The 72,089-nt window shown below is 32.1% G+C and overlaps 2 protein-coding genes, 1 long non-coding RNA gene and 1 pseudogene across 3 annotated transcripts; 2 read left to right on the top strand and 2 right to left on the bottom strand.

The window, feature by feature from the left end:
• Positions 1 to 6,537: 6,537 nt before the first annotated feature.
• On the bottom strand, positions 6,538 to 6,942 carry LOC120068535 (14 kDa proline-rich protein DC2.15 pseudogene; annotated as a pseudogene).
• A 13,461-nt stretch (positions 6,943 to 20,403) lies between these two features.
• On the bottom strand, positions 20,404 to 22,483 carry LOC150031792 (uncharacterized). The gene is made up of 2 exons (XR_016525177.1): positions 21,289 to 22,483; positions 20,404 to 20,654 (listed from the first exon to the last, which is right to left on the bottom strand). It is a non-coding gene; the product is annotated as an uncharacterized LOC150031792 (long non-coding RNA).
• Positions 22,484 to 44,753: 22,270 nt separating this feature from the next.
• LOC120067409 (uncharacterized) lies at positions 44,754 to 45,461 on the top strand. Its single transcript, XM_039018978.1, has one exon. It carries the CDS (start codon positions 44,754 to 44,756, stop codon positions 45,459 to 45,461), a length of 708 nt encoding a protein of 235 aa, XP_038874906.1.
• Positions 45,462 to 52,883: 7,422 nt separating this feature from the next.
• On the top strand, positions 52,884 to 57,612 carry LOC120068413 (protein NRT1/ PTR FAMILY 6.3-like). The gene is made up of 6 exons (XM_039020173.2): positions 52,884 to 53,265; positions 53,364 to 53,541; positions 54,130 to 54,169; positions 54,288 to 54,859; positions 56,404 to 56,924; positions 57,018 to 57,612. The coding sequence occupies exons 1-6, from the start codon at positions 53,148 to 53,150 to the stop codon at positions 57,359 to 57,361; spliced, it is 1,773 nt and encodes a 590-aa protein (XP_038876101.1). The 5' UTR covers positions 52,884 to 53,147; the 3' UTR covers positions 57,362 to 57,612.
• The last annotated feature ends 14,477 nt before the right edge of the window (positions 57,613 to 72,089 follow it).

The following is a 72,089-nucleotide window of genomic DNA, read 5'->3' as shown; positions in this document are numbered from 1 at the left end:
GGATATTAGTTCTTAAGCTTGTTGATAAAAAGATTGTTGGTTATAAATGGGTGTTTAAAATTAAATGAAAGTCAGCTGACTCTATTTCTAGATATAAGGCTTGGTTACTAGCCAAGGATTTCATCAAACTCCTAATATTGATTATGCTGAGAAATTTAGTCTTGTTAAGCCTATCACTATTTAGATTCTCTTAACCCTTGCTCTTATAAAATGATGGACTATTTATCAGCTTGTTGTTAATAATGCTTTTCTTCATGGTTATCTCCAAGAGTCTATTTACATGGAACAACCCCTGGGTTTTAGAGTAACTGGTTCTCAACCTTGGTTTTTATCTAATAAAAGCTCTTTATGGCTTGAAATAGGCCCCATGTGCCTGGTATGAGTGGTTGATTTCATGCTACATCATCTTAGGTTTTGAACTTCTCAGGCTAACAGTTCTCTACTGCTTTGTATTAACTCTACTAGTTGTTGTTATAATTTAATATATGTTGCTAATATTATTGTTACGAGTAGCTCGTCTCATTAATTTTATGGTTTAGTTCAATCTCTGCATTCCACTTTTTCCTTGAAAGACCTTGGTCAGCTTAACTATTTTCTTGGGATTGAGATATCTTATCCTACAACTGAAGGTATGTTTCTTTCTCAATCTAAGTACATTTTGGATCTATTACATCATACCCAGATGGCTGAGGCTAAACCGATCACCACTCTTATGGTAAGGATCCTATACCATTTGTTTATCAAGGTGAGAAATTTGATGATCCACATACATATCGAAGTGTCATTGGTGCTTTGTAATATGTTACTCTTTCACATCCAGAAATCTCTTATAGTGTTAACAAAGCATGTCAATTCATGCATTCACCAACTATTTTCCACTGGCAATTGGTTAAATGTATCTTGCGTTATTTGAAGGGTGCTTTATCTCATGGCTTATTGCTTTATGGGACTACTCATTTAATGCTCCATGGTTTTGCTAATGTTGATTGGGCATCGAATCCTGATGATCAAAAATCAACTTCTGGGTTTTGTGTTTTCTTTGGTGGGAACCTGGTTACTTGGGTTCCAAGAAGTAGTCAATTATATCTCGTTCCAACATGAAGGCCGAATATCGGTATCTTGCCCTTGTGGCTACTAAAATGGTTGTGGATTCGTTCCCTTTTAACGAAACTTTGTATTGATTTATCTCACCCTCCTATTTTGTGTTGTGACAATCTCAGTGCAGTGCATTTGCTTGTAAATTCTTTCTTACACTCTGAAACAAAATATGTTGAACTTGATATATATATTCTGTTTATGATCTTGTTTTCAAGTAGAAGATTCAGATCTGTCACCTTCATGCATTTGAACCAATATTTAATGCTCTCGCCAAGTCATTGTCCGCTGTTAGCTTTTCCACACTAAAGAGCAAGCTAATTGTTGTCGTTGCACCTGCCATCGATTTGCAGAGGTGTTAAGGAAGCCCATTAATTCGACCCTTTTATATTTATTTTTCCTCAATGTAAGCCTATGTTATAAGGGTCCAATATTAACAAATTTTCTTACTCCTTATTATTTCTGTTACATGAGGAATTATCTTGTATGTGTATTTAGGGCAAGAGTTTTTCGTCCTAGCCTTTATATATATTGTGCCTCTGATTCTCATAAATATATACAAAAGCTTTGGTTTTCTCTTGCTCCAATGACCTTCCTTTTCTCGTTCTCCTATTTCTTTTCATTTTGTTAAAACTCTTTTCTTTTAACCCTGTGTTTTTATAGTTGAAAGATATATAAATAAAAAAAAAAAAGTAAAATAAAGCTAAAAGGTAAAACTTTGTCATTCTCAATGTTACCTAAGTATTCGTTAGCCATATACTAACCATAATCATGATTTAATACGATGTAGTAAATGAGAGTAACTTAATTGAATAAAATAAGGTAACATAGATTTCAAATCTTAATTTCACTTGTTGACTTCGTCAATTTGATATCAAAGATTGATCGTATAAGTTTTTATGTCAATTGAGCTTTGATCACTTTGACAATGTTGAAAATTTTAATATCGGTTTGGTATAATTCATATTTTTAATTTTCAAACTTAAAATTAGAAAAATATCAAAATACTCTAAATTAATTTAATTAATTAAGCTTTGTGTTATTTTATGTTATACATTGTCACGATAATGTGATTGGCTGATTTTATTATAGGAAAAACTTGTCCAACATGTTTCACAACATGTCTTTGTATTATGTTATAGTCACAACATGTTTTATATCGTGGAGTTTCTGCCTGGACATTTCTTTTTTATATATTGATATGTATGGTGCATAGTTATTTGTGTACGTTCCCGTCCTTAATGACACGTCTTTCAACATGTCAAGGACATTGCTCCGTGACTTGTAATAGATTTTACAAATTTTTCCTTATTTATCAACAGGATTCTACAAATTTCACGGGCTATTATTTGTTTTCCTTCGGAGATTATTTATTCTTTCCTTAAAGTTCTTCTCAAATCTAGCTATTATACACACACGCATATATATAAGTAATGTATCAATAATATATTATTACTAATCATTAAAAAATTATTTCAAGTATATCAATAGAGTATAAGTAGTATATCAACACTCATTCTAAATTCATCTTAAGTTTAACATCGTTGTATTGACAATATATCAATTATCTTATCAAAAAATAGTACATCAAATTATATTTATGCTAAATTAAATATCAATCACTACAAGAAAAAAGCTTTCTACGGATGCATAATTTCAGCGTCGGAAGAAAGTGGTCAGGAGAACAAGCATTCTCCATCGGATATTTAGGCGTTGGAAGGTTTGAAATAACTCCCGACGCTGTATAATGGGCGTCGGAAGATAGGTAGAATCTTTGATGTCGTATCCTTACCCATCGGCAGATCCCGAAACAAATGTAATTTTAGAGGAACTGCCGACAGTATAAAAGGGGCGTCGGAAGATAGCATATCTCTCGATTGGTTAAATGAGCATCAGTAGATGTTTTATAAAACCCTCATATTTTCCTCCATCAATTTTATTCCCTTTATCGTGTGCCTAGTCTCTCCCTCATTTTCCATATCTGCCTTTAGCCTTTCCTCGTCCATCGTACTCAGCCTCACGTCCGCCATCGTGTTTCTCATCTCTCCCTCATTTTCCAGATCTGCCTCTAACCCTTCCTCATCCGTCACATTCAACGTCCTGCCGCCTGCCGTGTTTTCTTCTCTTTTTCTCTCCTTTTTCCTCCTTCAGACCCTCCTTTCTACGGAGGAGCTCGCCATTTTAGGTCTCTCCTCTTCCTCTCTCTATTTCTGTTGGTTGTCTATTTGTTTTAAGAACATGTTTCTAGTGAAAATCTTTCTGGGGTTTTGATTTCATCTTTTTCTGCGGGAATTTCATGTTCCTTTTTTGAGTTAACAATTATGGGTCTGATTAATAGTGGAGGATTATAGACTTAAAAGTATGATTCGAATGTTAATTCAGCAATAACTTTCAATGAAGGGGAAGATTGATGGAGAATATGTTTACCCATTTTTTGTTGTCCCTAGCGGCTTTAGAACTCCCTCAGCGGTCACCCGTTTCAGGTCTTGTTTGCCACCATTTCAGCTTTTTCTTGGCCACCAGTGGGTACCTTAATATCATTTTAGGTAATGTTGGAGATTTTGAGGTGCTCTTGAAGTATCAACCCGAAAATCATGCCAACATAATGCGACTCATGTGAACAGCTACTTATATATTTCATGGAGTATCTATATAGCTAGGGTGATTTCAACGTTATGTTTTTTTTTTTTTTATTATTGGAAATTTTATGCTTTTATGGAATACTTAGGTGATATATTGTATGGATGTTTACAATGGTATGAAGAGACATCATTGTGAACTAAAAGGTTGATTTCAATGTTATCAACAAATTTTTGCTTTATAAAATTAATATTTATATAACATTATTAAATTATGAAGACCATAATTAAAAAAAATGAAAATGTCAATAGAAGTCCCAACGAGTGAAAGACCTTCGGAGGACACATTATCTCCCGACACGTCATTGGTAGGTTACGCAAGTTAAAAGTTTGGTGTGTTTGTGGATATTTACCGACCGGTCAAAGAAGTCGTTGGGAGAACACCTATCCACCAACAGCGTAAACTGACCGTTGGGAGATTATAGTTGTCGATGGCATACATACACCATCGAAAGTTTATTCTAACTGTTGATGGGCTACTTCCGTCTCTCCCGAGGCGTTACTCCCGGTAAACTCCCGACATGTTTTGTCATTGGTAGAGCTTCTCCCAATGTGGTTTCTAGTGTCTGCTGACGGTTTTTCACGTTGGGAGAAGGTTCATTTCTTGTAGTGCAAGTACAACATTGGTGTAATATAGTAGTATTGCAATGTCAATTCAAAATTCATTTCAAGTATGATATTGGTGTAGTATAAGTGTATCAGTATCTTTTAAAAGCTAACCACCCGTTCAAATGAAAAAAGATTTCAAGTATAACATTAGTGTATAAATAATTTATCGATACACATTATTCAAAATCGTTACCAACAAGACGAATTGAATCATCGTAATTGAACTATGATGTACTAGAAACATAATGTACTCTAAAACAAAAGAAACAATATTCAAATTAACCCATGAATGATGACAAAGGCATGAATAAAAAGATTCAAATACGTACTTCGGTCGGCTACTGGTCTTTCAGATCTAAGTTATTTAAAGATCATGACCCCTCCACCATTGCCTTGAACATTGTTGTATTCATGTAATCAAGGCCAAAATTCCGTCTCATGAAGTTGGTATTAGAGTTGGTTGTCGGAGTTTGTCGTTGAAGGTGGTTGTCGAAGCCTCAAGTTGGTCGTCGGCGTTGCTCGTTCAAAGGTGATCATCGAATGTGGTTTTCATCGGAGTTTGTAGTCGGAGGTGGTTATTAGAGCCTACGAAGGTGATTGTTGGAGTTGGTCATTGGAGTTTGTTGTTAGAGCCAATTGGTCGTCGGAGTTGGTAGCGTGAAGGTTATTGTCAGAGTTGGGTCACCGGAGGTGGTTGTCAAAGGCCATAATTGATTGTTGGAGTTGGTCGTCAGAGCTATGGATTTCTTCGTCGGAATTGTCATCGGAAGTGGTTGTTGGAGCCCGAAATTGGTCACCGGAGTTGTCAACGGAGGTGGTTGTCGGAGCCCGAAGTTAGTTGCTGAAGTTGTCATCGGAGGTGGTTGTCGGATCCTGAAGTTAGTTCTCGAAGTGTGGGAATGGCCGATGGGTGAAACTATTTAAAACATGAGAAGGGGGAGTTGGAGTGAGTTGGGATGAGTTGGTAAAATATACCAACTCAACTCCACCAAAGCCAAACAATGAGTTGGTATATTATACAAACTCAACTCACATGTTGGTGAGCCAAACTGACATATGAGTGATACACCAAAAAGAGAGACTAAAATAATAAAAATGAGAATAGGATTTTTTTTTTGTTTGCTATATTTGTAAATATAAAAAGAAAATTATTACTAAGTTTACAATTTTTTTTTCTTGCCATTCTTGCAACTGTCCAAAACTAAATATCCATAAATATATAACTAAACATACATTGAATAACTACATAAACTGAGATTCCAATGGCTAAAAGCTTGCTACCACTTGGCCATCCTGACTTAAAAATAATTTCTCTTAACGGATATAAGTAATAGTTTTAGATTTTAAGTTTGGTATAATTTTTTTTGTATTTATTTATATGATCTTACTATCAATTTTAATTTGAGCGATAATGTATCCTAGGATAAACTTATATATACTGTGGTAAATAATAGGGTAATTATGTATAACATCGATAGACCAATAATATGGTCTATCATATATAGACTATTTAAATTTGGGCACTATTTGTAAATAATTATTGATGGTTGATGATGTTAATCCTAATAATTTCATAAGTTTTGACTTTTTTAAGATTAAAATGAACACAACTACTTATTTTGTCAACCTCAAGATCAGAAGTTCGATTTCTTTACTTCACGAATTTAATCAAAAATACCTTTTGTAAAAAAAAAATGGTTTTTTTTTTTAGAAAAAGTTTTGGAATATAATTACAATGGATTATATTCAAATATATATAATGTTTTGAATTACTCTTATAGTTTGAAATTTTAATTGTAGGGAACCCTTCTAGAATTTGTAATGAAATATAACTTCATTGCAATAATAATTTGGTTCAAAGATAATTTAGACGGAAAAAAAAAAACAAATAATAGTAAATGAATGGTTTTTAATTAATTTCTTGTTTGTATTTTTGTAAGTCCTTAAATCACGAGATTTTAATCCAAACTGAACTTTCAATTATTTTAAAAAGAAAATGTTCATAATTTTGAGGAAAAATAAATTAAGGATAGATATATACAAAATGGAAAGGATGAGAGCTTTGATTTCTAATTTAAAAAATACAATCACTAATGAGAAAAGTCATAAACCTAACCCAAAAAACAAATAAAGAAGGAAGAATTGTTAGAATTATTCTAAAATAAACAATGCAAATTTAAAGATAGAAATAAAATTAGCAGTGGTAGCCTTTTGGAACTTTCTTATTGCAGGCACTGAGTATCAAGGTGAGAGAGAGGGGGATGTTTAGTTTCTTGCCCAAAATATTAGCTTTCATAGCAACGCAAAGGCATATAGCAGCTTCAAGATCTATAAGCCCTTCCATCAAACTACAGCATGGAGTGTCCGGTCGCTTGTCGATGGCAACGTCGGTCCGACCTTTGAGTAATTTCGCGCAAATACCGAATTTAAGAGTGTCTTTGGGGCATCGTTTTCCCTCCTCGGATGAAGGTAAAGGTGAAGGTGTAGGTGTAGGGTTGGACGGATCGTAGCAATCGCTACAAGAGGAAACCAAAGATAAAGAGAGCAGATTGAGAGTGAGGAGGAGTGCGAAAGATGCGACGCTAGCTTTTGAAGCCATTGTTGTAAAATGGGAACTCTCTTTGAAACTTAATAATGAAAATCAAATGTTTGATCTCTAATAAGTTAATTAAACAATCACACAATTAGTTGATATTTTGGGAAGACACCAGATTAATAACGATTTCTCCCATTAATTTCTCCACAATCTTGAGTATTGATAGACAACTAACTTTGAAAACTTGACTTGATCAAGATCTTCCAACTAAAACTTCCTTAGAGTTGTTATAAATTTGATTCTAATACACGATGTGAAATATAAGAAGCAAATAGTATTCATTAGGTTTTTTAGGGTTTATTAGAAAAAGAGTTTTTCTTGGGATTAAATTTCTAAAATGCCATATCTCTTGCATTAGAATAGTGCTAACACATGAACATATAAAGGAAAACAAGAGTATTAGTAAGATATTAGAATAGTCATTTACTTCGATGACTATTCTAAATCTTACTAGTTTTTGTGTTGGCAATATTTGTTAAGCGGTTATAGTTTGTCATCTTATCCTTAGGATTATCCTTCACGATGCCTTTGCAAATATAGTTCCAGACAGAATAATATCCCTATTAATGTTGTTCTAGACATAATATATTTTCCTCATATAAAAAGTACCATGCATATGTTCTCACATATTTGTTTCTTTTTCTGGGCTCTACAGATTATGGTGAGGGTTTGGTTTGCTTTTTTCCTTGTTCATATTTAAGAGAATGTGGTCCTTTTAGGGTTGCCGCTTTGAAGTAGATTTTGAGTCATTGTCTTGTATTAGTGGCGGAAAACACAAATATTTCAATCTTACGATTGTGAAGTTTGTGCTATTTTCGATCTTAGTGTTTCTTTAGATCTTGGTAAATCGTTTATTACATTTTGCGAAAGGATTCTCAAACTTAGGGGTAGTCTAAGTTCTCCAAGTAAAGTGTTCTTCATTTGAAGTTGGTAAGATAGAAGTTGAGAGGGTGGCTCACACTTAAAGAGAGCCTAAGTGATCATTCTAGAAGTTAAGCTATTTGATTGTCACTATAATTGTCGTTTATTTATAGATAAATACAATGTTGTAATCGTTTGACATTATATTAGTGAATTTATCTTTTATGGACACACTGCCCCTAGACGTTATGGTATTGCATTGAACTGAGTTATCAAACTTCGTGTTCTGTTCATGTTTTATTCTTCTATGTTTATCTATCCTTTGAATTGTTGTAACATCATGTGTAACAAGTTTTTTTTTTGTGTTAGATAATGTTTATTTCAGGTTTCATAATGAAGAAGTATCTTCTTCTACAAATACTTTCTTAACTACCATTATGAAATCGACAAATAAAAAAGTGAGAAAAATGTAAACAGTAAAAATTGATGTAGAGATTTACGTAGTTCACTAACAATGTAGGTTTTATGTTTCCATAGGCAGAGAGATATCAATTTATTATTAGGAAAAGTATCATATAATATAGATTACAGAGGCACCTTTAAAATTAGAGTATTTATATATAATGAGATTCCCATGTTTGGTCATTTGGAATATCAGATAACAAGTTTAAGATATTCTAACAACTATGATAGAAAGTCTTTGACGTACTATGAGTATCAACCTTTCGTTTGTAAGGTAGTTTCTTTTCTTCTTCTTTTTTTTTTTTAATCCTTGAGATATAGTCACCACTATTCTCCCATCATTACATGACATTTGGTTTATTGGATCAAAAAGTGTTTTCAAAGAAATAATGACTAAAAATTGATAAAGCACACAATAATTTGTTATGGCCAATTTTGGACATAATTTCTTATTCTTTTGCTTTTAGTTTCAGCCTAAGTCCATTGATACTTTATAATGGATTATCTATTCTTTTAATTCATAGGTAATGTGGGACTTTGTTTTTCTATGTAAAACCCTTTCCATCATGATAGGTGTCGAGTTACAATATAGCAATTCTGAATGTATATGATAAGTCCATAAATATTTAAAAGTGTCGAATAGGTAAAAATGAATTTTTAAAAAAAATATAATGACAAAAATAGGATTGGAGGGAAAGATTTTCTAAGAATAGATGTTTTGGAAAACTATTGACAAAATTGGGATAGTGGAATCGTGTACCGGATATACGATTTCCATGTGACATACTCGTGTACACCATTTAATCTAGTCAACACCACATCGGCTAACTAGTTGACTGGTCAAGCAAACTCGTGGACCCAATCCACGATTTGCTTATTTGGTCAAGCAAACTCGTGGACCCAATCCACGATTTGCTTATTTTTTTTCTCTTTTTTTAAAAGTTTGTTGACTATTTTTTTTTTCAATTGTAGATGTACGACAATATTAAAACTTTAGGAATTGGTCCACAAATTCCTTCATTATTAAACTTAATTATATATTAAATCTACAATGAAATATCTTGCACTCATATTAAAAAAATATATATCATGATATTAAAGAATATTTATAATTAGTTCTTTAATTTACAATTTGAAAATGAAAGTTTACATGAAATTTAAAAACGACCCCCCTCACCTTTACCCCTAATGGGGGTTGTCTTCTTGTCTCTCTAAATTAGGTTCACCCTATTGTCGTTGTCGTCTACGACGAACACGTCTTCGATCGGTGTCAGCAACAATGAGTCGTCTTGTTTGTTGAATAATACCTTCTACGTTGACCAATGTTTGCTGACACATTGAACCCAATTCTGGTAAGTTATTCTGCACTGAATACTGTTGAACATCGTCGATAAAATTATTTTGTACAATAAAAGAAATAAATATTCAACAATATTCATATCATATATATGGAAAATGTCTGATTTTAAATCTCTTACCATGAAGTAATAGTAAGCGTCGTTAAGTGTGATAAATCGCCTCCTGGTCGAATTATACCTGGAAAAGTAGTCGTCTGGTACAACTGGCTCATTTGTTAATTCTCCCTGTACACAACGATCATGTCGTCCATGCCAGTAGGATAAATATTCCGCATGGATTCGACGCCAGCCTTGATCGTACTTACCTCTCAAATCGATTTGGTGTAGTGCTGGGAGTGTATAGGACAACGAAGGTATCGTTTGTCACAGACCGAACTTTCTCAACACACGATCTGGATGATGCCACTTTACTATATGGAAGCATATAAGAGGGCTAACGGTCAACCAGATGTCTTCACCATCACGACTATAATCAGGTACGGATGACCAAATCTGTGTGTATGGCATCCAAATAATCTGACAAAATAAAAATAATAAGTATACATATAAAATATTTTAAATATTCATTTATATACACATTACTACCTGATTGTGCATCAGCATGTCGAATATTTTTCTATACACGAGCAGCATATTTGATGACTGTTCAGGGGCAGCTAATACGCCACTTCATCTAAAATTATAAAAAATACAATTAATTTATATTTTTACATAAAATGGTAACAAAATAAATATATAAATGAAATAATACTTGACACTAAGTGGACGATGATCTGGGGCCTGTAGTTGGACTTGTAGTGCTATAATTGGAAATCGATCATAAGTCCATACTTGTAATAGTATCAGTGGTCCCACTATTTCCAATGCTTGTGCATTAGAAGCCCGAAAAAGTTCTCTATATAACCATACAAGACATGCACCACCCCACGAGTACGTACCAGCGTGCTCGAAATCAGACAATAGTGGGAGGAACATGAGATGCACCAGAGTATTTGACTTGTCAGTAAATAAAAATCCTTCAATAAGCTGCAGGATGTATGCTCGTGCATACCTACGTACGCTGATGTCGTCAGCATCGGGAGATAATTCTGGAAACTGGGACGCCAACCAAGGGATACTCAATCTTGATCCCTTCAGATCCTCTGATAAAACGCCTAAGAGCTCTTCACAAACGTTCTTCCACTCATACTGTAGTGAACCTGTCAAAGGTTGCCTGTCCACTCGTAACCCAAATTGTATGGCAACATCCTGAAGTGTAATCGTACATTCTCCACAAGGCAGGTGAAATGTGTGGGTTTCTGGTCTCCAACGCTCAACTAAAGCAGTAATAAGGTGTCAATCAAGCTGGATGAAACCAATTTGTGCAACCCCAAGAAAACCTGCCTGCTGAACATATGGAATAATGCGGTGATCAAATGGGATAGTATGTTGTGCAGTCGCCTCCCTTCTCCGATAACTTAACACTACAATGGAAGAACTATCCCATACTGTCTGTGAACGATGCGTATTTTGTTGGTATAATTGTATAGGATTAGAAGAACCATGCTCCAATACCTAAAAAGTTCAAATTACATTACATAATAAAATCCATGACATAAAATATACATAAAAAGTACATAAAAAGATACAATTGCATAAAATAAATTTATTACATAAATTCATTATAAGTACATAAAGAATACAAGTACATAGAATATACAATTACATGAAAAATATAAATACATAAAGAATACAATTACATGAAAAATATAAGTACATAAAGAATACAAGTACATAAAATATACAAGTAAAAAAAATATACCTAATGACCCAAAGACGACGAAGCACCCAGTGTACATTGTGGACAAGTGCGTCTATTATGTCCTTCTCCCTTGCAAATTGTACATCGCACTCTTTGGCTTACTTCTCTCCAATCCATTTCATTATGAATGCGCGTACTTTTTGACCGACCTTGTTCTCTTAGTAAGTCCGCACTTGGACGAACTTCTGTAAATGATAATTCTGGCCAATAATCTGGGTGTTGAATTGGATGGAAGCGGCCTTCATAACAAGGCTTGAAATTGGACAATTTGTAGCATTCACCAATAAGTGGTAGGTATGTCATATACATGTAATTACACTGCAATTACAGAGAGCATAGAATCTTGAATGATTGCCACTTATTGCAAGAACATGTTCCTTCTTTCAAGCTCAAAACTTGGGTGTGTCATCCTTTATAGAGAGAAATCAAACTTATGCTAGTTTGTACTTCGAAAATTTGACTTTCCTTGTCAATGGATGTCACCGTATGTGTCGATACTCGTTTTTCCCACCTCTTCAATTTTTTATGGTATATTCTGTATATATGTCCCCACGATCGAGTGTTCACTGATTTCTTATCTCCGGCGTTCAAAATACAGTATTTTGCGATATAATGTTAGCCGAACCAAAGAAGTAATTGGTAACATTCTAGCACCTTTGAAAATACCGTTCATGCATTCACTTGTCATCCACCCATAGTGGTACCCACCGTCATGTGACTATGCCCATTTTTCCAAGTCAATGTTTGAGAAAAATTCAAGACATTCAGGGTGCAATTGGTTCAGTTCTTTCATGCACCGAATGAACTTACGCCTTTGGTGTTGATTTCCGACCTTAAACACTAAATTTTTTAGTTGCTTTGATTTATATTTTGTATTGAAATTATTGGCAACATGGCGAAAACAATATCGATGGTACGCTCTGGGTTCACTCCAACCAATTTCTTCATTATTAATTGCATCAAGAATGCCCTTATGTCTATCAAAAATCAAGCAAATACCCTCTCTTTGGGTAACATATTCATGCAATGCCCACAAAAACCATGACCAACTGGACGAATTCTCACCTTCGACGATAGCAAAAGCAAGGGGAAATATATGTCCGTTTGCTTCAATAGATAAGGCTGTCAATAATTTCCCCTTATACTTTCCGTAGAGATGAGTTACATCAATCTGGATTAATGGCCTACAATGGTTAAACCCTTCTCTTGCAGGACCAGAAGACCAAAAAACTCGTCTAGAAATAGTCGTACCTGACAAATCAGAGGGAAGGAAAATCCAATTTGTTCGTGTTCCTGGATTGTAACGAATAAGAGCACTCAACCAATACGGAAGCTCCGAATATGATTTCTCCCAATTGCCAAACACGGCAATCAATACTTTTCTCTTGGCTTGCCACACCCGTCTATAATTGACATTATAGCCATATTGTTTTTTAATGGCTTCTTGGAGTAGGGTCACAGGTACTCCAGGATCAGCTCTAACCAAATTTTGAATTTCAATATTCATGAAATTTGAATCAAGCTATGAATGATCCTGTGTCAATTCTAAAAACAAACATGAGTGTTCTCCTTGAAGTTTGGTGATTTCGAACATCCCATGAGTTTTACGCCGACATGTCCGTAACCTCCAAGCACAACCGTCACTCTATGATTTACATTTAACATACCAAAGATCCGGATTTGATTCCACTACGACAATTTCGTAGTGTTCTGTCACACAATATTTTTTTACAGCAAGCTGTAAATCTTATTTGGTATTAAACAACATTCCTTCCAAAATAGACCCTAGTTCACACGTTGAATTTGTCATTTCCGAATCTATTTGGGTGAACATTTTCGATAGTACTAACTGAAGATCATGTTCCCCACTACTATCGTTTCCAAATAATTCATCAACTTCAACGTCAATGTCACTATCTCCATCATTTCCAAGTTCAAAAATAACTAATTTCATGACGCATCGACATATTTATTATGATTTTTTCAACTGTTATACTTGACAAAAAAATATGTTAAAATGTCAACCAACAAAATCTAATTTCTAAGTTTAACATATAAGATCTAAATATTATACATTTAAATCAGCCCAAATCTAAGATTTATAAACTATATATTTAAATCAACCCAAACAAATAAAAAAATATAAGACCTAAGATTTAAGGTTCATAAACATATACATATAAAATTAGCCCAACAAATACATATATTTCTAAGTTTAACATACATATATTTCTAAGTTTAAATCAGCCCAAACAAATAAAAAAAATAAGATCTAATATACATATAAGATCAGCTCAACAAATTCATATATTTCTAAGTTTAACATTTATATATTTCTAAGATTAAATCAACCCAAACAAATAAAAAAAATATAAGATCTAAGTTCGGACGATTATATATTGTAAAACAACTAGAGAAAGAATTTTACCACAGAAGCGTCAGACGATTTTGGACGGACGAACAAATGGAGGACTCGATGAGGAAAATCGAGGACTCGGTGAAATGGAGGACTCGGTGAGGAAAATCGAGCAAAAGAAGCAAGATTTTGGAAGGCAGAAAGCAAAATGGAGCAAAATCGTCGAAGGTCTCAGTGAGGAGGAAGAAAGGTAGAAGCTCTTGGTGAGGAAGAAGAAGGGGCGAGTGGCAATTTAATGGAGAGGAAGTCGTGTACCGGGTACACGACTTCCTCAGTCATATGACTGCCACGACAGACTATGTGTGCCAGATGGACAGGGACTTGTGTACCCATACACGATTTAGGGCTAATCGTATACTCGGTACACGATTTAAAAACCTATTTTTGACAATACTTTCCCTCCAACCCTATTTTTGTCATTATATATTAAAAAAATATTATTTAAAAAAAATTCTAGATTTTTGAACTAAGTCTAATTTTGTGTTGATTTGACATTATTCTTTAAAATTTGCACACGAAATTAAAAACTTGTAGACTGCCAATTCAATTGTATATCTAATGAATTTATTGATTAATTTAAAAAATATTGAATATATTGGATACAAATTGAAAGTTTATAAATTTTTTATACATATTTATAATTCAATGACTTATTAGACATAAAATTAAAAATTTTAAATACTTATAAAACTCTCATTTAAGTTCAGAAACATATAAGATATAAAATCCAACCCAAAAAAAAAAAAAAACTATAACTATAATTTAAGTTATTTAACCCAATCATGATGGAGGCTTAATAATTTTAAAATTTCATATTACCACTTGCACGCACATACGATGTTTTTATTATAAGGAAAATCCTTCCCGTGAACCGATTATTTTAAAAGCCATAAACTATACGTTTTGTCACACATTAGCTTGGAGATTGAACTCAAGATTCGAAATTATGAGATTAAATTAAATTACAAAATCATACAGTATAACAAGGTGTGATTAACATGTAGTATTATAGTTACATACGTGATAACTACTTAATTTTTTTAAGAAATATATAACACAATAATAATTTGACTACATTTCAATAATTATTAGATTATTGAATAACACTCAATAAACATTGACATATATTCCATGTTCTTTCAAAATAAACCCAATAATTTAAATTCCAAGAGGTTGGTTATTTATTGACATGTTAGACCTTAAGGATATGTTTTCATTTAATGATCATGGAAAATTAATACATGGCTTCTACTAATCTTTTGATTATAAGAAAAATAGCTGTAATGAACTGATTATCGATCATTAGCTGGTTATTTATTATTATTAATAGCTTAAATTATTAAATGGAGATGGATTAAGTCATTTAAAAAATATAGCATGTGACATGTGAGAAGAAATTATGAGCTAGAATAATAATTAATTATGCACTTGTCGGTGCTCCACAAATAATGTAGCATGCAAAGATTCGGGATAATTATTATTCTTTTTATCAAGATTCGCAAGAATCAATATTTTGTCGTTTTTATTTAATTTATCACCCATGGGAAAAAGGTTGTTTAATTTGGCTTTTGTTTTAAGAGGGTCTTCAAGTGACCCAATAATCCTGACTATCAAACCCGAGTTAAGATTGGATTAGATTAATTTAATTTTAGGTTGGATTAGGTTAAATTTTTTATGTTTTTTTTTTTGGATTAGGGGTTACACTAATAAAAATTCGTATTTACCCAACCCAATCTAAATATCTAATATATATATATAATTTATAAATATTATAACTCATATATATTTTTGTGATGTTTGTATGAAGTTTTTAATAGATATTTTGGATTTTGATATTTAACATTTGAGTTTTATGAAATTTTAATTATTAATATGTGTTGTACACAAATTTAAGTATTTTAAGTTAATAAAAAATGTAATAAAAAAGAAAAAAAAATAACCTACAACCCAACCCAATCCAACCAAAATTTTAAGGGTTGGGTTTGATTGAGTTGATAACCCAATCTACCCAACCCATATACACGTCTATGTTCTAGTTTGTCAGGCACATGACTAAATTATTTTTGTCAATCAAATCAATGGTCGCTTAATTAATGAAATTAATTATATCTAATTGTCTAGGTATTATTGTTATAATTATTTTTCAAATATTATAAAATATTTGTCTATATTCACAATTTTGAGTTTGATACACTTTTCAAGTGGGACTCCCATATTTGATCACTTGGAACGGCACATATCAGATTAAAACATTTCGATAATTGATAAGAGATCAACAATTATGTCTACCGCTCAAACAATCTCAAACAATCTCTCATATTCTAGATAATGTCTATCTATATTGAAATAAAATGTCATCTTTATTCATTATAAATTAGACCAGATAAAAAAATATGTAATAAGAACATGAGAGTATTTAGTAATTAAGGATTCTCAAGCCAAAAAAAAAAGCTCGCCAATAAAAAGTATAACTCAAATCGGGACTGATGTAGTTAAAACTCTTGGGGCACAATATTAACATACTTAATAGCGACACCAAACAATTGAAGAAAATGCTATTAAAAGAAAAAAAAAAAAAAGGAAAGAAAATGAGCTTAGTCAATATATTGTTTTAATCTCTATAATATAGTTATTGATAATAGTTTCAACCCAATTGCAATTCCAGTTTAATTCTCATTTGAGTTCATAACTAACTTATTCAATTATTAAGTATAGTTTGTTCCCCTTGTCATCCCTAGTATTAAATATGGAAATAAACTATATAACAAACTATATATTTCATTCATCTACAAATATATATATATATCATAATTTAGTGACATAGATACCAAGCTTTCTTTTATTTTTAATTTTAAAATTTAGGGTACAACTAAAGTAAGGGTGAAAAAAAAAAGTCATAAATGTAAAACAAAAACACCTTTTTGACGGAAAAAATGCAAATTTCCAAACTTTTTTCATTTATGACCATTTTTCATTGTCACCAATTTATGACCTTTAGTAAATATCATTAAATAAATTTAATTTATTATTTTTTAAAAATAAAATAAAATAAGAAACCCTAAATAAGCACATTACCTTCTCAATCAATTTGTGTCAACACCTCCTTTGCCTATTTTATTCTTTGGAAAAATTGACAAAAATGACTTTTTTATTGTTTTATTTGGTATTTTTATCTATTTTTTAAAAACAAATTTTTTTTTACCTCTTGATGAAAATAATGTAAGCATAGAAAACTTTGGTTGTAGAATTACTCTAATGTCCCTTATTAAATTCTCAATTTTAATATCACAGCCAACCTACCAAATTAATTCATAAAAAATTTTCCACCACAAATATTTATTCACAAAAAATTAATTAATATAAAATTAATTGACAAAAAATTCTTCACATTTCAATACAAAAAAAAAAAAAAATTATCCACCAAAAGTGATTTTCTATGTTAAAATTCATTTGCTTGTATTTATGCTTGTTTGGCTGATTTTTTCTTTTTTTATATATATAATTATAAAAAAACATTAAAAAAAGATAGAAAAATGTTCTTTTTGAAAATATCCGGCCAGACCTCACCGAGTATTCATCGGGTACAAAGAAAATGAGTTAAAATTACCCGGTCAGGTTTCACTGGGTAAAAATAGTTTAAGATACCCGATCGGGCTTCAATGGAATGAAGAAAATTGATTGAAATCACCTAGCCGGGCTTCAATGGGTATGAAAGAAATTGATTTAACATATTTTGCATGAGCCCGGTCGAGAATTGGCGCCTACTTGCATAGTCCAACCGGGAATTATTGTACTTTGAATATATTTTGCATGCGTCCACTGATAATTGGTGCATACTTGCATGGGCCCAGCCGGGAATTAGTGTACTTTGATCATATTTTGCATGAGTCCGACGAAAATTGACGCCTACTTGCATGGATCTTGCTGGGAATTAGTGTACTTTGAACATATTTTATATGAGTTAGACTAGGAATTGGCGCCTACTTATTCAGAAAACGCCGAAAATGATATTCTCAGGAAAAAAAAAATAACATTAAAAACGGATGGTGTTTTGGGGAGGATTTGTGACTTTTGAAATTTGAACGGAAATTTTAGTAATTGTATGTTGTTTGCAAAATTGTGGGGTCAAAAAATAATATTTTTAAAAATGGTCTAAATTTCAAAAACAAAACTCCAAATAAACCATTTTTGTCAATTGCCCCATTCTTTGCTAGTCGACTTCAATGCCAAGCCACCATGAGTGACGAGTACATCTTTAATTAACGTTGTCCCTTGTCGTCCTTAACGTCTTCGATCAACCCTTAATCATCTACTCTTTAGCGTCGATGGTGTTCAAGGTCACCGTCTTCACGGTGTCCTTTAGGCCTTCGTTCATCTTCATAAGTATTCAGAATGTCTTTGCCATATGGCATTTGTCTTTAGAATGTCTGGTGTTAATCCTCCAAAAGCTTTTGTCTTTTATGTCGCCCATCTTTTAAAGGTTGATTGTCTTTCTTCCCATTATTTTCTGCTTGTTTTCTTTTTGTTTTTAATCTTTGTTATTAGACCTAAATTCAATGGGATTGTTGGCAATGACATATATAATTCTTATTATATTTGCCTCTTTAACTTTGCATTTACTGCCCCCAGCTAAGTTCCCAGATCATCCACATAGAGGTTTGGAATTTGGATATTTGATATCTAGTGTTTTGATTGGTTTTTTTTTTTAGGTGTTAGAGATTGATACTAACTTTGTTATACTTCTGTGAGTTTGAACATGATTAGAGACAGTGGCCTACATACTGCACGTATGGTCAATTGATAATTTTATCACAAAACACAATTTTTTTGGTACTATTTTAATGATTGACTTTTTGTTTTTCGAAACTTTTTATTTTATTTATAAGACTGTTGGTAGAAAATTTGTGCTAAATACATAAATGCTAGTGGAAGTCTTATTTTACTGAAAAGAAGCATGTTCTTGGTGTTTATATAAATTTTAGCTACTGATTTAGGTAATCTAGAAAGAAGTTGTGAATTCACAGAGTATGTACTGGAGTATATTGATTGGCAACTCTACATTTCAAGGGTTATTTATTCCTTGCACCTTTTGGTCAATGTGCTGATTTAATTGAATTGAATGTTATTTAACCCAATAAAATCCATTTCAAATGTGCTCTCTTGCATCATGTTGTTGATTTCTAGAAAGAGCGAATGTGATGAATGTTTTAGAAAAAGAAGTTAGACAAAAGTGAAGGTAGCCAGTATCATTTACTTTGTTATTAACAATATTGTTCTTGCTATTTGTCAAATTTTTGGATAACCAATAATTAAAATACTTATTTTGCAATGCTTCTGAAAGAGTTTGTTTGATGACAATGTTCTAAAACTGTGTTGAAATATAGGTGGCTAGGTAAGTGAGACTAAATTAACAATTTATTTGTTTCAAGAAAATGCTCATAAAAACATCAAAGTGGAGCTCTTCCTTATACTTTTGTCTTGCTACTAACTTGAGTGATCTAGGCACTTTTGTTTTAATCTCTATAATTGATTGTGCACAGCTTTTAAAATTTTGTTTTCATGTTTCCAAAATTTGGGTTAATATATCATTGAGTTTGTTGTTTACTTCTCTATATTTGCTCAACTTATTTGCTGAAGACTAACTTTAAGACCATCTTAAGTTTGTTGATTACCTGTTAAACACTTCAATGCCTTTTCTTTTCTTTTTCTAATAGCTCGTGGGTTGCAAGTTTCACATCATTGACAAAAGATTTTGGTTCAGTCATAGTTACTCGAGCAATTGTTGGAATGTTTCAGCATCTTTCAATCTGCTATTTTCTAGTAAATTGTAAGTTTGAATTCATCTGAGGCTATTTTAAATTTTTTAAAAAAATGTGTGTTAGATTAGTTTCTGACTTGGGTGAAGCTTACTATTTGTAGTTTTTTATTAGCTTGAGTTGACCGACTAAGGTCTATTGTTGGTTTTGGTTGATTTTGGGTAATATTATCCCACTTAAACTCACTCAGTGTTGGTTAAGATTTTCGAACTATGTTGTAACACCTAAACATTGTGTTTGTTGTTGGTTAGACGTCTAAGAAGTTGACATTTGTTCAAGGAAAGTAGACTTTCGAATTGGAAACTGTGGGTTTCAATTTAGGTAATTACTTCTTTTGTCTATATTTATTTCTCATGTAAGAAACAGTTTGTACTATATGGAAATAGGGCTATTTCCTCTTTTCATTTTGTTCCTAAATTGAAAGTTCTACTAAGACATTTTTTGTTATGTGAGAGGAGAGACAAGTGAAAAAGCTAAGTAGATTTATTATGATATACTTATACTCTCTAAGAACTAATTACTATTTAGAAATTTGTTTTGTGTGTTTGGATGCTATTGTATTGAACTAAAGTATGAATTGTTCTTAGGTGTCACTATGTCATTAAAGTATGAACTAAACTATGAAATGTTCACATTAGTAGATTGAATGTGTAACGATCCGGTTCCCTAGGACTTAGGTTAGGCCGTTACTAAAATAAATGCATGCATAGAATTTAAAACGACGCTCAGTTACGTTGAAATAAATGCTAATTAAACAAGAGAAGTTCAAAAGACATTTATTAAATGCAATTGTTAAAACAAATAATAGGGTACCCAAAATTCTTAAAGACTAACAAAAGTATATAAAAGAAATAATCCTTAATAATAAATTCTTAAACAGTAAAACTAAATATTAAGAGGAAAATAAGGACTCAAATTTCAAGGTGCGAAAGCGAAAAATCTAGTCCCAGTGACACGATCACGAATCCACTGCACCATTGCCAGTGCATCTTTACCTTTTCCTGAAACATCAACATAAGAAAGGATGAGTATGAAATACTCAGTAAGTAACCTACCACTAGGGTCAGGCTAGGCATCTATGTCCTCCAGATACCCACCTATGACACATAAACACATGAAACAGACAAGAGATTGAGTTCTATCCTATTGTAGTTAAGTATGCCCACAAAACTGGTGAATCCCGAAGGAAACACTGGTGAATCCCGGAGGAAACACAAAACTGGTGAATCCCAAAGCTCGAAGGAAACACGAAACTGGTGAATCCCAAAGCCCGAAGGAAACACGAAACTGGTGAATCCCGAAGGAAACATGGAACTGATAAATCTCGAAGGAAAAACAAAATTGGTGAATCCCGAAGGAAACACAAACTCTAATGGGCATCTAACTAATCAGTAAGGATATTTGCACAGTCTCAACATCATAATCATCAGTGTACGAATCTATGACATACATATAAACCTCAACATCATGGCTCTACAACATACATATATACCTCAACATCATGGTTCTACAACATACATGTATACCTCAACATCATCGGGTCAAATACAACCATGGAAGCACATACCATCTCATACTAGCATTCAAGTGTCTATGTGCATAAATAAATAATTTGGATCTCGTAACACAACATACTTTAATCATGTTATACTATCAATCTTTCATGTTGTCATTCTGCCATAACCTTCATTTATCATGCTAACAAACATCCAATGCTTGGCTCGTGGGCAGTTCCAGTAGTAAGATTACTTACCCTAATCAAAAATCCAGAGATAAAATCAGACAACCAAACGATGACAACGCTTTGAAGTAACAGCCCTAACATACGAATACAACCATTAAATTTCAGTCCAACAATAATTGCGAAACCTCATATTCAAATTCAAACTACTCAAAAGCTTATCCCAAGAACTTGATCAACAACCACTCCCAAAATCTCGACCCAAAATCTCCTTCTAACAGATTCTAATTCCAACGAACGACAACTTAGAACCTTCAAAACATGAATTAAATGATTATTTATTCCAATAATCAATGGGTGTCAAAAATCCTTCAAGAAATCCATCTCATAACATTGACCTTACCTAAATCCAAGATCTGTTCAAAACCAAGAGTCGGCGGCAGAAATTGGAGTTGAATGGCGGCCCTGTTACAGAAACTCGAGCAGCCCGTTTGACAGATCTATGGCGGTGGACCAGCGGCGCAGGGGTTTGTAGGGCTGGGCGGAGAAGTGGCGCGCGGCTGCGAACGACGACTCCTCCAATTCGGGCTCGAAGCAGGCGGTGGCGACTCAGACGGACGGATCCTCCGGCTGGGCGAGATCGGTACGACTCCGATGGATGGCTCTTCAGCTGGGCGAGATTTGTGCAACTCAGATGGACGGACAGAGGAGGGTATGGGGGAGTCGCACGGTGCGGTCTATGGTGGCCGAAGGGAGAATCAGCAGCGCAACGGACGATTGGAGTTTGGGCAATGAGGGAGGCGGCGACGGAAGAGATAACAACGAGGGTGGGCGTTCTTTTTTGCCGAGAGGAAGAAGGAGATGTTTGGTTTTTTTAAAAAAAAAAAATAATAATAATAATTAAAAATGAAATAGTATAATTATATTTAATTCATCTCCTTATTCCACTCTATACTATTAAATTCCTTTCCTTTTCAAAAGAAAATTAATTCATGTCATTAATTTTCCAATTGAATTTCAAAATTGAATAATTTTCACGCCAACACGTAAATTCCTGCACTTAAAATGCCCTCCAACTAATAACAATTACTAAATTTCTAAATAATAAAGTTACTGAAATTACATTATTACTAAAAAATGTGCGGGGTGTCACAGAATGAATGCTTAACTTTTGTTCTAGGAATGACGTAGGAGAAGAATGCTTAGACTAACATAAACATATATGTTGTGATTATTGTTGACATTGATACATTGATGAACTCTAAAATGAATGTTGTGTTTTTATTAGGTTTTGGACAAACACACTGAAGTGGTAAAACTACTAAGTAAGTGAATGACATTTGGTTAGTGACAAAACTTGTTGCAATAATACAGTTACTTGTGGTTATACCTTATTATATTTAGTTTCTTTGTAGTTCAAAGAAATAACAAACTATTTAGATATGTATTATATTGATAATATAGAAGTGTCATAAATGTGAAATTTTGTGACAATAAAAATGTATCATGATAGAACATTTGTTGACACAAAATATTAGTCATGATTTAAATATTCTTGCCAAGAAAATATCATGATTTAGATATTCTTGACAAGAAAAAAATGTCACTAAATATTCACTTTTTACATTTTATAATTGGCGTCGATACATATAACATCCCATAGTATACTTGACAATGACAATTTATGATTGTCAATAATAATTCACTATTTAACAATTATTTATTGTCATTAGAAAACTATTATGACATTTTTCAAAAATTGTCTTTGATGCTCATACCTTTAGAGGCGATATAATGATTTTTCAATGTCATGGAATCACAGTTTTGTTGTAGCGATAAAGTATTTTCTCTTACAAATTATAGTACTTATCTTTAGGTGTTTTATAATATGGTACTTTTTAAAAACTTTTTATTAGAATAGATTAATATTGAAACTATTTATATTTAAATATTGTAGTTTTAAATAGTTAGATGGAATCATCTCTTAAAGAGACAAACTCCATCCACGTTTGGCAGCATATCATCTCTTGAACGTACAAAATTGTTACGTGATAGTTATTGTTTCTTCAATAGACAATTTGGATCTTCGATTTGTAATTTATTGAAAGATTTTGGCTTTTGATTTTTTTTGGAGGTCTTTGATTTTTAGTTTTATTGAAGATTTTCGACTTGTAGCTTATTAAAGGTCTTCAATTTTCATCTTATTGAAGGTCTTTGAACTAGTTAATCTTCTACCTTAGATAATAACTTATTAATCTTGATATTGAATCATCCTTTGGCTTGTTAATCTTGTACGATAGATCGAAATCTTGAAGTCTTGTACGCTTTAGATGTCTTCCACTATTAATGAGAACTATACTAATTTCAGTCTCCAAATGCATCACGTAGGCTTGTACTTAAAAGCATTCGGCCCATCCTTTGGGCATAGGCTTATTTGGGCCAAATCTGGACTTTTATCCAATTCTTTCTTTCTTTGGTCCAATTTTGTCCTAATGGGCTCGAACCAATTCGAACATTGGGCCCAATTATTGTATTTTCTTCAGTTTGGCCCAATATACTTTGATGAATTTAGACTAATTTGGGCTATATGTCATATTATCACTTTGAGCTTAGGTTTAATCATCGTTTGGACTTGAGCCAATTGGTGTGATCAAATAGCCATATTTTTCAGTGGCATCATCTAGATTTGCAATTTTTGTCTTTAAATTTTTAATTTACTGACCCTTGTTAATTAGCAATTGGTCTCAAAATTGACAATATGCAACTTTCTCATTAATTAAAAAAAAAAAAAAAAAATTATACGGCGATTTTTGATTACTCGATTTTTTTTATTCATGCTAGTTTGAAGAAAAATGAGTGCATCTTAAATTATTAGTGAGAGATGTGTTATGCACCTGAAATGTTGACATTTTTGTTTAAAGTTTTAAAATAGTATTTACTTTTATATATGCCGTTAACAAATCCTTTAAAAGTAGTAAGAAAATGATTTTTAACCATATAAAACGTACCACCAACAAATTTTATAAGAAAATAACTTCAAAATATGATTGAACATTTATGTCTATATTATCTTTCGTCTATCTTAAAATTTGTTGTGTCTCATATCTCTAACTTTTCTTCTTATAAAATTTGATTCTATTTTTTTATTTCATATTTTTTATTACTCTCCTAACATTTTTTATTTAAATTTTGTGTTTAAGTCTAACTTTATTTTCTCTAAACTTTTCTCTCTGAATTTGTTCGTCTCTCTGAATGCTTTCTCACATTTTTACTAAATATTTTTGTCTAAAACTTTGTTTTTTTTTGTCATTTTCTTATTGCTTTTTTTTTTTTTTTTTCACTTTTCCAACATATCATTAAACTTACAACTGATTTATTGTAGAAATATATTCTAGCAACCCTAAGATGAGATTTCTGTCACACAATCTATATAACCATATGAAGGTATTTGATGAAGAACATTGGATTTTGGAGGAAAGCTAAAGAATGTAGTTGTAAAAAACTTTTTGAATTTTCTTACATTCTAACAAACTTCAATCATCTAAAATCATTTTAATGAATGTACTAGAATGAATTATTATATACCGGCACTACAAAACTTCGATACCAATCCATAAAAGAAGTAAGTACTATAATTCTTAAGTAACAAACAATTACCCGAAAACAAACCAAACATTAAAAGGAAGGAGGTCGAGCAAAACAACATGTGAAAAATGTTTCAGGGAATCAAATTATCCCTAGCGATTTAGTTTTCATTTTTTATTTTTTTATATGGGCACTTTTAATAGTTTTTTCAAATTTTATAGCCTTTCAAATTTTCATATAACGTCTATAGTTTTTTAGATGGGAATTATGTCTGTACTGACATTATGTTCTATTTTTTTAAAATTTTCATCCATGGATTGTTTCCATACATGATTGAATTTATCGGTTTGATGTATAATCACCCTCCACCCGAATAAGTGCATTATGTTAACTTCAATTACACCTATTAGATTTAAAAGACATTTACATTCAAACAGTCACGTGCTATCTACAGGTGAAACAATAGTTTAAAAGATATGTAGATTTAAATAGTCACATTCGATCCATTATGAATAGCAAAATAGACATTTACTACCAATGTAGAGGGGGGAAAAGGAAATATTCTCTTCCATAGCCTCTTTTAAATATAGTATTTTTAAATATAGTATAGATATGTTGAGTTAAAAATATAAACTCCTTTTATGTGTCTGAAAATTTGTTGGAAAATTTTAGAAAAAAAAATCTAATCTCGATTTCATGATCGAATTTTAGGGAATGATAAATTTCATTCACCTATATAGTGATGATTTAACTTGGGTGAACCAATTTAATTTCGTGTATTTATATTTAAGAAAGTAGTTGAAGAGACTCTTGGATAAATCCAGACTATATAAGTAAAAAGTTGTATCTTTCCTTTTCGTATATATAGTGTTATATTTTTCACATTTGTAGAAAAGAATTTAAAATGAAATGAAATTATCATAGAGTTTAGTCTCTCAAGATTCTGTGCTTTTTTTTGTATTTTTGTATCTAGAATGCATGTTTTCGAACTTTCATTCTAGTTTGATCAACTAGATTGTGGAGAATTTAAAACTTTGATGATAAAAATAAATTTTTCTTTATTCTTGATCTTTAATAAATCTTTCCAAGTTAAATTTGTTTAATGTTTTTGGAGTTGTTTATTAATTAACTATCGAGGGGCTGTATTTATTATTGTTTTGGGATTTACCTTGAACTTCCGGGGTTTACCTTGAATAAGGTTAGTTTTTAAATGTAATTGAAGTAGTTATTTTTATTGACTAATCTCAATTTATATCTATAAGAAACAATTGCAATCGGGATTGATCACACTACGTGCCTCAATTGGATTATGTTCTTCAATTGCATACTTAGAAGCAGGCCCTACATTTCATTTCTATTTTGAAACACAACTAAACAATCACAAACATAATCAAATGGGGCCTACTTTCTAGATTACGATTGATTTATTACATTTTTCGGAGATAGACGTAGCCTTATTTTCAAAGGCAAAACTTGAGAGAACATCTAATAATCATTATTTCATTCTTTTTTTTATTTTATTTTGAAAAATAAAGTTGTTTAATAACCAAATTATGTTTTATGGTTGGGTAATTGTATTGAATACTAAAACTATTGAAAATATCTTCAAATATAATAAAATGTCACTATCTATCAATGATAAACACTGATAGACATCTATCACTCTCTATCACTAATAGACAATGACATTTAGTTATATTTATAAATAAGTTGACTCATTTTGCTATATTTGAAAACAACTCTTTATGTTTGTTAGCTTTAAAAAAAAAGAGCTAATCTTGTGCTTTTAATCTTGCTTGCTTATTAGATTTGATGTACCCTGAATCTCGTGGGTCTTGTAGATTGTAATTGTATTGTACACTTTATTTATCTAATAAGAGGTATTTTATTTAACATTTAGTTGCATCAACCCACAAAACCAATAAACTAAGATCCAGGGTTATCTTTTGTAACTTAAACATGTATGTAGAGACATATAGGTGGATCATGTTTAAGTGATAACCTAAATGATCTTTAGTAGATAGATAAGACTGGGTACCTTATCCTAGTGATACTACGAATACGACCCACTTTTAGTTATTACAATTGTTGTAAAGTGCTACAAATGATCTAATCCTAATCATTCATGTGGATACATATGAGCGGGGGTATTCTAATTTGTATAAGACCATACCACGAAGTGAATAGCCTTTCTATATAACACCGTTGCTAGAAGAGACTTACATTTCACCAGGATAACCATAGGTGACTTGACCTAAATCTCGAGTGAGTTGTGAATTCCTACCTTTGAAGACAGTCCTTTGATCTACATGGGTGAGAGTGGCTTGTTTTGCAAAGTTAATATACCTACCATTTTGAGAATTCGTCTAATTAGGGAGTTGGGAACACAAATACACATAAAGGAATTCACTCACTCTCTATAGTTAGAGTAAGTAGAGAAATTGTTTCCTTAAGGCCTGATTCGGGGGCTTAAACAATGTAGCGCCACACCCTCTTCTAGCCCGAGAGGGGTTCGGTTATAGTTGGACTATAACTTTTTGTTCATTAGAGGGATCGGAGGTACTTAAGGAGTTAGATGTAATTATAAGAAAAAATGGTAATTTTTGCATAGCTATTCTTAGGAGCAATTTGTAAACGGTTAATGCATTGTTGATTGGTTATATCTAGTAGACACAGAAATATATTTATGGTGTGAAGAGTATAGCTGTCATTCTTTAGTAGAGTGACCAATAGTTAATGGAAGTTAATTAATTTAATTAAAGAGTTTGATTAATTAATCAAGTACCTAAAGCTTCAATCTATAGGTCTATAAGGTCCCCTCTAGCTCAATAGTGATTAATGAGAATCCAATTAATTTTTTGATTAATTTGAATTGTTCAAATTAATAAAGCAAATTAATTATATGAGATGCAAATATTATAATGTATATGATATATTATAATATAAAATTTTATTTTAGAGAAAAATATTTGAATATAATTCAAATATTAATTTGAATTTGATTCATATTTGATACTATAGGTTAAGTGAGAAAATATTAAATTGTAAGTTATATTATGTATGACATAATATAATCTATAGGTTATATGTTATATTGGATATAACATATGGTTTTGATAATATATATATATATATAATATTTTTAATTTAATAATTCAATTATTAGGGTGGAAATTATTTGATAACTTCCCTCCTACTATTTTCTCATTTTAATATAAGGAAGTGCAAGAGATACGAAATATGGATCATCTTCTTCTTGTTTTTAAAAGGACACAAATTAGAACATAAAAAAGTGAGGTGTTATCTTTTCTATACTCTCTCTCAAATTAATCATCATCCCATTCCAAAACTAATCTTGAAGTCCACAAACTTTCAATGTTTCTCAACCTCGAGAATAACGAGGTTACCGCATGGTGGTATTCGATTGATTGGGAATTTGTTGCTGTGATTTCATGATCTAAGTTTTTGTTTTGTTTGAGATTCGGAGAGGAATCGTGAAGAGTTTAGTCTTTAAGGATATTTGATCCTCGAATCTCTTCTTTCTCTTTAATTTCTATATAAAACTATGTTCATTAGATTATGTATATCTTGTTTTCATTCCCTATGTTTTCTATATGATTTGTAGAATTAGAATTGGGACACAATTTCTTCCACAACGGATATTCACGTATCCTTTTAGTTTAAATGTCTGTATTTGTAGAATTTCGAGCAAATCATATATTTTAAAGATTTACAGGTCATTTATGATTAATTTGGAGTTATTGGGAGTGATATCAACCACTTGAGCTTTCAAAGAATCGAAAAAGACGAAAATACTCCCAAGGAGGCTGGCGCAGTGGTGTTCCACGCATTTTCCAATATGCGCTAAAGTGTTTCAGCATCGTGATGCTCCATTTTTCACAGAGAACGCACTGCAGCACTGCATTGCAGTAGAGGGATTTTTAAGGCATGACACTGTGGCGCTTAGTGATTTGTATAAATACCTCTTCCTTTTTTTAGGGTTTATAATGTTGGAATCTATGGAGGCTGAAGTGGAGCTCAAATTTCTTCTTCTTTCTCTATCCTTTTAAATTCTTTAGGTTATATTTTTACATTTTTTTGAGTTGCAAATAAAGTTTGGATGCTCCCCCTCTTCATCTCTTCTATGAAATGTTGATGTAAGGTTTTTTCTAGTTTTTTGGGAGCAAAAACCTATGTTAGTTACAAATGTTGTCTCAAAAGATGTCATAAAAGATGTCAATTCTATAGTATATTCTTCTTTCCTTATATGCAAAATTCTGCAGATTTATTCTCTTAGATATTTTCCTTGTTCAAGGCTGCTGGTTCCGTATAGGGATATTATTTCGTTTCTCAAATTTTACTTTTAAAGAATAAAGTGGTACTCTTCTAGGGTAGCCACCTCTAATTGATCTTTTGTGTCTATAACGTTTTGTGTTGGTCGAACTGTACAACAATTATTGTGTTGAATTGTATCCTGCTCACTGTAATCACATGCAAAATTGTTATTGAAGAGTGTGAAATTCAAGAAGAATACTTCATTCTTAGGGAGATTCTGAGGCATTGCTCTTGAAAAGGAATTCTCGATCTTAAAGAGATTTTATAATTTGAGGAGAAGTTCATCATCTTATGGTGTACCTAAGAGACATTAGTGAAGGGTGAGAAAAAAGAAGATAACATCATCGGAGAGGAAGTCTTATACACTATCGGAAGTCGAAGTGTTCAACACTAATATTAGCATACTTAGGGGAGCCTAAATGTTCTTGAGAGAGTCTCACATCTAGGGGCGAGCCTGGGTGATTTGTGAGTTAGGCTCTTCGTGTGTCGCTGTAAATAATATTACTTTATAGAAAAGTACTACATTGTAATGACTTGACTCTTTAATATTAATGATTATTTTTCCTAGGTTGTCTGTCCCCCAAGTATAGGTGGTTATCACCGAACTGGGTTATCAATCTCTATGTGTTATCTCTTGTTTCTTTGTTTGATATTATCTTATTGTTACAGAATGAGTCAAAGTTCTCAATTTAACATCTATTGTCTAAGTGGTGAGTCATCTTATTTTTTTTCAAAATGTATGTTTAATCAAGAGAAATTGATGACCGAAATTTCTTAGGAACCCCTCTTGCTCTCAGAACTAGATTTTTCGATCCTAGGTTACATTTACCTTTTATCTTTTTTTTCTTTTCATACTTTTAATTTCATGCTATTTATCTCTATTCACATACAAATCCTCTATTTACCATTATAATTAATTAAAAAATTGGCTATTTGAAACCATAACTTGTGCTTCCTTATAGATCGACTCAAACTTGCTACTAGTGTTACACCTTTGTAGTAATAATAGAGTTTGATAGTTATAAATTTTATTTGATTAGAGGTTTGCAGGCGACATAAAACACTTACTATCAATGTTTCTTAAAAACATTTATGAAATTAAAGTAAATGTAAAACTCATTTTTCCCTTGACATTTTTTTAAATTTTCTCTCTCTAACCTTCTCTTTCTAAGAAAAAGTAATCTCTTTAAAATTCTCTACTTTTATTTCTCTAAAAATGTTCGTTTCCACATATTCTTTTTCTATAAAATAAATTTAATTATTTAACATCCATTATTTATCTTTCTTTTCTTAGATACCTCTCCAATTTCTCTCTCTAAAAATTAAGTTTAATTTTTTATGTCAAACTTTAGATAGGAAAAAATAATGCACCTGACATTCACGTGATAACAACGAAAAATTGTAATTTTAAAAGGAAACAAACTATAAAACAAAGAAAAATGGTTCAAAATTGCCAAGTCAATGATTGTTATCCTATATTGAGTTAAAATAATGTATTTATATGGATAATAATCTGGAATTTACCTTTTTTTTTTAGAATTAGAATGAGATGATTTTTTTTTGTCATTCTACCACATGTCATGATTAGATCTTAGTGGCTTAGTGATTAGTTGGGTATGAATTTATTTGGCTTGAGTCCAACTTCTTTTTCTAGCTTTTGTTATATTTTGTCCAATCCAATTTTACCTACAACATTAGCCTTATTATGGAATCGAATAATAAAAAATACAGAAAATTGTAAAAGTTGAGAATCGACACACAGATTTACATGACTCACTAATAGTATGTTAACCATGTCTGCGGAGCAGAGAGAGAATAATTTTATTAGAGAGAATGTTATAGAATATAGAACAATGACATCTCTAGGATTAGATAGCTTATATAATGCATTGTTTAAATCCTAGGGTCATAATCATAAATAAACCATAAATAATTAAATATGTTAAACATGGATTCAACTTGATCGTTTGAAACGCCAGATAATAGATTCAAGACATTCCATCAAGCTCAAACTCTGAAGTTGGAATTTTGGTTCAACTTTTTAATTGTTAGTGGAACACTTAGAGCTCAACTTGTGTGAGTATAATATTCTAGAGCACACAATGCACTACTATATAAACAATATTACTTGATATTTGCAACAGTAGAAAATAACAATGTTTTTAAAGTAGGTTTGGATTTTTGGTGAATTTAAAAGTCCAATGGCAATCTAGTAATTATGAGTAGTGGCATTTTGCTAATTATTCCTTTCTTCTCCACTTAGGGCTGAAAATAGGTTTTGAATTATTTGCTGAAGAGAAAAACGAGGGGAGCCGCCTGGGTAGCAAGAATTCATGCGGCCGGCTTCGTGGAAGACAGTGCCGCAGAAGTCGCCGATTCTTGTGAAAGTTGTAGTCGAGAGCCGTAAACCGCCGGTAGAAGACGAACACGATCGATCTAAGCAGGCGGCGGTTCGGTCTGGGAAGTTCGCAGCGTGGGCGTGTGTTTGGCTATCGTCCGGTGTGCGTGGGTTCCGGTTCCGCGCTAGTGCTCGGTAGGTTCTGATTCAGCGTGGGTACGCCGGTCAGTTCTGGTAGGTTCCAGTTCAGCACATGGGTTCGCTGCAGGTGTGTTTGGTGGTTCGCTGGTCAGAGGCGGTAATGCAGTGGATTGTTCTCCGTGGCAGATACGATGTCTAGTGCAGATCTCTTGATATCAGTACATATTGAAATTACAGATTGGTGATTTCGTTGATTATTTGTAATTTGTAAAAATTCCTTATTGCTCATTAATAAAATTAATTCAAGCTGGTTTTCAAGCTGGATGTAGACCAAACTGGTCGAACCATTATATATCTTGGTGTTCTCTACTTCTATTTGGCCATCTAAGTTAGGTTCAGAAAAATGTCAAGAAAATGTAAAGAAATCGGAGGTTGGTGGATTTTTTCACGCTAACACAATACTTCTTATTTAAAAAACGTCAATTAACGTCAAGTTTAATTGTTGTTTTTTCGTCATTTTTAAAACGCTAAGTATAATTTGCATAGGAGAGTTTTAATTAGGTGTTGGCTTCGTTTTTTATTTTTCATCCCTTGTGCACACTTTTCTTCTGATTATGAACTCGACACACCAAAAACACTTTCTTCTTCTCGTGCGATTGTACCCAAAAGTTAGGATTTGATACAATTAGTGCCTTCAAGCTGCCACCTGTGATTTCACATTGCCTTCGGTGATTTCATGCTACTGCTGGCAAAAGTTAGGGTTTGATACGATCAGTACTTTCACGCTGCCACCTGTGATTTCACATTGCCTTCGATGATTTCACGCTACTGCTGGTGGTTCTACGTTGTTGCATCGATGATAGTACCGACGCAAACTCCCTATAAGTTCAATTCACACATTTCGATTCTACTTTCTTTCTTCTTTTTAAAATGTTTGTTTGGATCTTTATTTTAGGTTTTTCAGCTTTTTGTAATGGATGGTACTCTTTTTGCTTGATGTTTGTCTTTGTTTTTTTGGTGGGTTTCTCTCTTTCTCTTCTAATATTGGTCTCTTTGGGTTTATTTGGGAGTTTTTGCTACTGAAATTTTGGTACTACTTGTAGCTAGTTTGTAGGTTACATTTATGTTATAATTTTTGGTCAATCTGGTTTTATTTGGAGATTTTGGCATTGTTCTTGCTCAAATGTGAATCTAATTTCGGTCCTATTTGATGTTTATCTTTGTTTTGTTGGTGGGTTTTTACTCTCTTTGTTGTTTCATTGTCTAATTTTTACTCTCTTCATTGTTGGTGTTTCTCTTTGCCATTTGTAGTATATTTTTGTGTTTTCTTATATTGGGTCCTTTTGTTTTGTTTATTTATTTATTTACTAGTCTTGCACATGGGTGTAGTGACTGATGAATTCAGCTGATATTGCGAATATATCTGGATTGAGTTCTGTTTTAATTCTTGTTTGGGAATGAAGAAGCTATTGTTCTTGAATGCTTTCAAAATCAAGGATACGTTGAAGTTGTATTCTGGCTAGAATGATGATCAATTTTAGTGAATGTGTATGACTTTAAATTCTTTTTCTGCAATTCCAGGCTTGAATTTCAATGATATGAAGGGGGATGAGAATGCATGAATTCTCTTGATATAACAATTTAAGTTTATGGAACTCGTTTGAGATTCTTACTTCGTTTAATTTTAAGCTAAATTCTAAAAAATTCCCTTGTATTTTGACATTTGTTGGAAAAATTCCCATAATTTTTACAATATTATTTCTGACCTTCCATAAGGATGTCAAACTTTGGTCTTTTTTTATGTTTGTTTCCATTTTCATGGTGGGTTTCTTTATCTCTTTGAAGAATCTTAACTATAATTATAATTTATAATTACTTGTTGCTAAGAATTCATGGATGGTTTTCAGTTTTGCTTACTTTTTTATGCTGGATCAGTAATTTACTTGAACAATTCCTTGGTTAAATACTAGTTGGTGGTTTCATAGTTAATATTGAATTTCATCGGAATTTTGAAGAACATCTTGGTGTTTCGAAGAAAACTAACAGCAAACCAATTTATCTACTGCTGTTTTGTGCTAAATATGATGCGTACAGCTCCTGTTATAAACTGATATGGGGGCTTAGATTGACCAATTCATTGAGAGTAAGTGTTTGTTAAACAAATGGGCATGGTTAGGCTAGCAAATAACTCAAAATAGAAGCAAAAAACATAAAGAAAAGCACCATTTGAGAAATGGTCCAAATTTTCATAGAACATAAATAAACAGCACATATAGGACTAACTGTAAAAAATTTGCACTGCTGTCCAATTTTCTACATACATTACAATCTACATATTACATTCGATTTTGAGCTCATTATTATCTACTTTATTACATTTGATTTTGTATATGATTAATATGTATATATTATTTTTTAATCTTGGTTTAATAGGAACTTCTTACACCACATGGAGCACGTTGAATATTAGATTGATATAAGGGACTCGTACAATCAATTTGAGTTGGACGAGGTGCAGTAGAGCTAGCTGAATTTTTGGATCCTCACATATGATGGTGACGTCTGCATTTTTTGGATATTGAAAATCAATTTTTTAAAGATGTGTATTAGACATATCAGATATTGGATATAAGGGTAGAATGTTCATATAGTAATTTTCGAAACGTGTGTGTATGACGTACTTGGATATATATAGTTGGTGTAATTTTTAAAATTGTAGATATTTGGGTTTCTTCTTTTAGGGTTTTAGTTTATATTGAGATTGAACAATCTTTTTGACATTGTTCATATGACCGAGTTGATAGTTAAATACAAGTTATTGTAGCCTTTTAGTTAGAATAATGAGGGTAGATAAGCAAAACATGCGTTGATTATACTAAGAATTCATCTCAAATAATATACTTGCACTGAAGTACCCTAAAAAATCCTTGTTGACTACATATCATGAGATAAATTGTGCCAAAGTGTATATTTTGCAGTTGATTATAGGATCTGTCCGCATGCGCGGAGCTTCTACTTGATGAACAAATATTTGATTGCATAACTTGGGATCTCTGACCCAATGCCAACGAATCTTCTGCCATAACTTCAAAATGTTGACCATGACAGAAGTGCTGACATTTTCACATAACATGTCAGAGATGACGATTGATTAGAGCGGGAATCCCAACAATTGTCAACACATGGCTCTATAAATAGAGCCTTGACGCCCATGAAGAAAAGGTCCAAGAGTCAAGATTTGACCTGAGAACATCTTTAGGCACGATACTTACACCACAAGCAAAGAGTGAAACAAAAATTATTTCTGAGAACTTCCACTTCCAAACTCCACGCCGACTTATCACCAGAATTTCACTAGAGCAAGAGCTTAAGAGGGCTTTTTCCACTTCATACTACTATTTTGTCACCAGCAACCTTGACAGTACATCTTTTGGAAGCATGAAATTGCTGAAAACTCTCCTTTCCGTTACTATCTTCTTGTCTTGTACTATTGTATTGCATTGTGTCTTTAAGAGATTATTCACTTGTCTAAACAACAAGTCTATTTCTATCTATATATCATCTTGTCTACTTTCATTATCTCCCCTCTCTTTGCCATCGCTTTTTTATTTACCATGAGTAACTTCTTTCCACGGGGTAAGGGGGGTTTAATGGTATGAGCTAAGTTGAGTCTTTAAGGGTTAATCTTGTTTACTTAGTGTATGACTATTTAAATTCTTGCTTATGATCACTCATTGAGTCAAGTACCTATAACCAACTGCCAGAGAGGGTAGTAGTTGTGGATCTCACTAAGTAAAATAAGAAATGTTTCTAGAGATAGAAACAATCTGATGCTCAATACAACATCATTCACGTGTCATAGAGATATGATAGATGTGGCTGGTTGCTGAGAGGTATGCGATAAACGAATGTTGTGAGCCTGGATTACCCTTGAAGCTAAACTTAGGAACTAAGCATAGTTTCTTTGATCGCATTATTTGTTACTCTACTACAATTACTTTAGTCCCTGTTGCGCACACATTACTTTCCAAACATTTGTATTTACAAATCCTTGAGTTCGACCTCAGCTTACACTGAGAAACTTCTAGTTTGTTTATACTAGGAAAACTATATAAAAACTTGTGATAAGTGCATATTTAACTACAACTCGACGCATGGTAAGTTCAGCCTATAGTCATTCGAGCATAGTTCATGTTAACCGTATTGAACGCAACGAATTTTTGATGCGTTACTGAGGATTTGGCAACTGATTATCACATCGAGAAAATTATTTTTCTAGATTTTGTCATATTTTGTCTGATCCAATTTCACCTACAACATTAGCCTTATTATGGAATCAACAAATAAAAAATACAGAAAAGAGTAAAAGTATAGAATTGACACACAAATTTACATGACTTATTAATAGTGTGTTAATTACGTTCACAGGGTAGAGGAAAAACAATTTATTGAAGAGAATGTTATAGTATACAAAATAGTAGTGCCTCTAGGATTAGATAGCTTATATAGTGCATTATCTAAACCTTAATGTCATAATCTAAATAAACCATAAATAATTAGATATGTCAAATATAAATTCAACTTGATTGTTTAAAGCGTAAGATAAAAGATTCAAAATATTACCATAAGTCCAAACTCTGAAGTTGAAATTTTGGTTCAATTTTTTAATCGTCAGTGGAACACCTAGAGCTCAAGTTGTGAGTATAATATTCTAGAGCACACAATGTTACAATCAAAAAGTAAACTATAGTTATCATACAAACCAATTTTTTTAACAATAATTATCCATTAATTATGTTGAATTGTTGATCTCAATAACCACATGAATATCTTCTTAAAAAAGAAATAAATTAAATGTCACAATTCATAATCTTAGGTAAATATGATTCAAACCAATCCAATTATATTTTGTGATTGTGATTCATTATGATTAATCTATCAATAAAATTTCATTATAATTATATCAATTTTTATTATGAATTGATAAAGGTGACCTAAAGTTCATACGTTTACATTAAATTAATTTTATCTTCTTTTGTTTTCACTAATAAGATATATTGAAGTCAGCATTTGAATTTCATTTTAAGAAAAAACAAATAATTTTATAATTAGAATTATATCCCAACGCTCTCTATTCTTCACGGGCAGAAAGAACCAAAGGAATTTTGTATATATCTATCAAACGTCACAAATTACAACCTTATTATATAATCTCTCTCCTACTCAGCTCTGTTCTAAAAAACATTACCCTATAGATTCGGCTGCCTTAAATTAAAAAAACATATATATAAATGTATATTTATGCCTATGCTTATGCATGCATGTGTGTTAATCATAATTTGCTTACTAACTTTTATTCCTATACTTTTTTGTTTTGGTTCATTTTCATCTATGTATTTTCAAAATATTTATTTTGATCCTTATAATATCAATTTTGGTTTATCTTCGTCTACGTTTACTTTCATAATGTTCATTTTGATACTTGTATTTACAACTTTAATTTAATTTAGTTATTAAACTTTCAAAAAATAAACATTTAGATCTCTTAATAATAAAAAATCTAACTCCTTGGAAGATATGTGTCCTAATTTTTTGTGGGGTAATAAAATTTCAATTATTTTATTATTATTTTTTTAACAAGATATTATCGAGAGTGTGAGATTAATAGCCTATGAAGCACAGGCATAGATACGACTATATGATACGGATACGATTGGATACGACGATTCGTCAATTTTAAAAAAAAAAAAACTAAGATACGGATATGTCTAAGGATGTGTCATTTTTTTATATATTTTTTTAATATATATATTTCTAAAAAAAAAAGGATATTGATACGTTGAAGATATATTTTTCTTCTTTAAAAAATCTAGGATAAAGATAAATTTAGCATACAAGTTAATAACAATAGAATAAAATAGAATACAAACACTGAAATACAATACAAAAAAGCAACATCTAAGATGTTGAAGTACAATAGTTAATAAAATGCAATAGGATAGTGACTCATATTGCAAAGAAGAAGAAGAAGAAGATTAGAGGGAGAAGTATGAAGATAAACGAAGAACTATTATTGAAGATATCCAAATGGTATATATTTTGGTGGACTTTATGGGACTCAAATGTGAAGATGAAGAATGTATGATTCTAATCTAAGGTTTGGTCCGTTATTTATTTATTTTTCGTTTAGTTTTGGACTCGAGTAGTGAGTCTTTTAAATAGGTTGCCTAATTTTAGATTGGGAAAGATTAGATGAGTTACTTGTCTTTTTTCTTAAAAGAAAACTTACATATAGAAATAGATACGTTAAATCGCATGTCAGATACATATCTAGAAAGTATCTTAAAGTATAGATACGTCAAATCCCTGTCAGATATGTATCTAGGAAGTATCTGGAAGTATCGATATCGATACGTGTCTGATACTGATTCTTTGCCTCACATGAAGTATCTGTGTTTCATAGTCAATAGTGCACCTAGATATCTAATAACTAGGATGACATACTTTGAACGCCCTCATCGTGTCTCCTACCCAAGAGAAGATATCACGTCCCCGCTTATTTTAGTCAATTATAACAGTATGATCTACATCAAATTTTATAATAGTCAAAGCGAGCATAAGTTCAACTAACATTGTAGCAATATATATAAATATATATTTCTCAAACTATGTCGCACATTAACAAGTTCAATCTCTCTCTCTCTTAATCATCATTGCCCTAAAAAATTGGGTTGTCCTACGATACATGTTTGTATTAGTTATTAATTTAAATAAATAACTAATCAATAAAAACTTAGGTAACCCTAACCCTAAGCCTTATCCAGCTCTATTTGACTTGCCCTATTTCCAGCAAACCTTCAAATCATGTATAGGCATGATTCCTTATCCCTCACTTTATAAACTCCTCTCTCTTTATGGAACTCAATTATTTATGAATTTAATTCTCTTGTTAATCTTCAATCATTGCTATTTTTTAAATATAGAATCACCTTCTTTTTCCACTTGAATTGAATATATTACACTACAACCCCATCTTTAGTTTCATTATTATTCTAATTTTGTCCCTAAATTAATAAGTAGTTTCTTCTTCTACAAAGTTTTGTTTAATGTTACTTTGACTTTCGATCATGTTTTTCAATTATTATTTACGATATATATATATATATATATATATATATATATATATATATATTGTAGGGACGATGCTATATAATAATTATAATAATGTCATGTCATAGCAAGGAAATAATATAAAACATAGAAAAGGAATGAAAATTGAAATTGGATATAAGTAGAATAAAAAAAAGAACCAAATTGAATTTTTTCATAAAATAAAAAAGCCTCATGTGACCTTCCATATGTTTGTAAGTGGCTTTTAATGAAATCTTACCACTATTCCTTGAAATTTACTAATTAAACATTTACCATTATTTGCATATTAAGTTGGATGGTTCTTTTTTACCTTATTCAATCATATTATACTAATTAACTCTTTCAAGAAGTATTTTTAATATCAATATTTTCTCAGCTATCTAGTTGAATATGTAGAATGGAAAGAAACTCTATAATCATCATTAACAAATTTGTAATTACCAACGTATTTTAGAGGATATCTTTGTTGAAGCAAATTTTTTTTTTTTTGTCATCGTCAAATAATTCAAACTCCATGTTACGTTAAAAGCATCTTCTTAGCTCTAGTTGATCATTTTGTATATAATGAGTTTATTCTTTGTAGGCTTCTCATACTTGAATAAAAACATTTCATACCCAAAAAAAAAAAAAAAATGATAAAATCCAATGGATTTTTCTTATATGTTGCTCAAAAGGATTTTTCTTATATGTTGCTAACCCATAGCTTATCATCACCTCCCTTTGACAAAGTGTACTTGCCACCCATTTCATATGTGCATGCTGAAGAATATTGTATGTTTATTTAATGTGTGTGGCTATCATAAATTCAAATTAGTGTCATAGCACAATTAATCTATTAAATTAATCCAAGCCCAACCAATAAGCAACTATCATAAACACAAGTGGCAATTTTCTCTCCATGAGCCTTCTTTAGCTCTTATTTAATTTAATTTAATTTAATTTAATTATCAAAAAAATTATCTCTCTTCTATTATGGAAAAAATGGTCTCTTAGAGCCAAATCAAAAGGAGCCCATTGGTTTGGAGTGGTCAATCTTTGACTTTTTAAATCATCCTTTTTTTTTCCCTTAATTTGGATGTGGCTCTTGGAGCACATGAAAGATTACCAAGGAAATCCTATTTTCACATGGACCCTTTTTCTTCAGTTTGATTCTTAGTTTAATGTTCGAGGTCGTTGTTTCTTTCTGGTTGGTTTTTTAATGAAAAATCAAAAGAAAATAAAAGAATTTAGATGGGTTGTTTTCAACAATGATGTCAATGTTTTAGAAATTACATGCGTGTAGAAAAACGATGATGTCAATGTTTTAGACATTAGAATATGCTTGAGAGTATATGTTATTTTATTGTCCTTTTTTCAACTTTTTTCTTGGAATGATTTGGTTTTAGTAAAACCAACTTAATGTAAATTAAACATGAGATTAATTAAGAGTATTTGAGATGGAATTAGGTAAGATGTTGTTTTTGTAACCTAAATGGGTAATTGATATATATATTGTTAGTTTAGAATTTTGTTTGTTTTTTTTTTTTCTCAATTTTTCTATATGAACCATATTTGTAGATTGCAAGAAATTCCAATAAAAAAAAATTCAAGAAATGGGACCTATTTTTATATGGAAGATTTACATACATTTAGATTTTACATATATAGTGTTTTGATATGATCGTTGAAAGTGATTCTATCCTCTATTTGCTTCCCATGTTTACCACATTAAGTTGTTAAGTAGTGAAAGTAAATAACCTCCTAATTTAACTATTTGAAATTTGGAGTTGATTATTAATATAACATGGTACATTTTCTAAATTTCATATGGATTTTGATAAGAAAAAATTATTATTATATATATATATATAAAAGCTTAAGTCTACTATAATGTCTAAAAATATCCACCATAATTAATGGGTAACATGATTGAAACGAGTTTATTCCAATTCTCTTCTAATTTGAACATAAAGAAAAGATATTGTTATTTGCTTTGAAAATTGTGTTTTTTTCTATAATATGTGGAGTGAAGGAATCGAAAATTTATAACCTTAAAATCGATAATGTAACTTTATGTTAGTTAAATTATATTTTAACCGAAAAATATAATTCTAACCATTATTAGATTTGAAACCTTAATGGCATGTTTTTTCCTCATTTGAATAATAATGGACTCAACCAAACTTTATTGAAACAATTTTATTTAAAGACCTGGACTTTATACATAATCAATTAATTAATTGCTTTTTGGTCAATAAGAGAAACGTGTTAATAAGTAAACTCAAATTGAGAACACAAGACGAGGCAAAATAAACTTCCTAGTGAGAGTGTCAATATGAACCCCTAGCCACAATATATATCTTAATTATATATTATTTAAATTCTCCCTAATATTACAAATTGCGTCATTCACAAGAGATATTTAGAAATTTTGTTTTTTTAATTGCTCCAGACTTATTTTTAAGGACTCAAAAATTATGGAAAAATTAAAGACAATAATTGTATCATTGATTTTTTTGTTAGGATAACCAATATCCGATCCTTTCAATTTGGTTGAATTAGCAACTCAAAATGACCAACATGAGTATAGCTCAATTAACATAAAAAAAAGTTCATAAGCAATTACGATATTATTAGTTTTTTTTTTTTTTTTTTTTTTTTAAAAAAAGTAGGTTTAGAATAATTCCACTCTCATATGTAATTATCATTTCAACGGATCAACAACTACTGCAATGGCGGATATGTGCGTAAACCCCAAAGTCAACTTATTTTTCAAATAATCAAAATCTATTAATTGTTCTTCATTTTCTTAAGAAATATAATAATAGTAATAGTATTATTATTATTATTATATAAATTTAGCCGACCTAACTCACTGAGTCAAAATACGTGTCGTTCACTTTTCATAAGAAAGAGAAAGTTGAGCAGCAAGGTCGATATGTCGTCCTGGTTTTTAGTTTTCTATTTATGGAACCTTATCCACTTCCAAATTATACTCTTGAAAATAAACCGATATAAAAGAAAATTGATCAAATAATAATAACAATAAGAATATTTTTAAGGAAAAGGACTAGAGCTAAATTTCGTTAAAAAAAAAAAAGGCTAGAAATTGGTAAAATTAAAATCTCTTTTACAAAAATTAAACGAAAATATTTTTTAATACAATAATTTGAGGGTTAAAAGAGCAATAATTAAACAAAAACGATAGATGGTTTTTTTTTACAATATATGAGATAGATAATTGAACATAATATAAACACTATATCAATGTTTTATGTTCATTTTGACATATGGATGAATTTATATGTCGAATGCATTAGAAAGAAAAAAAATAGTACTATCAATAGCATCGCTACTATATATTTCAAGAAACTAATATTAAATTGGTTAAAATATGAATTTAATGTTCGATAGCAATCTCCTTCTCCTTCTTTATCGAAGTTAGTATAACTTAGTTAACAATCTATACATCTCTTTCTTTTTTTCAAAGTTAGTGTTTAAATCTCTACCATCGCTAAATACTAAATTAAAGAAACATGTAATTTTATTTTGAGAGGTGAAAATAAGAATAATTACTTTAAAGAAACCTTTCTCAAATTTTTGGGTTCAAACTTGCACCAATGCATGAATCCATGGTCATGTTTAGCCAATTTAAGCAATAATTTATTACTGTTAAATTGGTTGAAGATTCAAAACTCTCTACCCAACATTATTATAGTTGGAAAACGTTTAGAATGTGTGTGTGTGTGTTTTTTTATTTTTTTTTTCTTCAAAGAATGAGTCCATTCGGTTGGTGATCTTAGAGGAAGATGGTTCTTTTATAAAATTTGCATTCGATTTCACTATTTTTTAAGACGTGTTTAGTAAAATAATAGTATTATTATTAATAAAAAATTTAAAAAATAAACAACCACCAAAATGGAAGGAAATTACGTAAAATCCATTTAATTAATTAATCTAAAATTCAGAAAAATGAATACCTAGAAATGTTCATCCACGAGGTGGGATGACTTCTCTGTTCCATTCTCCATCACAGTAAAATTTTCTACTTAATTTAGTCGGAATTGATGCAAGAATTCTGTGGACAAATTTGTAGGGTCGACTTTTCTGTAGAAAATTATTTTTCATTTAATTTTTCTATATCTAATGAAATAATTTTTAAGAAATATATTTATCCTTTTTATAGAAAGATACGATTAGTATGGATTAGTAAGTACACAAGAAATACATCATTTCTCACTTTTCATTCATTGATATAGCAAATAATATCGAGGGATAATCTAAAAGGGCTATAGATGGATGAGAGAAATCCCCAATGAGAAAGAACCAGAAAGTTACATAAAAACAGCAAGATTAAGTGAGATGGAAGATGGGCTATCTTTGATCGATAAGTCTAACAACCCGTTGAGGAGCATATGCTTCCCCCAGAGTTTGGCGTCACTGTTGTATGAGTCACTGAACGTACGATTGTCCCTTTCGAGCCGAATAGGCCAGGAAACAGTAATTGTTTAATTGAAGATGGTGTTATTTTTTCTGGAACTTAAATTCAAACAAAAAAGTTTTTGCAGAGGGCGATTAGGGATGTTCTGTTATAGATAATGATCCCCAACATATTTTGAAGCTTATTCTGGAAGACATTGGCCACCCTGTAATGAATAAAAAGACGATCCATTTTTTTTTTCCCAGTTTGTTTGCATAATGGGGACCAATTTAGATTTAACGAGAAACTTGGTAAGCTTTTCTGGAGCACCTCTATTGTGTTGAGACTTCTGTGTAGAATGGTCCATATGAAAGAAATTGTTTTGATCAAATAGTTAATTCTATACTACGAATTAATCTCATTTAAATTGTTAATTTCTTGTAAATATTCTTTTAAATGGCTAATTCGTAATGAAAAATTTTAATCTTCTTAAATGAACTATTAAAATAAAATATATCATGTTATTTAATTATCCATACATAGTAGGTTCTAACATATCAAATTATTCAAATAATATCATCATAAATACATTAGCGTTTAAAGTTATTTGAACATATTTATATTTCTGCGTGTGTATTAAAAATGGGGCGGGGAACAAAAATGGGGAATGGGGCATTTTCCATCCTTGTCTATATCTCCATGCATATTTAGCTTCTTAGAGATTTTAAATCATATTTTTAATATTTTCATTGAGTTGACAGAAAGAAAATAAACCAATTAACCATGTCATATTATATATTCATTTGAATGAAGTTTACATTATATAACTCTGATCAAGAGATGTAAAAGGTTTCAATTTCCTCCATCGTTGTGAAGTTAGAAAGAGAGAAAAAAATGTTGTAGAAATAGTATAACGATGAATACAAAATAATAAAATATTTCAAGATTTAGAGGTTGGAATTAAAATTTTTAAAATTCAAGAACTCATCAACTTTCTTTCTTTTTTGAGTTCATCAACATGTAGACAAGTGAATTTAGTTAAGCTGAGCTATGTTTTAAGTTTTGTACTTACTCATTCACTTAATTGAGTTTAAGTGATTCTTCAATAAAATTACCTTATTCAAGAAATTATTTCAAGATAATTAGTTTTATCATTAATAAGATTTTTTTAATTAAATATAGAAAAGTATAAATCAAGTAAAATTACTAATGTTTCAAAAGTAGTGTTATGGCATCGACAATTAAATAATACAAAAGAACGTAAAAAGGATAATATTAAGCTTGTACCTGAAATTAGTTTTTTATCAGTTAGTCAGCTTGATAAGTAAGTTTATTTTACTTTGCTTCCTTTACTGACACTTGGCTATATTATGCCCTGTGTACATAATTAATAAAACGAGCAGAGTTTTATTTACTCTCTGTGTAATATGATATCAGATGTAATATTCTCTCTCTAGATTTTTCCTAAAATGACGAACCCTAACGACCCCATCCCACCAAATCAGACTTATTCAAATTCATCTCCTTCTTCGAATCAATTTACTACTTATGCTCCTCTCGTTCAATCTTTTGTTAAACAATATTCATGTTCATATTTCCTACATCACTCTGATAGCACTAGTCTGGTTTTAGTATCAGATTTGTTAACCAAATCAAATTACTCTTCATGGAGCCAATCTATGACTCTTAGCTTTACAGTGAAGAACAAAATGGGTTTCATTGATGGAACTCTTCCAAAACCAATAGGCGATCTTCAAAATTCATGGATTATTTGCAATAGTGTTGTCACAACTTGGATCTTTAATGCACTCTCCAAAAAAATAGCTGCTAGTGTCAATTTCTCAGATTCTACAAGAGAAATTTGGCTTGATCTACAACAACGATATCAAAGTAAGAAGTATCCATGCATTTTTCAGTTTCACCGTGAACTTTCTAATCTTGTTCAAGATCAACTTTCTGTTATAGCCTATTTTACAAAATTAAAGACTGCTTGGAATGAATTAGCATCCTATCAACCTATATGTTCTTGCGGACGATGCACTTGTGGAGGAGTGAAGGAATTACTCGATTATTTTCAGATTGAACATGTTATGGAATTCCTTATGGGATTGAACAACTCCTTCTCTCAGATTCGCACTTGCCTATTGTTAACTGGACCCGAACCTACTATTCAATGAGTCTTTTCTTTGATTTCTCAAGAAGTTGAACAGCGTTCCTCTGTTCCTTCTCCTTCAATTACCAATGTTGTTTCTCTTTTGACAAAGGTTTCCAATCCTACTCCTTCTTTTTCAGAAGATAATTCTGCTGCCAAGAATTCTTAATCGAAGAAGAAGGATCGTCCTATCTGCACTTATTGTAATATACCTGGTCCTATTGTTGATTGATGCTACAAGCTCTATGGATATCCTTCTGGAAATCGACATTCAAAAAATAATGTCAAGGATTCTAGAAAATCATATTCTCTAACACCTCCTTCATCTTATTCTTCCATGACGATGACTCCTAAACAATATCAAGGCCTTGTGCCAATGTTGCAGTCTCATCTTTCAAAGGCAAAATCATTTCTACAAAACCTGCATTTTCATCTGCTTCCAGATCAAATCACATTTCATGTACTTGTGGTTCTTTTCCTCCTTCATCTGATGTTTGGTTTTTCGATTCTGGAGCTTCGACATATATATGTTATTCCAAAGAATATTTTACATCTACGTTTTCCATTACTGGAATGTCTATCTCTTTGCCTAATCATGATCATGTTATAGTGAAACTTGTTGGCGATATACATATTTTTCTCAATCTTCTTTTAAAAAAAGTGCTATTTGTTCTTTCATTTAGATTCAATCTCATTTCGATCGGTTCTCTCGCTACTACATTGCCAGTGGTTGTTCAGTTTAATAATGGTTCTTGTGTGATCCAGGACATGTATTCTTTGAAGATGATTGGCAAAGTTGATGCTTGGAAAGATTTATACTTGATTCGCGATGTCTCTTTACCTGTTTCTCACACAATAAAACCAACCTGTAATGCTATCAGTACAGGTTTTGCTTCTAATAATTTTGATCTTTGGCACAAATCGCCTTTGACATCCTTCCACAAAATATTTACTTGCTTCAAAAAGTTTGTTGCCCAAAGTCTTTGTATATACTGATTGTATGCAATCTTGTTTACTTTTTCCTCTTGCTAAACAAAGAAGACTATCTTTTCAGTCTAACAATCATATTGTTGTTAAAAAATTTGATTTGATACATTTTGATGTAAAGGGTCTTATCAGTCTACTATACATTCTGGTTACAAATACTTTCTTACCTTGGTTGATGATTTTCTACTATATATGCTGGTTACAAATACTTTCTTACCTTGGTTGATGATTTTACTCGATACACACGGGTTTTTTTAATACGAGCCTACGTCTAATGTACTGAGGATTGTTCCTCAGGTTTTTGCATATGTTGAAACTTAGTTTAATGCTACTATAAAGAAGTTTTAATCAGATAATACTCCTGAGCTATCTTTTGTTAATTCTTTTTTTTTTTTTTGTTTCAAAAGAAGTTGTTCATCAGTTATCTTGTGTGGGACATCTTTAACAAAACTCTATGTTTGAGCGAAAACATCAAGATTTACTTAACATTGCTCGTGTGCTTTTATTTTAGTCTCAATTGTCTATAGATTTCTGGGGTGAATGTGTTTTGACATCATCTTATCTAATCAATCGGGCTCCTTCTCCTATTTTGGAATGGCAAACACCCTATTTCCGAGTACATGGTTTAAATGCTTATTATAGTATCTTGAAATCTTTTGGTTGCCTCTACTTTGCATAATCCTTACCCTATCATCAATCCAAGATTCACCTGAAGCATTCTATCTATCTTTGTTGGATATCCTACAAGGATGAAAAGATTCAAACTATATGATATTGAGAAGAAATAGTTTTTTGTATCATGGGATGCTATCTTTCATGAAGATGTCATCCATTTCATCAGATTAATGCTTCTTCAGAAATTGTTGACCCATTTTCTGATTTGGTACTTCTTATACCAATGACTTGCACTAATGTTTCAGATTGCTTATATGAAATTGCAGGTTCCTTTGGAAGAAGAATACTTGTTTTGAATGATTCCACTACTTCAGAAAGAAGTGTTCCAATTGATGTTATCTCTGATGCTCAACTGATTGGAGAAAACAATGTTTCTAATCCTGTTGAAACCATTGTTTCTACAACATCTCAACCTATTGAACTAGTTGTTAGAAAATTTTCTCGAGCTACAAAGAAGCCCTCTTATTTACAAGATTATCATTGTAGCTTACTTCAAACATCTTTATTTGCTGAAGATTCTAATTCCAAGTATCCTTTGAGCAAGTGTGTTACCTATCACAAATTGTCTCCCTCCTTCAGAAATTTTGTCATGAGTGTCTCAGCTAAACAGAGCCCAAATTTTATCATTAAGAGGTTTCTTATGCTCATTGGTGTGATGCTATAAATGATGAACATGTTGTCATGGAGCGTAACAATACTTGGTCTGTAGTGCCCTTACCTCCCAACAGCCATTCCATTGAATGTAAGTGGATCTATAAAATGAAGCACAAGGCCAGCGATTTTGTAGATCATTATAAAGCACGTTTGATTGCAAAAGAACACACAATAAGAAGGACTCGATTATGTTGAGACTTTCGCCCCAGTTACTAAAATGGTTACTGTGAAGGTGCTTTTGTCTCTCATAGTCTCTAAAAATTGGTGTCTAGTCAACTAGATGTGAACAATGCCTTCCTTCATGATGACTTATTCAAAGAAGAGTACATGGACTTACCATTGGGCTACAAGCATGAGAAAGTTCTCACAAAGGGGGAGTAATAATTATGCAAGTTACACAAGTCCATTTACAGATTAAACAAGACTCTCGTCAATGGTTTGATAAGTTTTCACATGCTTTAGTACTCCTTTGATTTCCAACAATAAAAATTAGACTACTCTCTGTTTGTTAAAGATGTTTGTTCTTCTTTTATTGCATTGTTTGTTTATGTAGATGATATCATCTTAATCGGTGCATCACTTTCTCTCATTGATGATTTAAAGAAGAATTTGAATGATACTTTCAAGCTAAAAAACCTTGGCAATCTTCGGTATTTCTTGGGCTTAAAATTGGCACATTCGTTAAAAGGCATGTTCTTATCTCAGAGACATTACATTTTCAACTGCTCGAGGATGCCGACCTATTAACATGCAAACCAGCTTCACTTCCTATAGGTCCCAATATCAAATTGTCTTCTAATGATAAAAATCTTTTGTCTGATCCAGTCTCATTGGTCGTTTACTATACCTTAGAGTTTTACAACCAGATATCATGTTTGTCGTACACAAATTGAGCCAATTTTTCGCTAAATCTTCTCAAACACATCTAAATGCAGCTCATTCATTACTTCGATTTTTAAAGGTAACTCTTGATCAGGAAAATCTCCTTCAAGGCTCCTATTCTTTCCAGCTTAGTGCCTTCTCGGATGCTAACTGGGCATCATGCTTAGATACGAGAAAGTCTACCACCAGATTTTGTGTCTTTTTTAGTGAATCTTTGATATCTTGGAAGTCAAATAAACAAACAAGTGTCCCCCATTCTTTAGCCAAAGAAGAATATAATGCCCTTGTTGGTAAGACTAGTGAATTACTTTGGATATCACAGTTGTTACACGATTTGCAAATTTCCAGCCGTCCCCTAGCACTCATCTTCTATGATAATACTTCAGAACTGTATATTATTGCCAATAATCCCCATCTTCCACGAATGTACTAAACACATTGAATTGGATTGCCCTTTCGTTCATGATCAATTCTCAAAGGCAATCTGAAGCTGCTTTTTGATCGAGCTCACATTCAGCTAGCTGATATTCTTACAAAAGTTGTATTTTGTTCCTCATTTGATGTTTTACTATCTAAGATGAGTGTTTTAGATGTTATGTCTTCATTTTGAGGGGGAGTATTAAGCTTGTACCTGAAATTAGTTTCTTATCAGTTGGTCAGTTTGATAAATAAGTTTATTTTACTTTGCTTACTTTACTGGCACTTGATTACTTTATATGCCCTGTGTATATGATTAATAAAACGAGCAGAGTTTTATTTACTCTCTGTATAATAACTAGAGAAGATCTACACACAAAATTACGTGGTTTTCTAACAATGTGTTACCTACATCCACGAGACAGAGGGAGAACAGTTTTATTAAAGAGAATGTTATAGAAAATACAGAATAAATAATGCCTCAAGAGTTAGAGTATTTATATAGTATGCTTCTCTAAAGCCAAGGCGGAAAAGGAAAAGAACTAACTAAATAATTAAACATCTTCTAAACTAATTTTGATTAGGATTCAAGGCATTCCAACAAATCTTCAACTTGACCTGAATTCTCTCACAGATAAGATATGTACTATATGCAACATAAAAAACATTGCCAACTATACCCAAACTTCTCCATCATACCACAAAGTTATCCAGAAGAGACAATTAACAGTTCAGAACATTCAGCAAGTCCAAACAATGTTGGAACTTGCCATGTGGAACCGGTTTGATGAACATATCAGCAGGATTATTATTAGTACCAATTTCCATCACATTAAGCCTTTGCTCACATCTCAAGAAGTAACATCTTATGTCTATGTGCTTGATTCTCTCATGATGAACTTGATCATTGGCTAGGCATATTGCACTCAAACTATCACAATATTCAATAGCCTAATTGTAATGTAATCCAAGGTCACCAACAAGTCCTCTCAACCAGATTTCCTCTTTAGCAGTTCTGTTAAAGCCACATACTCTACTTCATTAGTAGAAAAAGTAACCGTGGACTGTAAGGTTGCCTTCCAACTAACAACAGAACCACCTAGGACGAACTCATAACTAGTCGTAGACCTTCTACTGTCAATATCTCTAGTATAATCAGAATCAGAATAACTGATTTCCCAACACTTTGTATCATTTCCATAAATGAGACAAACATCAAATGTGAAGGAACTCTAATTACAGAGGACCTTTGAGCAGAAGCGGATCATCCAAACTCCATTGTGAAAGAACTCCTACAATTACAGTTAAACATAACAGATTATGCACATAAATTAAATTACAGCATGCTTCTTATAAAAACAAAAGATCAAGAAACTATATCTATGAAGAACCTTTCTTCAAGTATATTCCTGGATCAAACACGAACGCAACGAGCAAGACGATCTCTCTCGAATGGCAACGAGCAGTAACTTGATCCTCGAACAAATCAGACACTACCATTAGATTACCTTGGCATTCTCGGTGTGAGAATCCAAGAGTGGTGGACTCTGGCTTATTTTGGTTTGAGGGAAGATTTAGAGTGGAGGAGGAGACGATCAAGTAAACGATAACACAGTTGTGTAGAAGATAAAGTCTATCGCATAGACTCGAAACTCGATCATTTAGATAAGAAAACTATCGTATAGTCTCTGAACCTATCGTGTAGTAACTCGATTGCCAATAATATCAGACGTGTGAGATTTTGAAATCAAATTTTATTTTATCCAAAAATTGCCATAAAACCGTGTAACTACCCACTAAGGGTGGTTATTGTGAAAAATATTTTTAATTATCAACTAATTAATAAATATAAATAGATATGATATCTAACTTATCATGTTATATTTATAGCGTATAGTTTTAATATTGTATTATATACAATATATAAACCATAGTTCTTTTTCTTTATTTTATGACATTTAATATAAATCATATTTATATTAAATTTAATAACTATAAATCTAATTCATGGAAATTATATTTGAATCATATTCAAATATTAGTTCCTGCAATCATACACTAATCTACCAAATACATTATGTCAATTATATCATATATAATTTAATTAATTTAATTATATCATATATAATCAAATTCCCTCTTATTAATTTGAACATTTCAAATTAACTCAAAAACTGATTCTCAACTTGAATCCATTAAGCTACCAAAGAGACCTTATGGACCTGTAACTTGAAGCTCCAACGGTACGTGAATAACACTAAATTCTTTAATCACATTATCCACCATCCGTTAACTATCGGGTAGTCCACTAAAGACTGACAGCTACACTCTTCGCACCACATATATATTTTTATGTCCATTAGGTATAACCAATCAACAGTACGATGATCCTTCACAAATCGCTCGTAACAATAGATCATAGTCCCATTATGACTAAAATCCTCTCGGGCCAAGAGAGGGTGTGGTGCCACATTGTTCAAGACTCAGAATCAGTCTTTAAGGGAGCCATTTATCTACTTACCCTGCATCTAGGAATGAGTGAATTTCATCTTATATAGTTAAGTTTTCAACTCCCCAATCAGACAATTCCCCAAAATGGTAAGCTTGTTGAGTCGACGATCTGGACACTCTCACCCATGCAAATCAAAGGATCGCCCTCATATGCAGGAGTTCACTACTTATGGTCATCCTAGTTAAATGAAAGCCTCAATTATGAACGACGTTATATAACGAGACTAAACATTTCATGGTCCGGTATTATACAAACTCCTTTGTATAGAATATCCTTCTTCACATGTCTAATACATGAATGATTAGGATCAAATCATTTGTAGCACTTTACAGCATTTGTAACACATACAAAGTCGGTCATACTCGTAGTGTCACCAGGATAAGGTATCCCTCCTCATGCTACTACAAACCATTTATGTTATCACTTAAAACACGACCCACTTGTATATCTTCACATACATATTTAAGTTACAACGATAACCATAGATCTTAGTTTATTGGTTTGTGGTTAATGCAACTAAAATATCAAATATTCCATAGACTGAAGTGAATAAAATATCATATATTATAAATCACAAAATGTTTGTTCATACAAGTGTTTACAAACTACAAAACTCTACGAGATTTAGGACATCGACCCCAATGAAACGTACCTCTAAGGTAACGGAAAATCCTCTTAACAGTTTGTCAATGCTCTTTCCTAAGTTGACCCACGAACAAATGCAGAATTTCAAAACCCTAAAAATTAGGTTTTGATACAGGTTTCTTACAAAATCGACAATTAAAAAATACAAAAGAACATAAATAGAATAGAGAAGATCCACAACAAAATTGCATGGTTCACTAATAATGTATTAGCTATGTCCACGGGACAGAGGGAGAACAATTTTATTAGAGAGAGTGCTATAGAAAATACAAAATGAATAATGCTTCTTCAAGAGTTAAAGTATTTATATAGTCCACTTTTCTAAACCTAATGCAGAAGAGGAAAATAATTAAATAACTAATTAAATATCTCCCAAATCAATTATGTTTAGGATTCAAGGCATTCCAACAAGTAGTAATTAATTTTAATTTTTGATCAACTTTAAAGGACAAGTCGAAACTCTTATAATCATGAATAAATTTAAACTAAGATTTCAAATCTCAATAAAAACAAATCCTAATTTAACCCTAAAATTTTTGTTTAAAATAATTTACTCAAACCAAACTACATTGTTTCCCAAAATCCATATATCTCACAAGCTAAGCTGTATATCATAATTCTTTTTTGTTTCATTGGAATAAACAACCCATATAAAGTATAAACCCCACATAAAAGCCTCAAAATTATCATTAATTAAACACAAAAATGAATAAGATTTTTAAAATTTGAAAACTTCAAACACAATGAAAAAATTATAAAATATATGATAACAATAAAATAAGAATAGAATATTTCCTTATTAAAACGTCAGCGTTTGAAGTTCCTACTATAAAAACCCTCCAAAGTCCTCGTAGAATCTTCATCCATTGCGCCACATACATATCCATATAATTTCTTCTTCTTCTTCTTATTTTCTTTCTTCAGCTCATAAGCTTCACCATGAGTGTTCTCCCGGAAACCACTCAAGAAAAAACTCTCCCAGATGCCTGGGATTACACCGGCAAGCCCGCCATCAAGGCCAAAACCGGTGGCTGGGTCGCCGCTGCCATGATTCTAGGTCTATTTTTATTTTTGTTATATATATATTTTTTTATCGTATCAACTTAAACTTTTGAGCTCAGTAATTTAAAAAACGAGAACGTAATTATTATACAGGACCGGAGGCGGTGGAGAGGCTTACGACGCTGGGGATTGCAGTGAATTTGGTAACATATTTGACGGAAACAATGCATCTGGGAAATGCAACTGCAGCCAACAATGTCACCAACTTCCTCGGAACTTCCTTCATGTTATGTCTGTTTGGTGGTTTTGTCGCCGACACTTTTCTCGGCCGGTAATTACATTAATTTTTTTTCTTTTCTGCATTTCAATTGTAAGAGTTTCGTCTTATACTTTGAAAAATAAATAATTAATTAATTTTTAAGATTTTATAAAGTTATTTTTAATTGATATATAAATTTTCAATTCTTATACTAATTACAGTGAAAAATTTTCATTTTTAGTTAAAAAAAAGATGTAAAGGTAGGAATTCGAACATAGCCAACGTGTTTAATTGTTTAGGTAATTATTTCGTTTTTTTAATTTTTTAAAATTCAACCTAATTTCTCTCTTTTAATCTTGGTTAATTCTTAACCTAATTTCAAAAAAATAAAAATAAAAATAATAAATAAATAGATAACACAAAACAAACTAAAAACAAAATAAATAGTTATCAAACAACCCAAATCGAAACAATTAAATATGTGAAACTAAAAGCAATTTCATTAAATATGGAGATAACTTTAGTTTGGACTTTTGAGTTTAGGGTTTTCTTTTTCTTTTTCTTTTTCTTTCTTTCTTTCTTTCTTTTTTTTTTTTTTTTTTTTGTGGAGTAAAAATTACTTGGATGGTTATTCTGATTCGTTATTTTTTCTTCCTAAAGGTATCTGACGATTTCTATTTTTGCAACCGTTCAAGCAACAGTAAGATTATATTACTCTTGTCGAATTATAATTTTATTTTCTAGTTTAATTATTTTTTGAAGATTTTAGGTTATATTGGTAAACATGTTTTAATTAAAAATTTTGTGGCATTAATTAGGGTGTAACTCTCTTAACAATCTCCACCATAATTCCAAGTCTCCGACCTCCAAAGTGTTCGCCGGGGTTCTCAACCACCCCATGCATTCAGGCAGACAGCAAGCAGCTGGCCATTCTCCACACAGCCCTATACTTGACCGCGCTCGGCACCGGTGGCCTAAAATCGAGTGTATCAGGCTTTGGTTCTGATCAATTCGACGACATGGACAAAGAGGAGAGAATAAAAATGTCCAACTTCTTCAACTGGTTCTTCTTTATAATTAGCATTGGGTCGCTTGGAGCTGTGACAATTCTTGTTTACATTCAAGACAACTGGGGCAGGCAATGGGGATATGGGATATGTGCCTGTGCCATTGTGTTGGGATTGGTTGTCTTCTTGTTGGGTACTCGTCGATACCGGTTCAAGAAATTGGTCGGTAGCCCGTTGACGCAGATCGCTGCCGTGCTTTTTGCGGCATGGAAGAAGAGGAAGTTGGATTTACCCTCTGATCCATTGTCGTTGTATCAAATTGAAGATGCAGTCGATGGATCTGGGAAGAAGAAGCAAAAGCTACCCCGCACCAAGCAATTCAGGTTTGAATTATGTTTATCTTTTCAACATAAATAAATCAAAAAATAAATTTTTTTAAAGGATAATAGTATTCTTTAACATTATTTATACATAGAAGTTATTCTCAAAAAAGAAAGGAAGAAAGAAAACAATATTCAATTACACCCATTTCTAAAAATTGAAACTTTATTACTTCTACGAATCTACGATGATCAATTGGTAAGATAGTTCATATAGTCGGTATAAGTGGGGTATTCTCTCATTTGTGCCTATTGAATATTAATGAATAAGAGATGATGGAGGTACTAAAAATGTGTTTACCTAATAGAGATATTTGGATGTATCTACTGTATCCATTTTTTTTTTTTTTAAAAAAAAAGTGGTATAATGATGGTGTTAAGAATAAATCCACCTAGTATAGATCTTTGAGTGCACCTTCGACCCAAATTGTCTTTTTTTAAAAACAAATATAAAACATAATTCACTTGAAATAAAATATATACTCTATTAACCTGAGAGTCAGATGTTCGATTTTTCCTCTAAAATATATGTCGGTATAAAAGATTTAAACTATCATCTTACTTTTAAAGACGATTAATATATGAATTATAACATAATTGTGGCCATTCCCAATACGTTTTCCTACCACATAGGCCAAAAAATCAATCCCAAATTCTACTTTTGGCTACCAATTATGCTCTTTAATTAGTTAAAAACTATATCCTAATCCAACGGGGAAGCAGACAAGCTTAAGACAAAAAACATTTTATACACTTGGAAGTTAGCCATAATTGAAGCCTATTATATTTGTTTTTCCAATTTACAGACAAGAAATTGGAATAATTTTATTCATTATAAAATCATTATAAAGTTGGGACACAACTCTTCTTAAACATCTAGCCGACAATTTTTTTTTTTTTAATTATTATTCTATTTCATATATAAAACTCAATTGATTGGCTCTACAAGTTGTGTGAAAAATAATCTAAATAAATCAAATGGCTCTGTCTCCAAAATTTGTAGTCTCTCACGATGCTTGTCAACCTCTCTCTAGCTTATTTTCCAAGAACAAAAATCATTAACTTTTAGTTACTCATCGATACTAAATCTTATGCTTTGATCTCTCCCCGAATATTTTAACTCAGATTCTTTGAGCACTTCCTTCTATGTCTTTTGGCTCTCATTTTAAAAAAGTTTTAACTTTTGTTCAAACTCTAATAATCATTGAGTCAATTTTGGATAAGAGGAGTGAATTTTTATCCCATAATCAACTTTTATATATAAATGAGAAATTAGTTCTTATTTTTGTCATGTGGGATTTGAAAAAGTTTCAAACTTTGGTCCAACCCAAGTTCAAATCCAATCAAAAACTAATGGTTAATCATGATATCGGTTATTGGGTTCGGGATGGGATAAGAGTACTATAAATGTGTCAACCTAATTAAGATGTTCAGATGCCTCTACTAACTCCTTGCCAGCCTTTAGTTTCTTGTTTTAAGAAAATTATGAATTTATATAATTAAAGTTTTTTTGTTTTATATATTGAATGTGTTTGTTTATGGTGTAGGTTTCTGGACAAGGCAGCAATTAAGGATGACGAGATAGTTGGCGATGTAGTAAACAAGTGGAAAGTATCAACCCTAACAGACATTGAGGAAGTAAAATTAGTGCTTAGGATGTTACCCATTTGGGCAACCACCATAATATTTTGGACAGTCTATGCCCAAATGACAACATTTTCTGTGTCACAAGCCACCACAATGAACCGACGCCTGGGAAAATCCTTCGAAATTCCGGCAGCCTCCCTCACCGTCTTCTTTGTTGCCAGCATTCTCTTAACGGTCCCGATCTACGACCGATTCATCGTCCCAATAGCATCGAGAATTTTGAAGAACCCACAAGGCCTAAGCCCGCTACAACGCGTGGGGGTCGGCCTGGTTCTATCGATAATTGCCATGATCGCCGCCGCACTGACCGAAATAAAACGATTGAGGGTGGTAGAGGAAAACGGGTTGACGTACAAGCCAACAGCAGAGGTGCCATTGAGCGTGTTTTGGTTGGCTCCCCAGTTTTTATTAGTAGGATCAGGTAAAAAGACAATGGTCATCCTTTTAATTTGTCGTAAATTCGAAACATATACATATAAAAAGTTAGAACGTAAAATTTTGTTTGCTCGTGCAGGCGAGGCCTTTACGTACATGGGACAATTGGATTTTTTCTTAAGAGAATGCCCTAAAGGGATGAAGACAATGAGCACAGGGTTGTTTTTGAGCACACTTGCTTTAGGGTTTTTCTTTAGCTCATTGCTAGTTACAATTGTGGGAAAAGTGACTGAACATGGGAAGCCATGGATACCAGACAATCTCAATGAAGGGAAGCTTTATGATTTCTATTGGCTATTGGCAATTTTAAGTGTGTTGAATTTGATGGTGTTTTTGGTTTGTTCTAAGTGGTATGTGTATAAGGAAAAGAGGTTGGCTGATGAAGGGATCGAATTGGAGGACTGTGGACCAATTGGCCATTGAAAAGTCCATGCATGCATACATATATATATTATCACTTGCTCTCTTCACTTTGTTTGTGTGTGGGTTTTTGTTAAGTATAAAGGTTTTAGAAGCCCATTTGAAAAGGGGGTACCCTTTACATTTTAATAATGTAAAGTTTATATGTAAAGTTTTGATGTATCAGAAAGCCAAGGAAAAAAGTGAGAATCGCTTTTGGAAGTTCTCTCTAATATAATATCAAAAAATTTGGGTGTTACCTTTTTCCCTCTAAATTCTTCCCACGTTGTTTGTCTCATCCAATAAATGCCATTATTTTATCTTTTTTTTTTTTAAGTTTAACAATAATGGAGTGGATGATGGAATCATCTATCTTTAAAATGGTAATTGATGTATCATTAACTAAGTTAAGCTGAAGAATTTATATTTTTTCCATTTAAGGTAATTGATTATTAACACAGTTGTGATGATCTTATCTGCCAAGAATGTACAAATTATAGCAGTATTTTGCCAAGAATGTACACCAATTTATCTGCTATAATTTTTAGGCTTGGTTCCCCTCTTGCTAGTTGAATCTAAATTGGTGTGTTCTTTGTAGTAGAAGACGGTATGAATCTATTTTTGTACATTGTTCTTACTCGAAGGCTCTATGGTATGCTCTGTGGTTTGATTATGATTTCGCTCATTTTTAACTCTTTGTCTGATTTGTTTAAGCTATTGTTATGGTCCATTTGACTTGAGTGAAACAACATAATCTTGAAGGAAGACAGTAGACTCCAGACTCTTTTTGAGAGAATTTCAACAAATGTCGAAATATTGAGACCATTGAAGTTGATAAAGTGGGATAATTGAAACATGAGATTCTTCCTTACCAAAAAAGATTAAAATGAAAAAGACGGGTGAAACCATATAAGTATTATTGCTTGATAAGAAAAATGACCATCAAACTATCTCCACAATGGTATGATATTGTCCACTTTGGATATAAATCCTCATGACTTTGTTTTTGGTTTCACCCCAAAAGGTCTCATACCAATGGAGATAGTCATTCTCATTTATATATCAATGATCCTCCTCTTATCTAACTAATGTGACACTTTAGTCGCATTCTCAACATTACTTTTTTTAAAAAAAATGATACATTCGATGGATTAGCATACCTTCGGTGAAACCATATAAGCATTGTCATATAACCTCTCAACTTCCAGGGTTATATGTTTATTAAATTAGGGTTGTGTTTAGAATATCTTTTCAAGTGTTTTTAATTTTATTTTTAACAAAATTATTTTAGAAAAAGTTCAAATTAAATGTTTGGAAACCACTCGGAATAGATTTGGACTGTTTAATGATTAATCCCTCTTTAATTTGTATAATTTTTAAAATTACCAAATGTCTCGAATCATCTACCTCGCTTTCACTATATTTTTGCGAGTACCATCGCTCTTTATTGGTCAACTCCAACCACCACCACTAGCCAACTTCACTTCCGCCACCATCTGTCAACACTCCAGCTACCACCTCTTGCGATTGACCACCATCGCCACGGGCCAACCTTGGCGATCACCACTAATAACCAACTTCGAAGACCATCTCCACCAATTCCAATGGCAACCATCCTAGACGAACAACTCCAATGACTATTATTTAAAACTATTAGTTTGTAGTACTTTATAGTTATCCTTTATAGTAATTTGACATTAATAAAAACACTTTTAATATATAACAAACTTATATATATATATATATATATATATATATATATATATATATATAAAGCTTTTAAGACAGAACGGCAAAAAACAATGGTATTTTTATTTTAAACAATTTTTATCAAAAGTGTTTAAACAAAAATGACATGTTGAAAAATATATTCTTTTTCTAAATTAATCCAAATAGACCTTTATTCTATACATTTTAAGAAGTTTGTAAAAAATCTCTAAGAGTTTAAAAGATGTGTCCATGTATAAAATAAGTTTATCATCAAACTCTATTAGTTTAACGAAACTAACATGGTGTGACTATGTAAATATTTTAGTGATTGGATGTTTTTTTTTTTTTTTGGGAAAACTCAACCATTTACTGACTTAAAGATCAAATCAATTTGACAAAGTTAACATTACTTTATTATACATAAAGTTAAAAATCCAAACTTAGGTGATATCCGTTAGATTACCTTTAAACTAACTCGTTTTAAATAAAGATTCATGGATCAAACTTAAAATTAAATACACTGATCAAGATAATTGAATTCGTTTTCGAGAGGATTCATGTCCATTATAGTTATGAAAACATATTATGATTCGAGAATCAAATGAAGATATATGAAACAATGAGACCCCCATGTGCCAATCCTTTTGATATCAACAAAGAATGAAATTCTCCAAAATTATTTTTTAGAGAAATGGCAATTGGAAGATTCACATGAATCAAAGATGAGATACCGAGGAGAAAGAGAGTTGTTTGCAGTTCCTTATAATGTGGATCTCATTCTCTTTGTCTCTCAAATTATATTATTATATTATATGATTAATATACTTTTAATAATATAAGATATAATTTTAATATAATCATCTTATTATAAGATAATTTTTTATAGAATCTCAACAGGGGGAAGAAGTATCTGCTTTGGTTAGCTGGAATTGGCTATTGTTATGCACCTCTTGAGAAATGGGCAGATTCATTTCATTATATATATATATATATATATATATATATAGAAATATATAACTTAATTAATTTATTCTTTGTTTGAAGTTTTGTATTGCGGAGAGTTGAAATTTATATACATCCTTACCCAGTAAGGCCCTCACAATTATTCATGAACAAAATAGAAACTTTGAACAAAAATATATAGAAACTCCACTTTCTAAATGGGGATTAACATTTAAAAATTTTCTCTAGCTAGAGATCTTGTACATTATACTAAACTTTTTTTTTTTTTTTTTTTTGAAATTGGTCATAAAACTAAACTAAAACTATAACATGGTGATTGTGCTTTGATTTCCATGCCTTATATCATGTCAAAGTTAAACTTAAGGTCCATTTGAATAACTATATGGTTCTTTTGTTTTTAAAAATTTAAAATTTGTGTTTGTTTTCTAATCGTTTATTTATCCATTACAAGAAATTTGGGCTTTTATGTCTATTGGAAAAATTAAAAACGGATGTATAATGTCGGTTGTTTTTTTTTTTAAAGAAAAAACAGATCTTTAATGTCAGTTTTAAACCCTAAATCCTAAACTCCGTGTAAATGTTGTGTATTAACAATTTTAAAATGAAATCCTGAACGAAGGTTTCAATTGATTAACTCACTTGTTAAAGTTAAAAATTATAATAGTATAGAGTTTTAAGTCATAAAATCTCAACTTTTTTTTAGTATTGCTAATCAAAATTTTGTTGGTATAAATTGACTTTTTCCCTAATTATTATCATTATCATTACTTAATAGGGAAGTTGTCGATTACTTGGATTGGTTCTCGCGTTCCTGTGCCCAAAAGGATGGACGAGTTCGGTTTGAGTGTTCATCGATTGGGTGGATCTATATACTCTGGAGGGATAAGACGAGGTGTAGCACAGTCTTGTCAGTGCATCTGTTTTGGGTATAGAGGGCCATAGGTTTGAATTCTATCACCTTTATGTGGTATTCTCAGAGACTAAAGTGCAATGCCCTGTAGCCTATACCTACAATGTCGGTTTAAAACCGGCATTAAAAATCATCTTTTCTAAAAAGGAAAGGAAAACAAATATATAGGGCATCTTATAATATATATGTTTAAGTTAGGGTTAAAGTAAAAAAAACGCTCTCTCTTGTCTCCCTATTAGTTTGAGTGCTCTGATCAGCCACATCGCATGCCACTGTCGGAGCACGCATGAGGTCGTTGTTCATCTGCCTGTTTGTTCGGCTACTCCGATTGGCTGTGCCACCAGGTTTCGTCATTTGTAGAGCACCGACACCGCCATGGGTTTAGACGATCTGCATACATGTTCTTCAAATTTTCCATGGGTTTAGATTTGTCCATTCCCCGTGCGTTTCGTCACTCCAGCACCTAAGCATGTTTATTTTCGATTACTGTCTTATGTATTAATGACCTAAAATGAGTTGAAAAGTTTTTCTTTAGCCTTTGGATATAGCCTTTTTCAAAATAGGCTATGAAATTGAAAGGAAACAAGTTTTTTTTTTTTTTTTTTTTTTTTTTTTTTTTTTTTGCTTTCTCTCTCTTTCCATCCATTTTTTTTTTTGTCTCTCTTTCCCCCTCCCCTCCATTTCCTTTTCTTCTTTTAGTTCTCTCTTTTGTTAGACCTAAAAATGTTTGTTTCAGAGGATCTCTGGGTGTGTGAAGACGAGATCCCATGTAGTTCGCATCAAAATTTGGGTACTTTTCGAAACAATGAGATATGAATATTCACAACAATGGATGGAAGGCAGAGATCAGCTGTAGATTTGATTAGGTGACAGTGGACTCTCAATGATAGGAGACAGATGTAGATCTGGAAGTGGCTTAATAGAGGGGGTGACGAGTGATGGAGCAGAGTGGATCTAGGCAACAGATCTGGTACCAACCGAGTGGTTCTAGGCAGCGAAGGTCGTTCTTCGAACACAATGATTCTAGGCGATAGAGGTTCTTCTTCGAGTTAGGTTGCACAAAAAGAAAACATTATTTAGTGTTGAGTTTCTTCTGAATCTTTATGTTGTTTTGGTTTTTAGAGTTGTATTGTTCAATCTCAGTTGAAGGATAGATTTGGTTTGATAGTATTGAGTACACTGGAGCTTTTTATAAGATCTGAGTTTTTCTTTTCCATTGTTATTATGCACTGTCTCTTTTTTTCTCTCCTTTTAATCTCACAGTTATTGCAAATTTTTCTTATGTTTTCAAAGCTTAGACTCCTCTTAAACTATTTTTGCAACAAAACATTTGAAGCCCTAAACCCTTTGTTGAAGATGATGATCCAGTAAAACCATCTAGTTGCTACTTGTTCTAAAAAAATTAGGTAATATTATTTTTCTATTTGAGGTGGTTTCATTATAAAATTTTTCTTTGCTAAAGAGGGCTTATTGAAGCCCTAACCTTTTGTTGTAGAATTGTTTGAATCTTTTATACTAATTGCAAAATTTATTTTCTTGAATTCTAGGTGCTCTGCTTTGTCTTGCCAATCCCATTCATTTTTTCATTTTCTTTTTTTTTTTTCTCAAAATATCTCCTGAGTTAACGTGGTAGATTAAAACACAAAAATACACATAATTTATCACTTTTGAAAGCTCATTCTTGAGTTTACATGGCAGATTAAAACAAAACAGCACACGTACTTGTGTTCCATCTCACCAAACCTTCTTTTTTTCTTCTTTTTTTTGCTATCAATTTTGTCTAGAAAATTAAATAACATATCTTTGTGGCGAGTAGGCTTTTTTGGATGGGATAACCTATAATAAATTAGCACACATGTATTTCAAAAGTTTGATTTGTAGTTAAGCTAAAAGGAAAAGTAGATTTTTTGGCTTTCTTCTTCTTATTATTTTGTATTTTTCTGTTTTAGATTTAAAGCAATCATGATAAAGAGATTGATTCAACTTGAAAAAGAGTTTGGGGAAACAATTGTGAATCGGTAAATTTTCCTTAATATTCTTATGGCATTTTAACAATTAGAACTATTTTTCAATTGGGTTTTGTTTAATTTGTCTATGAATATGATTCTTGGTTCTTGTTTATGGGTGATTTTATATTCTTAGTTTTGTTTGTTAATTAAGATGATTTTTTATTAGGCAATTTGAGTTTATGGGGATGATGGAAAGAAAGATGAGATGTTCTTAAAGAAAATATGTAGCTTGACTAAATACTAAAAGATCATTAATTATTTTATCAACAAGATTCTGTAAAATTGAAAGAAATTGATGAATAAGACAGGGGGTTTGAGGAGACAAATATTTTAAACACGTTTTGGTTTGAGTGTGTGAAAATATGTTACATAGTTTATTATTGGTCAAGAGAAATGAATGGCTAAATTATAATTATAGAATGTCATTAAGGAATGAAGTAGGTAGGGTATAGGGTTGGCAATGGGGCTGGGCAGAGTGGGAGGATTCCCCATCCCCATCCCCGTGGGGGTATTTCCCCTCATTCCCGCCAATTGAAGGTGGGGAGGGGGACGGAGATTCCCCGTTGGGGTAAACGGATCCCCGCGAGGACCCATCCCCAGTTTTTTTTTTTTTTTTTGTAATATATATAATTATATAAATATTTATACGATATATATATATATATATATATATTAAAAAAATATAAAAAATTAATTAGGGTCGAGGTCGAGGTCGGGTTCGAGTACAAGAACAGGGAGAGTACCCCAATCGAGGACTCGGTTATAATCCCCAGTTTGACCTCCATCCCCGGTCAAACCAGGGATTCCTCGTCCCGATCCGTGGAGACCCGACCCCGCAGGCAGATTTTTGCCATTCCTAGTAGGGTAGAAGCCTATTAATATGCTTGAGATGAATAGTTGGTTGATGATAAATTGAAGTCATGTGTGTGTTGTTCAAGGAATATTGGGTCTGCAAATGAAGGGGAATATCCTGGATACAATCAATGCATCAATTTATTATCCTCCTACTATAAGCTTCCATTTTATCTTTTGTGTATAAATTTCCAAACTTTGTTAGTTCTAGTGATGTTTCTTTTGTGGTTAAATTTGAATGGTATAAAGGTTTGAGAATCTTAATGTTTTGAAATGCTATGTCTTGTTATAAACACCTAAGGGGTTCACTGTGATGTTGTCTACTAATACATCGAAAGCTTGCAAAAGCTCTATAGGATTCTAGTGTACAAGGACAAACATCAATTCTTCAAATAGTATGTGTCTTCTTCACTAGAACTTTTTTCTTTTTCTTGTTCATCATTGTATCTGCACTATTTTATATATTTATCAAATTTCCTAACATTAGAAGGTTGGCTCTATTATGCTCGGAATCTTGTTATGTTTTTTGGGTGAAAAAACTTACAAGGATGGATTTTGTTTGGATCTTTTACCTATTGAGTATGTGAAATTTCGTAGAAATTGAAGCAAGTAGATTAGCCATGCATCAATGCATGTCCTAGAAGATTAAAGCTTCACTACTAAAATGGTTTGTGCTTTGTAAGTACCAATACATTTCAAATAATTGAGACAATGGATCTTGCTACATTTGTTGAACATTGAAATTGAGCCAATTTAAGTTATTGAGTTACTGAAGACTTACTTAGAGGAGAAATTTTGCTATTCTATTCTGCAATTCATTTTTGGACTAACTAAAAACCAAACATCTCAAGTTGTTAGGTTTTTATAATCTTTTTTTTTTTCGGGAGGGGGGGGGGGGGGGTTGCTTTCATTATCTATTAATTGCTATTTGACATCCAACCTCTCTATTTTCACTTGTGGATCTTGAGTAGTTGTTCTCGTTGAGCATTAAACTCAAATTGTCAGATTTTTGGATAGTTGTTAGCAGGCATTTGGAAGATCAAACGATATCCAAATTAAATGTGTACGGGTTTTGATGCCCCGGGTGTGTACTTTTTGATGGCTCAAGTCTCAAGTCGTTTGGTGTTTTCTATGGAAAGTTATGGTAGTTTGAGTAATAAAGGATCAAGAATTACTGCAACTTTTGAAATTCTGTCTTAATTATTGTAATCTCTTTCATTTGCTTTTATTAGTGATTTATTGAAGGAATTTAGGGAGACACTTTGTGAAACTATATATAGTGGTATTGTAATCTTTACCAAGATAAGGTTGAAAAAGAGATCAATAGAAGATTGAGTATTAGTATCCATACTTTATTCTTTCTCTCTTCAAAGAAAAGCTCCACCACTCAAATATATATATATATATATATTTTCAATTTGGTATTAGAGCTATGTCGAACCATGGGAGCACAGTATTGGGATAGATGCGGTTACCACGACTCACCAAGATAAACTATGACAACTGGAGTATTCAAATGCGTGTCTTGCTCGGTGCTCAAGACGCATGGGAAGTAGTTCAAGAAGGTCTTGAAGAGGAGGCTCTAATTGCAAATTCGACAGCAAACCAATTGAGGACGATAAAAGAGATGCACATGAAAGACAAAACTGCTCTCTATCTCATGTCCCAAGATGTGGATGAGTCAGGTTTCAAGAAAATTGCAGGTACAAAGACATCGAAGGAAGCGTGGGACACACTGGATAAGGTTTTCAAGGGTGCTGATCGAGTCAAACAAGTGCGGCTCCAAACTCTTTGAGGTGAATTGGAAACAATGAAAATGAAGAAGTCAGAAGGAGTATCTGACTACATCACCCCGATTCAAACGGTTGTGAACCAACTTAAATGCAATGGAGAAACTCTTTAAGTTGCCAGGTTGTGGAAAAAATCCTTTGATCATTGACAAATTATTTTGAGAATGTGGTATGTGCTATCGAGGAATCAAAGAATTTGGAAGAAATGACTATTGATGATCTTGCCAGTTCCCTTAAAGCACATGAATAAAGAAAGAAGAAAGAGTAACAAGAGGTCTTGGAGGAGGCCTTACAAACAAAGATGACCATCAAAGAAGACAAGGCAATATATGTGCAACACAACCGAGGAAGAGGACGTGGTCGTGGTGGTCTCAATTTCAATCGTGGCAGAGATCGTGGTTGTAAAAACAATAATGAAAAGAAAGAAGAAACGAGCCAACTAAATTGGCCTCGATTAGGCCGAGGTCGTGGAAGAGGCGGTCACTCAAATCCTCTAAATGTCGAGTGTTACAATTGTAGAAAATATGGACATTACGCAAAAGATTGCTATGCAAAGAAGAAGGTGGAAGAAAACGCGAACTTAGTCACAGAAGATGAGACCAAAGATGACGATGTTCTCATGATGGCCCATAAAGGCATCACTCCAAACAGCGACATGGTGTGGTATCTTGACACCGGTGCAAGCAACCATCTTTTTGTTGATATGCAAAAGATAGAAGATGGACATGTGTCTTTTGGAGATGCATCAAAGGTTCAAGTCAAAGGTCGAGGAAAAATACGTGTTTCCCAAAGGAATAGAAAAGAAGGTATTATGGAGGATGTCTACTATATACCTGACTTGAAGAGTAATATTCTAAGTATGGAGCAGTTATTAGAGAAAGGATGTTCGGTCTTCATGAAAAATCGAATGTTGCACTTGAAGGACATAACTGATCGGGTGCATGCACACGTTGAGATGGGGAAGAATTGGATTTTCAAACACAACCTGAAGAATGTACAAGAGAGGTGTTTACAAGTCAACATAGAGGACAAAGCATTCTTATAGCATTTACAGTTTGGACACTTACACTACGGCGAACTAAAAGAGTTAATAAAGAAGGGCATGGTCCATGGACTACACCAAGAAGTTTTGTGAAGGTTTTGTACTTGGCAAACTAGCAAGGACAACTTTCCAAAAGAAATCAGAATATTATTCAAAGGGACCACTTGAGTTGATACACACAGACATATGGGGCCCAATCAGTCCGAAATCTTTCAATGAGAAAAGGTATTTTAGTACCTTTATTGAGGACTATACAAGAAAAACTTGGGTTAATTTTTTGAAGGAAAGTTCAAAAGCATTTGAAGTATTCAAAAAATTCAAGGTGATGGTAGAGAAGACAACTAATCTTTACATCAAGGCTTTACGGTCAGATAGATGTGGAGAATACATATCAACCGCTTTCACAAATTATTGTGAGGAACAAGGTATCAAAAAAAATTTTATTGCACCATATTCACTTCAGCAAAATGGCATTGCATAAAGGAAAAATCGAACGATTCTTGATATGGTTCGATCAATGTTGAAGAGTAAAGATGTGCCAAAGGAATTATGGACAGAAATAGTACAATGCGTTGTGTATGTGCAAAAGTGATGTCCACATATAAAATTGACGAATCAAACACCGCAAGAGGCTTGGAGTGGTTATAAACCAACCGTCTCACATCTTAAAGTGTTTGGTAGTGTAGCCTATGCACAAGTACCAGACTAAAGAAGAACCAAACTCAATGATAAGAGTAAGGAATATATGTTTATTGGGTATGACGAGAAGACGAAGGCTTATAAGTTATTCGATTCAATTAAAAATAAGGTGATTGTAAGTCACGACGTTTAAGTGAATGAAGAAAGCGTGTGGGACTGGAAGAATCAAAAGGAGGCATTACAAGGAGAGTCATTGAGAATTGCACCAATAAACACTCCAATGACTTCTCAAATATCTGACGAAGTGGAAGAGTCGAGTCAACCTAGGATGTGGAATCTACAAGATCTATACCACTCAACCGATGAAGTACACCTAGTTTGCTTATTAGCAGACTCGGAAAACATTGTTTTTGAAGAAGCCATAAGAGACACAAAGTGGAAAGCCGTAATGGATGAAGATATAGAAGCAATCGAAAGAAACAAAACTTGGGATTTGGTAGAATTGCCTAATGTTAGACCCATTGGTGTAAAATGAGTATACAAGAAGAAGATGAATGCCCAATGTGAGATTGAAAGGTACAAGGCGTGTCTAGTTGCAAAAGATTACAAACAAAAAGCAGGAATCAATTATGATGAAGTTTTTGCTCCAATTGCAAGAATGGAGACAATTCGACTTCTTTTATCTCTAGCTGTACAATTCAAGTAGACTATCTATCAAATGGATGCAAAATCAACATTTTTAAATGGAGTTCTTGAAGAAGAAGTCTATGTGGACCAACCCTCTAGATACATGAAATCTGGAAAGGAAAATAAAATATTGAAACTAAAGAAGGCGCTTTATGGGTTGAAGCAAGCACCTCGAGCATGAAACTCTCGAAATGATACTTACTTCAAGACGAACAAGTTCATACAATGCCCATATGAGTATGCATTATACGTAAAGAAAAAAGAAGGTAATCTGCTTATTGTTGCCCTTTATGTTGATGATCTTATTTTCATGGGGAGCAATGAGAACTTGTTTGTGGACTTTAAAGATGCTATGACACGGAAGTTTGAAATGATGGACTTAGGATTGATGAAATACTTTCTTGGACTTGAAATTAGACAAGAAAACTTTGGAATTTTTGTTTCACAAGAAGCATGTACGAAGGTCGTGTTGAAGAGAAATAAGATGGAAGAATGCAAGCCTGTAGCAACACTAATGGAGCTTGGCACAAAACTTTCTAGATTTGAGGGAGAAGATCAAGTAAATGCATGTGAATACCAAAGTTTGGTAGGGAGTCTACGATATCTCACATGCACAAGACCAGATATTGCATCTAGTGTTGGTGTAGTGAGTCGATACATGGAGGATCCAAGGTTGTCGCACCTTAAGGCCATTAAACGAATTCTTTGATACATTCGAGGGATGGAATCACTCGGGCTTCTCTACACGAGGACGAGCGAATACAAGTTGATAGGATACTCTGACAATGATTGGTGCGAAGATATAGATGATAGAAAAAGCACTGAAGGATATGTGTTATACATGGGGAATACAGCATTCACATGGTTCTAAAAAAAAGCAGCCAATCGTAACTTTGTCAACATGTGAGGTAGAATATGTGGCAGCATCTTGGTATGTGTGTCACACAATTTGACTAAGAAATTTACTGTATGAATTAAATCTACCATAGCATGAGGCAACCGAAATATGAGTTGACAATAAATCAATCATTGAGTTAGCAAAGAATCCGGTCCATCATGAAAGGAGTAAACACATTGACGCTCGATTTCATTTTATTAGAGAACATGTAAAGAATAGAGAAGTGAAAATGATTCACGTTTCAAGTCATGACCAAGTACCTTATATTTTTACAAAGACTTTAGCAACAGATTTGTTTGAAAATTTGAAAAAAAAATGATCGGAATGAAGGACTCGAAAGATTTGAGTTTAAGGAAGGAATTTGTTGAGCATTAAACTCAAATTGTCAAGTTTTTGGGCAGAATTTAGCAGACATTTGAAAGGTCAAACAATATCAAAATTAAATGTATGTCCTATGGATTTTGATGCCCCGGATGTGTACTTTTTGATGGTTCAAGTCTCAAGTCGTTTGGTATTTTCTACGGAAAGTTATGGCAGTTTGAGTAACAAAGGGTCGAGAATTACTGGAACTTTTGAAATATTGTCTTAATTATTGTAATCTCTTTCATTTGCTTTTTTATTAGTGATTTATTGAAAGATTTTAGGGAGACACTTTGTGAGTCTATATATAGTGATATTGTAATCTTTTTCAATACAAGGTTGAAAAAAAAATCAATAGAAGATTGAGTATTAGTGTCCATACTTTATTTTTTCTCTCTTCAAAGAAAAGCTCCACCACTCAAATAATTTTTTTTTTTTCTAGTTCTATCTATCAAGATTTCAAGAACCTTGTTCATGCATGATCAAAGTACTTGAATGGTTCAAATTTTCTAATAGTATAATGCATTGGTCTCATTTTTGTTTAGCATATTATTAGTTTTTGTTTTCTTGACTAGTCTCTTGATCTTCCTACCGAGTCTCTCTTAGTGGCTCATATTGCTTGAGTCGTTAAAGATGTCCTCATTGGCTTGTACATCAACAATATGTTGACAAGTGTGGGGGCTATATTAGGCATCATTTTGATATAGGTGTTAAGGAAATTGAAGGCAGAATTGCTAGACTACTCCCTTCCTAGATAGGTTATTGCTTAATACATGTTAATTTTGTGAAATGTGATATACTGAAGTTTCACATTTAAAATTTACTTCTAATGGAAGCTTAAAAATTTGGTTGGAGATGTTGATGATTGTAAAATCATATCTTTACCTCTTTATTATCTTAGGAGAGCTAAAAATAAGTTTATATGTATACTTTTGTTTTGTAATTATTTTTGTAGGGTGAAATGAATACTAAAGCAACGTCAAGCAAGATGGCCACATTTACACCAATCGAGTGATTTTCACTTATTCCCATAACTCATTCATGCATGTGGATGCCGGGTTATTTATTTTACCCTTGATATTAAAATCAAGCATTACTACATCTTCTAATTTTAGTATTCCAAATGGAAACATTCCTTTATCTTGTCCAAACATTCTCCACATGTATTTAGACGCATCTTTTGAATTGTTAAATATTTGGTTTACTAGAAAAAGATAGCACTAAATGTGCTGTCAGACAAAAGCTACGGGTACTTAACTTGTTTATCCAAGTTATACTACTCAAACTTTACCCTTTTTGCTCCATTTAGATCATTCTCAATTCTATTAGAAGAGAAAAAGGAGTGAATGACAAAATTTTGATGTTTTCCTGAACATACTCCTCAATGGTTGCCCATAAGCTCCATTTCAATTAAGTAAGTTTTCTCCTTTTTGCATTAATTTTTCTATGTACAATTTGGTTTTCAATTCACCTGCTTCTTGATATATATAATTTGGTTTTTTTGTACAAATTTTTTTGTACTACTAATTTTAGCACTGTATATTTTCTACTGTTGATTTATGTTTTTAGATGATTTGATTACCATAGTTAGGTGATTTGACTAAATGAGAGAGTAGTTAGATTGCAGCGGAAGGATACCCGTTCATGGCAAGTTATGTTTTTCCAATGCACTCAAACTTAATCTTCTATGAAAGAAACTAATTTCAAGGTAAGATGATATCCTCTCTCTTGTTACCTAGTATAATATACTAATTTAAATCATGGAAAAAATTATATTTGGTTATGGTTTTTTTTAGTTCAGTTGTGCTTTCACTTTGATAAGGGGGCTAAATTTAAGGTATTTCAACCCGTGAATGCTAACATAAGTTTTTATTTTATTATATTTGTATTCTAATAGCCTTAGCATAGATGCATAATTAGGTGTTCTATTTTCAACACTAAGTAGGTTTTCTTTTGGTATTGGTGATTTGGGTTTTGGTAGTGGAAGAAGTTTTGATTCACTTCTATAAATTGCTATCCGCTATTGTGTGTATATATCTTTTCTTGGTTTTTTCAACTTCTATTATATATATATATATGTATACATATATATATATGTGTGTGTAGACATATATATATATATATATATATGTAGACATATATATATGTATTGTATATGTGTAGACATATATATGTGTGTGTATATGTGTATACATATATATATATGTGTGTATACATATAGATATATATGTATATATTATACATATATATGTGTGTATTCATATATATATATGTGTGTGTGTGTATATACATATATATCTATATATATATATACATATATATTGTTGGTTCTTGCAACTTCCATCTTAGTATATCAATTATGAATTATAACTTTTGCTTATTTGTGATTGTTATATGGTAATTGAATATCTTAAGAGTTGGTGTGCTATTGTATATTTACCTCTCTTGGTGGTGTGAATCATAACTTCATGTGTGTTTTACCTATTAGATGGGTAGAACTTTGAACATTAAAACTTTGAGTGTTAGGTGGGTTGATCTTGTTTGTACATGTTTCTTAAGGTTACGTGACATATCAACAACTCACCCATAAGAATTGTTTAATACTTTGAGTTTGTCGATTTTATTTTGAATTCTTGATTTGTTTGCTTATTTTCTAGGAGAATAGGATTGGAAAAATTGCCGATTCCCTCATTGTCTCTTCCATTTTCCTTCTCTTATTCATTTTCTTTACTTCCTAAGGTACAATCCTCTTTCAATTCTGGTTGTATTTTGAGATTTTCTGTTTTATATTCTGTAGATGGTTGGGGTAATTTATTCATTCGGTTGTTTCTCTTGGAATTATTCTTGCGACGGTAAGCTTTTCAAAGGAGCTTTTATGGTTACTGCAGTTAA

The sequence above is a fragment of the Benincasa hispida genome, chromosome 12 (genome assembly GCF_027475165.1).
Source record: "Benincasa hispida cultivar pf3 chromosome 12, pf3_genome.v1.1, whole genome shotgun sequence".
Taxonomy (NCBI): domain Eukaryota; kingdom Viridiplantae; phylum Streptophyta; class Magnoliopsida; order Cucurbitales; family Cucurbitaceae; genus Benincasa; species Benincasa hispida.
This window is presented reverse-complemented; position numbering and strand designations above follow the sequence as displayed.

Excerpts from the sequence above, each read along its gene's own strand:
- LOC120067409 (XM_039018978.1), top strand. The coding sequence starts at position 44,754 with ATGACGAACCCTAACGACCCCATCCCACCAAATCAGACTTATTCAAAT.
- LOC120068413 (XM_039020173.2), top strand. The coding sequence starts at position 53,148 with ATGAGTGTTCTCCCGGAAACCACTCAAGAAAAAACTCTCCCAGATGCC. Across the intron at positions 53,266-53,363 it reads CGCCGCTGCCATGATTCTAG|GACCGGAGGCGGTGGAGAGG; the intron begins GTCTATTTTTAT and ends ATTATTATACAG. Across the intron at positions 54,860-56,403 it reads CCCCGCACCAAGCAATTCAG|GTTTCTGGACAAGGCAGCAA; the intron begins GTTTGAATTATG and ends TTTATGGTGTAG.